The sequence below is a fragment of the Carcharodon carcharias genome, chromosome 8 (assembly GCF_017639515.1).
Source record: "Carcharodon carcharias isolate sCarCar2 chromosome 8, sCarCar2.pri, whole genome shotgun sequence".
NCBI classification, from domain to species: domain Eukaryota; kingdom Metazoa; phylum Chordata; class Chondrichthyes; order Lamniformes; family Lamnidae; genus Carcharodon; species Carcharodon carcharias.
In genome coordinates this window covers 15182350-15254438 of record NC_054474.1, presented here as the reverse complement: position 1 = coordinate 15254438, position 72089 = coordinate 15182350, and the positions used below count along the sequence as shown (strand labels likewise).

General features: G+C 44.3%; 1 protein-coding gene across 3 annotated transcripts; it reads left to right on the top strand.

The window, feature by feature from the left end:
- Positions 1-12566: 12566 nt before the first annotated feature.
- Positions 12567-62056, top strand: ltc4s (leukotriene C4 synthase). Of its 3 annotated transcripts, none has more exons than XM_041192876.1 (8): positions 12567-12808; positions 25727-25826; positions 29133-29203; positions 32530-32611; positions 42201-42315; positions 45896-45915; positions 59122-59189; positions 61899-62056. In XM_041192876.1, the coding sequence occupies exons 1-8, from the start codon at positions 12751-12753 to the stop codon at positions 61949-61951; spliced, it is 567 nt and encodes a 188-aa protein (XP_041048810.1). In that variant the 5' UTR covers positions 12567-12750; the 3' UTR covers positions 61952-62056. The 3 variants fall into 3 exon arrangements, with proteins under 3 accessions (XP_041048810.1, XP_041048809.1, XP_041048811.1); XM_041192875.1 differs by having other exon boundaries at positions 61896-62056; XM_041192877.1 differs by lacking the exons at positions 59122-59189; positions 61899-62056 and adding an exon at positions 50519-50677 and having other exon boundaries at positions 12571-12808.
- Positions 62057-72089: the final 10033 nt, after the last annotated feature.

The following is a 72089-nucleotide window of genomic DNA, read 5'->3' as shown; positions in this document are numbered from 1 at the left end:
CAGTTCTTACAAAGTTTAAAACTTGAGGTTTGGTTCCTGATAATTTCTCAAAAAAGAATTTTCATTTTAAAAGGTTTGACAACAATTGGCAATAATTCAAATGCTGCAAGCTTTTGTATTTGTAAAATCTGTTCCCAAAATATGAAGCTAAGTTCAAGACCTTGACAAAGTTTGGCAGAAATCCAATTTTTGGCCAAGTTAATGAATCTGGGATAATGCAAAACAAAAGTCGGTCATAATTTAGTGGGACAATAAGATGTTGTTTGAGAAGAAGCTAAGGAAGCAAAACATGTCAATGCTTGATTTCTGTTTTAAAACTGTTATGAAAATACTTTATTGGACTGTAAAGTCTCTCCCGACAACCTGAACAAGATAAGATGGTAGCTGTTGCATGTGTAAAATGGTCTGAGGAAAGTAGGAGAAAGGGTTAGGGAAAGAGGACATAATGTACAAACTGTTTTAAGGGAAGTGAATTTGATAATCTGGCCATCAACTGAGACATTGGAAACGCACAGGGGGAGATAAGCAAGGATCTAGAGACAGAGATCCTCGTTGACACGGAATAGTTAATATGGCCTAAAGAGCAATGAAACATTATAAACGGCCAAGACAATAGAGAAGCTGAAATCAAGAGAATCTTAGGATGATCATGGTCAGGGAAAAAAACTTAGAGGTAAAACTATGTGGAATCTGTAGTTCAGGAATTGAAATGTAAGGAGAAATAATACTTAACAGCAATTTACCACAAGATGGATACAGGTAAAGGGAAAGCTGGGAAAAGGCTAAGTAGATGTACTACTGATTGTATTAATGTGCCTGCGAGCTACAAAGAGTAAAACCACAGGATTAACACGTTGATGACATACAGTTAAGCAGATCCCAGAGAGAACCATCACTGGAAGTGAAGATAGTGAGCTATTGAAAGCTAGGATAAGAGGGTGCATTGTACAGTTGTTTAAGGAATTGAGGTCTGACATGAGGCAGCAGCAGGAGAGAGTAAACTGGAAGGAGTGGAGGGGGCCTACCCAGTTGGATTCAGATCAGGGAACTCATTTCACAGGAAGAGTCATTAAAGAAATGTATAAATTTAAATATAAACAGAAATTCCACATTCCCTACCAGCCACAGAGCTCGGGGATGGTGGAAAGGATGAACTGAACTTTAAAAAAAAATCAATCACAAAAGCAGTTCAAGAGACAGGGAACAGCCCAATATTCTAATGCGCCTTAGGGGCTACCCCAAGCAGAATCACCAGGTTCACCCCATTTGAAATAATGACAAGGAGAGCAATGCAGTTACCTGAGGCAATCATAGTAGGAGTGGGAGATGTAGGACCACTAAAAGAAAGGATGCGAGACTATGTGAGGGAAATAAGGAAGCAAATGCATGAGTTAAGGAAGGATGTCAGAGACCAACAGGTGATTAAGGATATGGAAACAGGCAAATCCAAAGAGCAACAATGGACCATACGAGGTAATTATGACAGGTGATACATGCGCACTTGTAGATATGAGAACGGGAAGTAAATGGAGGCATTACACACAGTTAAAGTACATGACGATTGACCAAGTGGTAACCCGGAGGATGGGAGCCGATGGTAATATCTATGATCCTGGTCATGGGTGTATCATTACTGGCAACAAGGTCGGGGATCATCACTGTTCACCCTGCACCGCAGGAGGAACTTTGGTACAGCCCGGACAGTGCCGAGTGCAACACGCAACGGGGAATGATAAATGATAAAATGCTCTTGAATTGTAGTAAGGGTTTGCTTCATGTTGGGCACGATTTGATGAGAAGTCAGTGGTTCATGGATACGAAAGATGGTGCTTATGTTAAATTCCCAAACCTAATTACTGTGTGTCTTAAGTATACGGAGTGGGAAGGGCAGTTCGGCTTCGTCTGTATGGTAGAAAGCCATATTTATGTAGCGTGTGCAACAACACGCAAGATTGTTACTTATTCTCATGTCGGAGATTCTAAATGGAACATCTGTAGCGCAAACGATAATATCTTACCGACTTGGGAAAACAGCAGTGACAAAAGATGGACGTGGGAGGTCCGTCCAAGGGAGGATACCAATACTAGTACCACAGTTACCCCTACGCCAACTGACCCACCTTGTCCGATCATGTACCCAGGGCTGACAAATGGTCTTGTTTTGATCAACCAAAATAAAGTTTTATATGATAATGTACACCATGAGCTGGTACCCGTAGTCTTGAATGTATCCGGTGTCGCCATGCCCCAGTGGTGCCCAACCCACACCCAAGCACTGTTTACGGCTCTGACCAGCCAGTTGATGGCTGAGGCGGCCCAGTTTAATGGCAGAATGTGATCAGGCCCAGAGGGGGACTGAGCTAAGCGCAGCCTGATAGATGACGCTGCCACATTATTCAATACAGGGACATCAATAGTTAATTCCATTGACCTAGCAACTGTAGATCAGAAGGTCTATACCCTGTGCTTTAAGCTTAAGGAGATTTTAGGGTGGGGACAGGGGATCCAGGACACACAATTAGATACGGACCTGGACGTGACACGGTTAATCCAAAGCCTGGCTACCGTGCACGAAAGTCATGCGGGGACTAACAATAAATTAATTGAAATAGGGAAAAATATTTCAGACGAAGTGAGCAGAAATGATGTTTGCAGCACCTATGAATCTTGGGTGTTGGTATGAGCCTGAGAGAATTTAAGACAGATCAATGAAGGAGTAGTTCCTTTATGGGTAACTAATGAGCATTTATTGAATCTCTCATGACACAAGAATCATGACTTGACCGGTTGCCAGCTCAGAGGTTTGACACATGTATAAAGAATGAATGTTGAATGTGTAGTGAATGGTAATATGCTAATAGGCATTGTCTTAGTGATACCTGTTATACCTATGTCAACACCCGGCAGGACATTATATAGAGTAGAAAATATTGGGGTTATACGAGGGGATTACTATATTAAGTATCACGATATTCCACCATACGCAGCAGACATAGAGGGAAATATAGTTAGCACCACATTAGAAGGGTATAGTATAGAGGCCACAGCAGTAGTATGTGCACATCCGATATATGAAATGGAGGAAGCGAAGTGTGGATTTAAAGCAGCTGCAAACTGTACACTGGAAGCTATATGGACTGCAAAAGAACCGACCCATGTTGCATATACAGGGAATGGGAGATATTGTATCACCAATGGCAGGAAAGAATCCAGTATGGGGGTAACCAGATATGCCCCATCCACAATCATTTGGTGTACCTACACCCACAGGTGCCAGCAAGGGTGGGGAAGGTGGAACTGGTTGAAATATACAAGAGAGGAATGACTACTATTCAGGCCAAGGAAAGCTTTAAGGATAACCAGACACAGTATCTGAACCAGTTCTCCTATGAAATTCCCCTATTACCAGAGCATCTCACCGTGATTTAGAGACAGGCTCAGCGGATATACAGAACTTACTATACACTGCAGCAACAGGTTAGAGCCTTAAAGATGGATATTGAACAAATAGATTCTTCCACATGGTGGGAGGATCTGTGGAACTGGGTTTTGAACGTACAGATACAGTCCTGCATTCAGATTATCTCCCATGCCCTAGTCATACTTCAATTGATATTGATTATGTGTCTAACATACTTGACTCAACGCACCCGGAAGTCACAGAAAAAGTGGTGTTGGGGGAACTTTAGTAGATTGAGTAGGAATCTATTAAGCCAGAGCTTCAGATTAAAGGACCAGATGATACAGATGGTTTGCCAATACCTGTACCCTTTACATGCCAAAGCTGGATGACTGGCCAGCATCAATGGGTGGCGGTGCACAAAAGGGTGGGGGGAGCGGACACCACTGTAGTTGGCTAACTTGGGCTAAGCCAAGGGTCAAAAGGGGGGACTGTTAGGGGGAAATAAAGGAATACAGTAGTGGTCAAGGGACTTGACTTAAAATATCCCAGCATGCAAAAACCACAATTGCTAAGTAGTTAACAGTTAAACTTCAGGCTGGGACAGAGAGAATGCTGAACCTTGCACATTCTCAGGGCTTGCGAGCATCAGCAAGGCCATATTGGACGAAGCAGAATGTATATATGATAGATTGGGAGGTTTGGGAGTTTGACTGGTTAGACTGTACTCTTCAACAGATAGGGGAAGGACAGATGGTCCCAGCTTAGATAGGAAGGCAGGTCTCTGCCTGGGTGAAGGTGGGGTCAGATGGTGCATGTACCTTTGTACCAGAGACTTGTCTGTTTAATGTAAACCTATATGTTGACAAGATCGAAATCTGGAAACTGTTCTTGTACGTGACCAATAATGTATAAATATGATGAACACTTGTAGTTTAGCAGAGTGCTGTCCCAAACTGCAATGAGACGGTGCCCTCCTTGCAATTGCTCGAATAAACGATCATAACCTGTACCTGTGTCTCCTGTGGTCCATTCATCGAAGACACTACAACAGTGGAAAGCATCAATATCTTCTACTCAGTGTGTCTTGGTAGCACCACTACTGACTGAGCTGGTCAAGTCAAGTCCTGAAGGACATATCTGCCAGACTAATTGACCTCATCCGCACCAACCTACCCATTGCAGATACATCTATCCCCATTATATGATTGGTAAAAGTGACACAAAACAGTCCTTGTGTAGACTAAGTTCTGTCTACGTTAAGGATGGCCTCCATCATGTCATATGACACTATCACTGTGCTAAATGGGATAGGTTAAGAACAGATCTACCAGCTCAAAACTGGGTATCCATGAAATACTGTGGGCCATCAACCGCAGCAGAATTGTATTTAACTACAATCTGTAATCTCATGGCCTAGCATATTCTTCACTACCTTTATCATCAAACCAAGGGCTGACAACATCCCAGCACCAGTATTGAGAATTAATGCGCCAGAATTAGTTGTGCTCATAGTCGAGCTGTTCCAGTACAGCTACAAACTGGCATCTACCCAGCAAAGTGGAAACTTGCCCAGATACATGCTGTCCACAAAAAAACAGGACAAGCCCAGTCTGACCAATTATTGCCCCAAGTGTCTACCCTTAATCATCAACAAAATGGAGGCGTTGCGGACTGTGCTATGAAGCAGGACTTGCTCAAAAGTGCTCACCAATGCACAGTTTGGGTTCCGCCAGGGCGAGTCAGCTCAAGACCTCATTACAACATTGGTCCAAACATGGACAAAAGATCTGAATTCCAGAGGTTTGGCGAGCATGACAATCCTTGACATTTAACAGGGCGTATCAAGGAGCAGCAGTAAAATTGAAGTCAATCAGGGGAAAACTCCCCACTGGCTGAAGTCATATCTAGTACAAAGGATGATAGCTGTGGTTGTTCAAGGCCTTCTCCCATACAACCATGGATAGATGGATCTGCAACAGGTAGTTTGGTGAGGACGAGGTCAGGTCAGTTTTTTTCCGCAAGCCTTACCACTTGTCTGGGATTAAACTAGGTGGGATATTAAAGGGATGGGGAGTGAAGAGGAGAATGGGATTAGACTAGGTTGGATAGTAAAAGGCATGGGGAATGAGCAGGAAAGTGGGATCAGCCTGAATGACTTATGGAGAAAAACTTTCTGATCCCTGCTGAGGTTACCCTTGGACAAGCCTGACCCCAGGGTGGAACCCAGTTTGATAGATCCTAACTTATATTTTTTGTTTAGATGCTTGGAGAGTGGCTACTGAACAGAGTCACAGGAGTCAGCTGATGAACTTTTAACAAAAGAATAAAACATTTATTAAATAAGAAATGATTAACTATATTACAATACTCCTTCACCCACAACTATACCTTCACAGGTATATACAGATTTGTAAGGATAACACAGAATCACAGAATCACACAGTGCAGAAGAGGCCCTTCGGTCCATTAAGTCTGCACCGACATGTAAGAAACACTTGATCTATCTACCTGATCCCATTTACTGGCACCAGGCCCATAGCCTTGAATGTTATGATGTGCCAAGTGCTCATCCAGGTACTTTTTAAAGGATGTGAGGCAACCCTCCTCCACCACCTTCCCAGGCAGCGCATTCCAGACCATCACCACCCTCTGGGTAAAAAAGTTTTTCCTCACATCCCCCCTAAACCTCCTGCCCCTCACCTTGAACTTATGCCCCCTTGTGACAGACACTTCAACTAAGGGGAACAGCTGCTTCCTATCTATCCTGTCCATGCCCCTCGTAATCTTGTACACCTCGATCAGGTTGCCCTTCAGTTTTCCCTGCTCCAACGAAAATAACCCAAGTCTATCCAACCTCTCTTCATAACTTAAATGTTTCATCCCAGGCAACATCCTGGTGAATCTCCTCTGCACCCCCTCCAGTGCAATCACATCCTTCCTATAATGTGGCGACCAGAACTGCACACAGTACTCCAGCTGTGGCCTCACCAAGGTTCTATACAGCTCCATCATGACCTCCCTACTTTTATAATATATGCCTCGATTGATAAAGGCAAGTGTCCCATTTTGCCTTTTTTACCAGCCCACTAACATGCCCCTCTGCCTTCCGAGATCTATGGACACACATGCCAAGGTCCCTTTGTTCCTCAGAACTTCCTAGTGCCATGCCGTTCATTGAAAGTTCCTTGTCAAATTACTCCTTCCAAAGTGTATCACCTCACACTTTTCAGGGTTAAATTCCATCTGCCACTTATCTGTCCATTTGACCATCCCGTCTATATCTTCCTGTAGCCCAAGACACACAACCTTACTGTTAACCACCCAGCCAATCTTTGTGTCATCCGCAAACTTACTAATCCTACCTCCTACATAGTCATTTATGTCGTTTATATAAATGACAAATAATAGGGGACCAAGCACAGATCCCTGTGGTATGCCACTGGACACTGGCTTCCAGTCACCAAAGCATCCTCCTGTCTTCAACCTCTGTCTCCTACAACTAAGCCAATTTTGAATCCACCTTATCAAATTACCCAGTATCCCATGTGCCTTTGCCTTCTTTAAAAGTCTCCCTTGTGGGACCTTTTCAAAGGCTTTGCTGAAATCCATAAAAACTATATCAATTGCGCTACCCTCATCTACACACCTGGTTCACGTCCTCAAAAAATTCAATCAAATTTGTTAGGCATGACGTCCCTCTGACAAAGCCATTCTGACTATCCCTGATCAAACCTTGCCTCTCCAAGTGGAGATAGATGCTCTCCTTCAGAAATTTCTCCAATAGTTTCCCTACCACTGACATGAGACTCACTGGCCTGTAGTTCCCTGGCTTATCTCTAAAACCTTTCTTAAATAGCGGAACCACATTAGCTGTTCTCCCATCCTCTGGCACCTCCCCCGTGGCCAGAGAGGAATTTAAAAATTTGGGTCAGAGCCCCTGCGATCTACTCCCTTGCCTCCCTCAGCAGTCTGGTACGCAAATCATCCGGACCTGGAGATTTGTCCACTTTTAAGCCTGCCAACACCTCCAATACCTTGTCACTCCCTATATCAATTTGCTTAAGAACCTTGCAGTCTCTCTCCCCGAGTTCAATACCTTCATCCTCATTCTCTTAAGTGAAGATGGATGTGAAGTATTCATTCAACACTCTAGCGATGTCCTCTGGCTCCACCCATTGATTACCCCCTTGGTCCCTTATGGACCATACTCTTTCCTTGGTTATCCTCTTCCCATTGATATACTTATAGAAGGTGCAAAAACTATCTTATACTCTAAAGTTCACAATAAGTACACAGTCCATGTACCAATAGGTGACCTGTGGTCAGACACATCACACTCTGAAACCACGTGACAGATGCCACCTCAACCAGATGCTATGGATCTCTCATCAACTCCCCCCAGACGCTTATCACACTGTGAGCCAACCAGATCTCACTGAACTCTGTCTTTCACTTGAGGGTTTTCATTCTCTACCCTCGAAGAACTCTCTTTGGAATCTTCTCCTAAACTGACACTTTTTTACAGATGCCTTCCTCAAGGGTTTTGAACTCTCCTTCTGATGTTCCTCTTCTTTGGGTCGCCAGATGCATTCAAACTGTCTTTCACTCACCGACTCAGCCATCAACAGTATACCACTGCTTGACATGTTCATAGCAGGAGTTACATATCTTCAGTTGTCTCTTTGGACCTTCTTCCCTCTTGCAAGCTGCTCTCACTTTAAATCTGCTTTCTGTAGCTTTTATCTCTTTAAATCTGAAGTTTGGAGGCTTTCTCTCTGCCCCTCGCTCTTAACTTCATTAACAGGACCTTTCCCAGGTTCTTGTCCTTCCTTTGACTAGAAAGTCTGCTTGGGACTTTCCCCCTGTTCCACTCCCCTGGATTTTGGGGTCTTGGGACTGGCTATCTGTCCCCTTTGCTCCTGGAATCTACTTTCAACTAATTTTAGCTTGGGAGTAGCTACCTGTCCCTTCTAGGTGGCTTTTGTTTGGCAGTTGTCTTCCAAACTAGCTGAACTCCAACAGTTTCCAAAACAAATTGTTATCTTTCTTCTTGTGTGTTTGTGGGAGGGACCTGCCTCTCTGGACCCCTGTTGCTAGGCAACAGCACTGTTTTTTCTACTCTTGTGTTTGCTTAACTTCTTAAGTTGTGAACTCTCATTAGAAATGCAAGCACCTTTTTCAGGTGAAGCCAAAACTCAATTGGACCTTTCTTAACACACAGATACAGAAATACAAATCAAACTTAAACTTTAAAGCTAAAACTCATTCCTAACACCTACAAATTCTAATATAACTCACTTACCCTATCTCTATTTCCTAACATTTATCACAGTGCTAACAGCCCTGTTTGTGCTGTACTATTGTACGACTTCTCTGTACTTACTATGTATTTTTTAATGACAAAGCTTTTTAAATATATCTAGAAACATCTCACCCTCTTCTTGCTGGCCAGCTTTCAAAAACAACAGTAAGACACATTAATCTTTTAATTTAGTGTTGGTGTGCTGTTTTAGATTAGATTATGTTGAATATGTTTTTGTACTCTATATGGAGACTGAACTCTATGATATGGAGGCTTTGGAGGGAAAGGAAATCTACATTAGGATGTTCAACAAGTAAGCAATGATTAATTGAACTGAATGCCTTGGTTAGCAGCTTTGCTGTAATCTGATTTGAGTGATCAAACTGCTTCATCCCCAAGAAAGCTTGAAATGCAAAAAGCCCATTCAGTCAAACGGGTTTGCAACTCCTCCAGTCCATGTACATTCTACCTTCTTGTAAATGCCGCCCACTCATTTAATTTCTCCCTCAGCCCATGCTTCTCCTACAGGCCTTGTACATGCTGTGACTCAGTGGGAAGTGAGGGAGTGCTGCACTGTCTGACATGCTGTCTTTCAGAAAAAATGTTAAACTGAGGCTTCTTTTCTAAGATGTGTGTCAATGATGCTATGGTACTATTTCAAAAGCGAGAGTTATCTCAGGTTTCCGGCTCAATATTTGTCATTGGCTGTTAAGTGTTTAGGGGCATCTTGTGATTAGGAAAGACGCTATAGACATATAAGAGCTTTTTTTGAGTATGGTTCTAGAGACTTGATGTGACTTGCTGTCAGCAAGTTGTTTAGATGAACAAATTGCTATATTCCATGCCATTGCTTGTGCACACCTTAGGGCACAACGGTAACACAAACCTAGCTTGTCCCTTTAAGACCACTTCCCATGTACTCCATACGTGGGCAAACAAACTTAACATTTCAGGTCAATAACCTTTCATTAGAACTGGGGAAGGTTTGGGAAACAATGACTTGTTGTTTGGCAATGAGATCATGGTCTGGGAGGTTGGTAGGAGAAAGTGTTGGAGAATTGGCATTCAGACTCTGCTGGGTAGAGGCCAGTTCACCAGACAACAACAGCACTGTCAGGAAGATATAATTTCCATAATTTTATTGGAACTTATTGTAAAATAGAGTAATAGTGGGGTGTGTCTATGTGTGTGTGAGACTTAATTTGATTAAAGGCAGCTGGTCTGAAGGCAGAAGTTAGGTTAGGCTAAATAGGTAAACATGAATGGAGTGTTAGAATGTAAGGTGTAAAGGGACATTTGCATTTTTAAATAAACTAGACTGGCTTGAATTCAAAAGAGGAAGTGAAATATTGCACCTAACCAGCAGAAGTTATGAAACAGTGTATTTATTTTCCCAAAGATTATTGGTAAAATTGGTACTATGATAATTTTTTTATGAATAGAGATGTAAAGTCCAAAGACATAGTGAAACATTGGGAATTTGCATTCAAAGGGGAAAATATGTATAAAGGAGAGAAGGCTGTGTATCTGTCTAAGATTCAACAAGTGTGGAACTCCTTCAGCCTGTATATACCAAACTGCTGCCTCTAGGGACTGAAGTTAAGAGAACTCACTTTGAATTTGACTGTTCAGGTTATTGTTTACTTTGCCTGGGTCTTTTAACATCCATGTGTTTTACTATTGCCTTAACAAAAGTGTAACTGGGAATCAGATTAATTAGAGGATTTAAACGTTATTGTAGCAGTAATTTGTAGACATATGTATGTGTCTACAATCTTTTCTTGTATTAATAAATGTTTAATTTATTTTTATAAAAACTTCTTAAGACTTGGTGGTCTTATTATTACTGAATTCAAAGCCTGAACCTTGAAGCATACAAATTGAAAACTAAGTTGTGACAGTTGTTTCAAGTTACCCTCTGGGATTTGAACAGCTCAGCATTTACCATCTGCTGTGTCGTAACAAACATCATCCCTGTCAGCAGGTTTGATGACAATGGTAGGGTTGGGCCTGAGAGAATGGAGTGCCGCAAGTTCAGAGGAAGACACCGTAGAGTGAGTGAGGGGAGCAGAGAAATTGAGATGGTCAACGTTATGCCAGCAGTTCTCAATTAAAAGAGCAAGAAAGAGCAAAAGGCCAGAGGGATGGGGTCCAGGTGGAGGGTAAAAGGGTCTGCTGAATCGGGAGATGACTCCTGGCCGAAGAGGTGGGCGTGGAGGGGGAGGTGAGGGAAGAAGAGCTTAGCATATGCCGAGCTCAAAATTCCATTTAGGTGAGAGGACCCTGAACGATCTGTCCTTAACAAAGGTCTCCGCTTCATCATCCTAAGCCCCCAGCTTGGAGTTTAGAAGAATGCAATATAATCTTATGAAATATATAAGATTCTGAGGGGGGCTTGAAGCATGTTTCCTCTTACGGGTGAATCTCAAACTAGGGAGTGTAGTTTCAGAATTAGGGATTTCCCATTGGAGATGGAGATGAGGACAAATTTCTTCCCTCAGAGGGTCATGAATCTTTAGAATTCTCAACCCATGAGTGTTGGGGGCTGGGTCATTGAATATAATCAAGGCTGCGATACAGACTTCTGACCTATAAGAGAGTTGAGGGTTATGGGATCAGGCAGGAAAGTGGAGTTAAGGTCCCTGCCATCAAATCAGCCATTGAGCGACGGAGCAGGCATGAGGGGCTGCATGACCTGCTCGTGCTTCCATTTCTTATGTTGCTATATCCCCAGAAGTGTGTTATTAATTTTAAGAGTATCCCTGGGAGTTGGTGCCTGGGAATGTCACAGGGTTCCCCAGGAGTGTGTCAATATTCACAGGGAGCCCCTAGGGAATATGGTAGTATTTACAGGTGCCCTTGGGGTATGTGTCACTATTTCCGGGACGCCAGGGAGTGTATCAGTACTTACAGGGTATCCCCAAGGGTGTGTCAGTATTTACAGGGGGGATCCCTGGGAGTGTGTCAGTATTTACAGGGGGGTCCCCGGGGAGTGTGTCAGGATTTACAGGGGGGATCCCTGGGAGTGTGTCAGTATTTACAGGGGGGTCCCCGGGGAGTGTGTCAGGATTTACAGGGGGTCCCCGGGGAGTGTGTCAGGATTTACAGGGGGGTCCCCGGGGAGTGTGTCAGGATTTACAGGGGTTCCTGGGGAGCGTGTCAGGATTTACAGGGGGTCCCCAGGGAGTGTGTCAGTATTTACAAGGGTTCCCCAGGGAGTATGTCAGTATTTACAGGGTATCCCCTGGAGTGTGTCAGGATTTACAGGGGGTCCCCGGGGAGTGTGTCAGGATTTACAGGGGGTCCCCGGGGAGTGTGTCAGGATTTACAGGTGGGTCCCCGGGGAGTGTCAGGATTTACAGGGGGTCCCTGGGGAGTGTGGCAGTATTTACAGGGGTTCCCCTGGAGTGTGTCAGGATTTACAGGGGGTCTTCGGGGAGTGTGTCAGTATTTATGGGGGTCTTCGGGGAGTGTGTCAGTATTTATGGGGGTCTCCAAGGAGTGTATCAGTATTTACAGGGGGTCTCTGAGGAGTGTGTCAGTATTTACAGGGGGTCTTCGGGGAGTGTGTTAGTATTTACAGGGGGGTCCCGGGGAGTGTGTCAGTATTTACAGGGGGTCTTCGGGGAGTGTGTCAGTATTTACAGGGGGGTCCCGGGGAGTGTGTCAGTATTTACAGGGACAATAAGCTTCTTGATTTGAGGTCTAGTCCTGGATTTCCAGACCTTGGTGGTTTCCCCATCATTTAAAAAAAGATAATTATTCTTCCTGATTTCCAAAGCCACCGGTCCTGATATTCCAGTCCGTAAGGACGGTCAGGGCGACCGAGTTTTGCTTTTCGTTCCTTCGCAGGGAGTAGTTTGAAATGTGAAGATGTGTGCATGGGAGGGACAGGTCTGTCTGTACACCACAAAGCTCCAAGCACCTCCCCCGACCCTTTCTCTATATTGGAGCGCGTGTGCGGTCATAATTAGGAAGTGGTAAAGCTTCTGCTGAGCTGTGTTAGACTGAGGCAGCCTGGTCCCGAGGAGAGCAAGCTGCAAGAATGTTGGCTGATTTTGCACCGTTGGCGCTGATCACTATATTGGCTGTACTGGAGCAAGGTAGGATCGATAGGAACTTAGTAACGCTGCCAATTTAATGTCATTTCCATGTTCGACGGAATCGGCATTTTAATTTATTTCCAGCTTGATTCTTAGGCTGAGCTAACAGTGCGGATTCATAGCTGCTTGAATTCTTACTGAACTGAAGTTTCCGCTTCTCACTCTGTTACTGCCATCACTCCCACACTTGGGGTCATTCGGCTGTGAGTGGCCCAGCCCAGCACGTTGTTCACCTGTTGCTTGTCTATGTTGTTGAGGGCGAGCCTTGAGAGAGCGCTTGCACAGTTGATGGTGCATTTTTTTCTCGTTAACAGCGACTTACATTTATACTTTAATCGAACGAAACGTCCCAGAAGCATTATAAAACGAAGGCCAACTTTGGAGTATTGTGATAAAAACAAAAAAACTGCGGATGCTGGAAATCCAAAACAAAAACAGAATTACCTGGAAAAACTCAGCAGGTCTGGCAGCATCGGCGGAGAAGAAAAGAGTTGACGTTTCGAGTCCTCATGACCCTTCGACAGAACAAGGACTCGAAACGTCAACTCTTTTCTTCTCCGCCGATGCTGCCAGACCTGCTGAGTTTTTCCAGGTAATTCTGTTTTTGTTTTGGAGTATTGTGTGCAGTTCTGGTCGCCTAACTACAGGAAGGATATCAGTGAGATTGAGAGAGTGCAGAGAAGACCTTTCTGTTTCCCCCTTCCTTTTGTTTTTGTCCAATAAATTATATAGATTTTTCTTTTCCCACCTATTTCCATTATTTTTAAATATTTTTAAATCTTTTATGCTCTCCCCACCCCCACTAGAGCTATACCTTGAGTGCCCTACCATCCATTCTTAATTAGCACATCCGTTTAGATAATATCACCAACTTTAACACCTATGTGTTCTTTTGTTCTATTGTTGGTGACATCTTTTGATGATCTGCTTCTATCACTGCTTGCTCGTCCCTACAACCACACCACCCCCCTCCACTTCTCTCTCTCTCTCTCTCTCTCCCCCCCCCCCACCCCCCCCCCCCCCCCCCCCCCACACACACACACACACACCTTAAACCAGCTTATATTTCAACTCTTTCTTGGACTCGAACTCAAGGTCTGTCGAAGGGTCATGAGGACTCGAAACGTCAACTCTTTTCTTCTCTGCCGATGCTGCCAGACTTGCTGAGTTTTTCCAGGTAATTCTGTTTTTGTTTAAGATTTACTAGGATGTTGCCGGGTCTTCAGGAGTTGAGTTTCAGAGAAAGATTAAACAGGTTAGGACTTTATTCCTTGGAGCGTAGAAGGATGAGGGGAGATTTGAAAGAAGTTTACAAAATTATGAGGGGTATAGACAGAGTAAATGCGAGTAGGCTCTTTCCACTTAGATTAGGAGAGATAAACACGAGAGGACATGGCTTTAGGTTGAAAGGGGAAAGGTTTAGGGGGAATATTAAGGGGAACTTCTTCACTCAGAGAGTGGTGAGAGTGTGGAACGAGCTACCATCTGACGTGGTAAATGTGGGCTCACTCTTAAGTTTTAAGAATAAATTGGATAGATACATGGATGGGAGAGGTCTGGAGGGTTATGGACTAGGTGCAGGTCAATGGGACTAGCGGAATAATATTTCGGCACAGACTAGAAGGGCCGAATGGCCTGTTTTTCTGTGCTGTAGTGTTCTATGGTTCTAAGTACACCGAGCCACAAAAGGAGCTATTTGGTCAAATGACCAAAAACTTGGTGAAAATAGGTTTTAGGCAGTGTATTAAACAGGAAAGTGAGGCGGAGATGTGTAGGAAGGGAATCCTGGAATTTAAGACCCTGGCACCCACGCACATTCCTAAAGGCTTTTGAGAAGGTGGTTGTGAGCTGCCTTCTTGAATCACTGCAGTTAATTGGTGCTGTAATTGGTACACCCACAGTGCTGGGGTGGGGGGGGTGGGTGTTGGCTATGGATGGCCCCACGATGCTGTTTCGAAGATCAGTGGAGTCCTTGCCAGTGCCCATGGCCATATTTGGCTGCTGTGTTTCTGATAGCGATTACATTGCAGAAGCACTTCATTCGCTGTAAAGTGCTTTGGGACGTCCTGAGATTGTGCTATAGAAGTGCAAATATTTCTTTCAGCAACGTACGCAGTGTTTTACCTTGCATCAGTGTGCTTAGTGAGAATGAGGCCTGGGGCAGTGGCTGCGTCTTTGAAGAGGAAGGGCTGTACTCTCTCGATGTTTGCTGATTATTTCTCCTGTATTCCAAGCTGGGGAGGTAATCAGAAGCAAATAAATCCAAAAGGAATCACCGCCTATACCCTGCACCCTCAGATTGTCGGCATGTGACCCCCTTGTTTTTTGAGCTTCCCACTGACATCCGCACACTACTTTTTATAGTGGCTGCACTGACCCTGTCTCTGCCCACTCCGACAAGGTCAGCACAGCAATAAATTAGCATTTACATTGTGTCTGTAATGTAGCAAAATGCCCCAAGGTGCTTCACGTGTGTAGGGTCTCTGCACTGTCCATTACTAGACAGATGCAAGATAGTGATGGAATAAGTTTGTTTCTTAACTGGATCACAGATAGGCAATGAGTTTTTACTCACAGGAACCATTCCTGAACAGTGGCATTCTGCCCCAGATTGTGGAAAATCAACATGATTCGTTATATAATTTTCCAGTATAAATCTGCATTTTTAATGCGTAATTTAAAATCAGTGTCAACAACAGTAGACTCCTTAACCAGAGCACAGTTTAAATTCACACTACACAGTGGGAGAGGTGCACTCTTCCCATCAAACGAAAATAAGAGATATCAGAAACATAGGATTTGGGAGTAGGCCATTCAGTCCTTCGAGCCCACTCCACCAATATGATCATGGCTGATCTAGTTGTAATCTGGCAACCAAAAAGCTCGGTCAAAGTAAGTTTTTTTAGGAGCGTCGTAAAGGGGGTGCAGAGACAGAGAAGCTCAGGAGAGGGAATTCCAGAGCCTGGGGCACAGGCAACTAAAGGCACGGTCACCAATAGTGGGGCAATTAAAATCAGGGTTGCACAAGTGACCAGAATTGGAAGAGTGCAGAGATCTGGATGGTTGCAGACCTGGAGGGGATTACAGAGATAGCAAAGGTTGAGGCCATGGAGATATTCAAAAACAAGGATGAGAATTTTACAATTGGGAGGTTGCTGAATAAGGAGCCAATGTAGTTCAGCGAGCACAAGGTTTTTTTTATTCATTTATGGGATGTGAGCTTCGTTGGCTGGGCCAGCATTTATTGCCTATCCCTAGTTGCCCTTGTGAAGGTGGTGGTGAGCTGCCTTCATGAACGGCTGCAGTCCGTGTGGTGTGGGTACACCCACAGTGCTATTAGGGAGGGAGTTCCAGGATTTTGACCAGCGATGGTCATCCAAGTCAGGATGGTGAGTGACTTGGAGGGGAACTTCCAGGTGGTGGTGTTCCTATCTACCTGCTACCCTTGTCCTTCTAGATGGTAGTGGTTGTGGGTTTGGAAGGTGCTGTCTAAGGAGCATTGCTGAATTCCTGCAGTGCATCTTGTAGCTGGTATACACTGCTGCCACTGTGCGGTGGAGGGAGTGAATCTTTGTGGATGTGGTGCCAATAAGCGGGCTGCTTTGTCCTGGATGGTGTCAAGCTTCTTGAGTGTTGTGGGAGCTGCACTCATCCAGGGGGAGTATTCCATCACACTCCTGACTTGAACCTTGTAGATGGTGGACAGGCTTTGGGGAGTCAGGAGGTGGGTTACTCATCGCACTATTGCTAGCTTCTGACCTGGTCTTGCAACCACTGTATTTATATAGCTAGTCCAGTTCAGTTTCTGGTCAATGGTAACCCCCAGGATGTTGATAGTGGGGGGATTCAGTGATGGTAATGCAATTGAACATCAAGGGGTGATGGTTGGATTCTCTCTTTTTGGAGATGGTCATTGCCTGACACTTGTGTGGTGCGAATGTTACTTGACATTGGTCAGCCCATGCCTGGATATTGTCCAGGTCTTGCTGCATTTGGACATAGACTGCTATGTGATAGGCAAACGTGACCGAAAGTGCGTTAGGATACAGGCAGCAGTTTTGAATCAGGTAAAAATTAATACTGTTCCAAAGAAGGAGTTATTTGTAGATGTAGGCTTGAAGAAATGTCAAGACGATGCAAGAGTTGGAGAGGAATTTCTTGGATTCTTTTTGAAACATTCTAGGCTGTAATCTATTAAATTCACGATAAGAATGAAGTTTTGTGTAAGGATGCATGGTATTTAATTAATCTAGTGCAGAATGCAAGGTCAGCCCATGTTAACTAAGCAGAAATGTGTCTTTAGGGTGTGTTTAATTCATCGTACAACCGACTGTTGTGGAATAGTGGTCAAATTTCAGTGTCTGGTTTGCCTCCAAAGCAAACAGTATCTTAATTGCACAGTGCATTTTTAAATGGGTGAAAAGCACTCTGATATTTGTTTAAATAAGCTGGTAACCTCTTCGGCTCCCAAGCCAGATAATGAAGTATAAAACTAGACACAAATCCTTTTCTTGATCATGAGTTTATTTTTAGCATGCAGCACTACATTCACAAACGTTCACTCTCTTCAACACCGATGCACAGTGGCAGCAGTGTCTACCATTTACAAGATGCACTGCAGGAACTCACCAAGCCTCCTTAGACAGCCCCTCCCAAGCGCATGACCACTACTATCTAGGAGGACAAAAGCAGCGTGTCCCAGCAGTCTCTCTTTATGAGTGCTCTAGGTACTTAATTAAATCAATGCCCTTCACATCTGTCTCTTAACAATATAATTAACATACCATTAATAAGGCTAACATTCTTTTCCTTGGAGCAGAGAAGCCTGAGGAGATACTTAATTGAAGTCCATAAAATTATAACGGGAAAAAATAGATTGGATAGGAAGGACATATTCCCTTAGCTGAGAGGTCAATAACTAGGTAGCACAGATTTAATATAATTGGTAGAAGAATTAGAGGGCAGTTGAGATTTTCTTTCACCCAGAGGATGGTGGGGATCTGAAGCTCATTGTCTGAGACGGTGGTAGAGGAAGAAACTCTCACTGCATTTAAAAAATACTTGGATTTTTTTAATTCACTTATTGGAAGCTGGCTAGGCATTGCCCATCCCCGATTGCCCTTGAGAAGGTGGTAGTGAGCTGCTTTCTTGAATCGCTGCAGTCCATATGGTGTAGGTACATCCATAGTGCTGTTAGGGAGGGAGTTCCAAGTTTTTGACCCAGTGTCAGCGAAATATTTCCAAGTCAGGATGGTGTGTGGCTTGGAGGGGAACTTCCAGGTGGCATTGTTCCCATGTATCTGCTGCCCGTGTCCTTCCAGATGGTAGCAGTTGTGGGTTTAAGGATGCTGTCTAAGGAGGCTTGGTGAGTTTCTGCAGTGCATCTCGTAGATGGTACACACTGCTGCCACTGTGCGTCGGTGGTGGAGGGAGTGAATGTTTGTGGATGGGGTGCCAATCAAGGGGTTGCTTTGTCCTGGATGGTGTCAAACTTCTTGAGTGTTGTTGGAGCTGCACTCATCCAGGCAAGTGACTTGTACATTGTAGATGGTGGGCAGGCTTTGGGGACTCAGGAGATGAGTTACTCACCGTAGGATCCCTAGCCTCTGACCTGCTCTTGTAGCTACAGTTTTTATATGGCTATTTATATGCGTTTGAAATATCGTAACCAACATGGCTATGATCCAAGAGCTAGAGAATGGATTTAGTCTTTTTTAACAAAGAGCAAAATAGCCTCATGCTGTACCATAAATTTTCTGTTTCAATGCCTAAAAATTGCTACTTGTGTTCATTCCCTGTATATTAAAGCAATATGTGAAGTGTTGAAATCTTTCAAGGGTGTTCAGTGTGGGATCCTCCTGTATCTGTGCTCAGTTGAACACAAATAAGAATTTACAGCAAAAGTATGAGCTATTTTAACAGTACAAAACCAAGCATAACCCTACCCACGGACTGTGCTGAATCGTCTGCACAGTTTCTACATGCAGTGGCTTTGCTTTATCCCAAGGATTGGCTTCATTCCTGAAACCTGCGTGGTCCATCTGGATGCTTTCCAAATGTTTATTGATCACATGCAATGATGTAATGCCTGTGTGTATCTCCTTAGGGACCTCTGCTTACTTTGCTTCCCAGTACATTTTTCTTTTGTTTCCACACATGTAACCCAATGCCTCGTTGACTCCTGCTATTTACTACCCCAGGAGTATCCGAAATCATTGTGAGGTTGCCAAAATAAGTCACCCCTTTGCGCTAGTTCAATATTGCAATAAGTTGCTCGTAAAATGTAATCTTCTATTCATTCTCGGGATGTGGGTGTCACTGGCATTTACTGCACATCCCTGGTTACCTTGAGAAGGTGGTCATGCCACACCATCTTCAGCTGCTGACTATTGCATTTTTTGTTGCACTCGGCTATTTCAGCAGGCTTCCGTGTTGGACTGGAGTCACGAATAGGCTGAGACCAGGTTTCCTTAATTAAGGAACATGGGTGACTTGGTTGGCTTTGTGATGTGTCAGCCGTGGCTCACTGAGAGCGCCTCCCTCTCTTTTGCTCCTGTGTCTGAATGTGTTGGGTTCAAGTCCCTCTGCAGCGGCATAAACTCAGAAATTCTAGCCTGTGGCTTCCAGTTTAGTACTGAAGAAGTGCTGGTCTGTCAGTGGTGGTGTCCTTTGAATGAGACATTAAACTGATGCCCTGTCTACCAACAGGTGGATGTTAGGGATCTCATGGGGCTATTTTGAACAAGAAACTGGGGAGTTCTCTCCAGCGTTCTGATCAATATTTGTCCCTCAATCGACATCACTAAAACCAGAATATCTGGTCATTATCACATTGCTGTTTCTGGGAGCTTGCTTTGCGTAAATTGGCTGCTCTTTTCCTACATTCCAACACTGACTACAGTTCAAAAGTGGTTGTAAAACGCTTTGGAATGTCCTAAGGTCATGAAAGGTGAAAATCATATCAGCTTTTTTACTTCCAGATTTTAAAAAATTGCCATTTTACTCAGTTTTTCTGGATAATTACTCCGGTCACATGACCACAAAACTACCTTAGGCACGACAATAATGAATGTTAACGTTTAAGGCGTACATTTCCTTCCAGGTTATTAAGGCTTGGAGTGTTTTTGGTATGACAGGAAGCAGCCATGATCAAGTGCCAAACTGTACTGTTAGTGTTAAAATCTCTGATAAATGCTGGTGTGGTCATATGTAGCCATTATGGGGGAGAGAGGAGACAAACTTGTGATTTGCTTGAATCAGTGGTGAAGAAAAGAACTGGGATCAGTAGATTGCCAACATATGTAGCTACAGGTGTTTTGTAAGCAAACGCCAATTTGCAAACAGCAAGATCCCACAAACAGCAATGAAATAAATCATTAAATAATTTTCATTTTATGATGTTGGTTGAGGGTTTGGCCAGAGCACCGGAGAGAACTTCCCTGCTCTTCTTGAGTATACTATAGGCCCTTTCACATCCCCCTGAACAGGCAGTCAAGACTTTGGTTTAATGTTTCATCCAAAAACAGACATTTAGCGGTACAACATTCCCTCACAGAGGTGTCAGCCTGGACTTTGTGCTCAAGTCTCTGGTGTGGGGCCTGGTAGCACACAACCTCTTGACTTGGGCAAAAATGCCAAGACTGGCATCATCAGGAAAAAGCCACTTTAAACACTGCACAAAGCTGACTTTGAATGATTCCATATATAGCAAGTGGAGAAGGTAGGAAGGGAGGTGTCAGCCTACCTTCTGCAGCAACACTTAGACCACAACAGGATGATTTCAGCTGCTGCTGCAATGGCCGAGGTGGACAGTCAGCTTTTGGAACCTGAAACAAAAGGCTTTCCATCCGGTGGTGGAGGTAACATTGCCTAGATGGGAGGGACGGGCATTGAATTTGAGATTTGGCAAGGAGGAGACCAAATTGGGAATTAGGGAGAATGCTGACTGACCTCAGTTCGAAAGGTCAGTCAGGAATTGCACAGACAGGTCTCGGAGACTGAAGTCAAGTCATAGAGTTTCCTGGGAGAGAAATGGAAGCCGTCCTCTGGAGCCATGTTGGCCTGGGAGAGGAGAGGTCATGACCCAGACCTGACTCTGGCTCAGCTATTGTTTTGCCACTTTTTCCTCAAGAAAGTTTGTAAGTGAGTTCTTAAATCAACCCAGCCAATAACTTTTGGAGCCAAAATATATCTTTTTGTTCATTTGTTGGATGTTTGCAATGCTGGCAAAGCCAGCATTTATTGCCCATCCATAGTTGCCCTTGAGAAGGTGGTAGTGAGCTTGAACCCCTGCAGTCCCTGTGGTGTAGGTGCATCCACAGTATTATTGAGAAGGGAGTTCCAGGATTTTGACACAGTGACAGTGAAGGAACGGCGATATATTTTCAAGTCAGGATGGTGTGTGGCTTGGAGGAGAACTTCCAGGTCGTGTTGTTCCTTTTTTGTGCACTACCCTTGTTCTTATAGACGGTAGAGGTGATGCGTTTGGAAAGTGCTGTCAAAGGAGCCTTTGCGAGTTGCTGCAATGCATCTTGTAGATGGTACACACTGATGCCAATACTGGAACAGCTTGGCAAGGGATGCAGCTCGTTCTGGAGGACAAGTCTTCAGCTGCCACTCCATAGACTTGTGGGCACCATCTGCAATGACACACCATCTGGAATGACACAACAGTACTTGAGGTTGAGGCTGTGTTGTAGGATAAGACATTAGTCAGAGATGCTGTTTGTAGTTTTCAGTGTGAAAGATATCACAGGGCTATTGGTGAAAAGAGTAGGGAAATTCCTAGTGTATGGAGTAACATTTCTCCCTGAACCATTGCACAGACTCATTCATCTCACTTCCTGTTGGTAACATGCAAGTTGTTTGTGTTTCTCTAATAAAGGATTACATAACATGTACTTATGTAGCAACTATTAGCTGCATTTTAGAAATTAATTACTTTGCTCAATCACTGGGGCACCTCTCAAGAATGTGCTCAGAAATGATTTCAATAGAAGTTCCTTTTTTCAGAATGAGGTTATAAATGTAACTATAGTGTCAATGCAAATAGTTTCAAATTTAACTGAGTTCTGTTTACCTGGACAGTTTTTTAGTGTCAGTTGTGGTTTCATGCATAACATTATCGCCTCTGGGTCAGGAGGCCTTGGGTTCAAACCCTAATCCACAGACTTAGTCCACGCTGAAACTTCAATGCAGGGCTGAGGTACGATTTTAAGATGAGATGTTAAACAGAGGCCCATTGGTCCTGCTGGGTGGATTATAAAGATCTATTTTGAAGAAGAACAGGGGAGTTGTCCCTAGTGGTCTGGTAAATAGTTATCCCTCAACCAATACCTAAAACAGATGATCTGGTCGTTATTGCATTATTGTGGGACTTTGCTGTGCTCTTAATTGGTGGCCGTGTTGCTTACGTTAAATGCTTCGAAAGCACTTAATTGGCACAGTGCATTGGAACATCCTGAGGTTACATAAGGCACCATGTAAGGATTTCCTGGTTCAAAACAAAGGCTTATAGAGGATCACTGATATTAAAATGAGCAGGAAAGATAATAGTTTAGGAAGTAGTGATTGTGTGACACCAGAATTTGAATATTTAAAAGTTTTGAAGATTGCTGGAAAAAGAGACATGTCGAAGCTTTTCATCTTGAACTCATCAGGACACTACGCAAGAATAGCAAATAAAGGGAAAACAACAATTTATACTGTATGAAAAGAGAGTGCTGATTGGTTGGCAAGTGGACTCTGATTGGTAGTGATATTGCCATGCAAAATGCACTTCTGATGGTGACTGACAGTTAACAGCCAAGCATTGTTTGGTCAAGCAATTTAAGCCAGGCAGCTTGATCCTAATTGGTCATGGCATTGCCCTGAGGAATGAATCAGCGAATGGCTGTCACTTATTTTGTTTAAATGAAACAGGCACAATGTGTGTGCATTTTCTTTCTGTCTGTAAAGAACAGGGCCCTGTGTATTAATAAATGTAGTTTCCAGAACATGCAAATGTGCCACACTGTGAGCCCAACTGACAATCTTAAATTGGTTGTCAGAGTAATTCTTAGCACACTGAGGATTATTTAGCAAATGTTGTCCAATCTTGGAATTACACCTAATGTTGGACACTGTGTTTTGAGTTTTGCAGCACAGGCTGGTTGGATACGGTCTGTGCCTTGCCCATTGCCAATAGCAGCTGGGACATACTGCCTAATACGATCTGCCAGTTTTGGGACATATGGCCTATGTACCTAGCATCACACTGGCAATGAAGTTCATACACCACTTTACTCATTTGGGTGATAGGCAGAACGTCTTTTTGGCTTGAGAGCAGCATCCTGTTAATGGCGAATACCACTCGTGTTGCTGCTACATCGTAGAAGTGTGAAACAGCTAACTTTACCCGTTGCTCAAGCTTTTGAGATACCTTGCCCTTCCCCGGGTAATCTGAGGTAGACTGGGCACTTTTCAGGGCCTTAGGCCCATTTGTGCTTTTGCGCGATATACAGCATGAAATGATCTGATTAGCTTGGCCATTAACCCGCAAGATGCCTTTGATGTGCCCTACTTCAGCATCAAGTTTGCATGGTGAGCAAATGGCTCGGGGCCCTATTTACAAGGTTGCCGATAAGACCAATATTATAATGTGTGAAACTGTAAGAATCCCAATGCATATATTTACTAGTGAAGGTAGGCTTGCGGTAGACTGTGGTAGAGAAGCTCCTGGCAAATTTTGTCAAGTCACCCAAGTTTTTGGTAAAGCCCTCACTCCCCCACCTCCCATCTTGCCCCTCCGTCCTTTCTCAGAGTTAATTTAAGAAATAGAGTTTTCACATCATCTACCTACTCCACTTCTGTTCCATTACAAACTCTGTAAGTCATGAGGTGAATGAAATAGATTTATTGATCTATAATTGAAATCCAGTAAATTACATTTAGCCCATCCTACCTCTTTCTGTTTTGGGACCTCTGGTCACCTCCCAGCTTTTAATCCTCCTTTTCCTCTTCCTCCCCACTCCGTCTTCTTGCACTTTGACTTGCTCTTCACCACTCTCAGCCCATTGCACCCTCTTCTGCAATGATCATGGTCCCACATGCTCTCATTTGCTTTCTATAACCCTCCTCTCTACTGGCTGTCTAATCTTCACATTGTTACATGACATCCATAAAAAAATTACTCAACGTATTCAAGTCAAGGGAATTGAATCTGGGAATTCCCCCAATGTATGACTAAAGGAATCCATTTAATAATATATGTGACTGAGTGCATGGATCCCACCTTTTTCCAATCTCAGTTATTATCTTGATTGCTTCCTATTTAATAGTGCATTAATAATAGTTGAGGCTTCTGGGACTGTGCTGATATTTGTACTGCTTTAGAGGAGCATATTAATATTAGCGAAGGTAGCGACAGATGGGCAAAAACATTACACTGACATTATATTGGGAAGTGGGAGGGCTTAGAGCAGCTAGGATAATGCTGATCACCTGGATGAGTTGAACTGAAGATTCCCACCTGAGACAGTTAGGTGGGGGTGTTTAAACAGTCACTTGGTAGTACAGAACTGGAATGAGAGAGAGACATGTTGCCGAAGCTTTTCATCTTACACTCATCAGGACAAACACAAGAATGCCAAATTTCAAACGATCACAAAAATTTATACTTCAGGAGAAAAAGGTGCTGATCGGTTGGCAAGCCAAACTGATTAACCGAAGCGTTGCCATGGAGAAAGCAAAGGGAACGATAGGCTCCCCAAGCTCCCGGGTAATTTAGAAAAGGTGCAAGGCTTGAACATATTCCTTTTGTTCGCAGAGAACGCGTCCCTGTGAATGAATGTATGTCGCTTCTAACAAGTGTAAATGAGCCATGTTACGAGTTCAACTGATTATCTTAAATTGATAGTGTAGCTATTCAGCCTACAGTTCCTATTGCTTCTCCGCTTGTGGAATGACTGTTCCTCACATGTGGCCCTGAACAGTGAGTGTAGTCAGTTTGTTTCAGTAGGAGAGTGGAGCTGGGTGGGGAGTTCCTCAACTTTGTGCCCCTGAAGCCCACACCTGAGAACCCTTTGGGTTGAGCACCTGCCAACATAGAAAGGACAATAAAACCGACAAATTACTTTAAAAAAAATAACCTGTGGCCATTCTAAAAAGGAAAGACTTGCATTTCTCTAGTGCCTTTCACCACCTGAGGACATCTGAAACACTTCATATCCAATTTAGTACTTTTGACATTTAGTCACTGTTGTAATGTTGGAAATGAGGCCACAGCAAGATCTCACAAATGGGGCCTTAGTTTAGCTCAATGGGCAATGTTCTCACCTGTTAGTCAGAAGTTTGTGTGTTCAAGCCCTGTACTGGAGACTTGAGCATGAAGTCTAGGCTGATACTCAAGTCCTGTACTGAAGGAATCCTGCGCTATCAGAGGTGCTGTCTTTCATATGAAATGTGAAACTGAAGTCCCGACTGTTTTTTCAGATCCCAAAAGAAGGGATGGAAAGTTCTGCACTGTGTTCTGGACCATATTTATCCCTTAATCAACCCCTAAAATCAGGTTGTCTGGCCTTTCTCATTGCTGTCAGTGGGAGCATGCTGTGAGCAAATTGGTCTTTGCCGCCACATGGAACTACACTTCAACAACGATTCATTGGTTGCGAATGCTTCAGAATGACCTGATGTTATGAAAGATTCTGTAGAATTGCAAGTTCTTTCTTCTGCCTGGATTGTGTAGCTCGGTTACTCAATCAACTCCGCCCCTGGGCCAATGTGTCAAATGTGGAAGGAAAGAGTTTAATGCGATATTTGTCTTGAGAATAATAGATTTAAGTATCCAGCCCTGAGTATTTTTTTCTCCCTCTGTGTGATGTGCTTATGTGCTAATTGTCTCTCTCTCTCTCTCTCTCTCTCTCTCTCTCTCCATTGCAGCTTACTTTTCACTTCAAGTGATCTACGCGAGAAGAAGATTTCACATCGCACCGCCCGCAGTCAGTGGCAATGAGAACTTTGAGAGGGTGTACAGAGCACAGTAAGTGATCCACATCTTGGTCATCCTTCAGGCCTATTGTAGGGAACCTGGTGTCAGCAGAAGGTGTGAGAGCGACAGTACAGCATAGCAGAATGCAGATTAAAATCTAGGGTTTAGGAGGAGGAACGACCGACAAAAGCAATTCCATTGCTGCTCAACGTGTTCCTCAATCTTGCTTGTTTACAGAATCACACCTTTAGGGGAGGAATTTCCAGCTTGGAGCAACAGGATTGGATTGACCACTCATTTTGCACTCTGACTGTTTTACACTGCCGCCCGTTATACTGGGGCACTGTGTTCAGTCCTGGGTACTGCACTTCAGGAAGGATATATTGACATTTGAAGGGGTTCAGTACAGATTCATTAGACCCATGCTGGGGCTAAAAGGAATAAATTATGAGAATAGCTCACACACACTGGGCTGATATTCCCTTGAGAATGAAGGGTGGGCTAATTGAGATTCAAGAATTTTAGAGAGTAGAGAGAGCAAAACTATTTCCTCTGGTTGGGGGAATCCAGCCAAAGGAGGCATAACCATGAAACTAAAGCCAGGCCATTTAGGGGTGATGTCTGTTGGGAGAGTGTTGGTTACAGAATGGTGTCTCTTAAAAAAGTCTTCGTAGTCTTCAGTAGGTTAACAGCCAGTCTTTATATACAGTAAAGGGTACAGGTGAGGATCTATCACCATGTCCAGGTCTTCACTCGTCTCTGCTCAACACCACACTGACCCTAGGTGTGGGTTCTGTGCCTCTTACATCACTGCATGGCTGGTACTGTCCTCAGTCCCACATTAACCCTGTATATGCCAGACCCTTCTACTGCAACAAAAACAAAAAAATGCTGGAAAAGCTCAGCAGGTCTGACAGCATCTGTGGAGAGAAAGACAAAATTAATGTTTCGAGTTAACTCTGTCTTTCTCTCCACAGAGGCTGTCAGACCTGCTGAGTTTTTACAGCATTTTTTGTTTTTGTTTCAGATTTCCAGCATCTGCAGTATTTTGCCTTCTACTGCAATGCCCAGAAGCACTTTTATTTTTATTTGTTAGCGAGTACCCCTGCAGCCCATGTAATAATTTCTTCACACAAAGTGTAGTGACAATCTGGAACTCCCTCCCCAAAAGGCTGTTGAGACTGGGGGGGGGGGGGGGGGGGGGGGGGGGGGGGGGGTTGGGGCGTTGGGGGGTTGGGGGGGGTGGGGTGGGTGGGGGTGGGGGGTTGGGGGTGGGGGGGGTTGGGGGGGTGGGGTGTGGGTGCGGGGTGGTGGTGGTGTCGTCAATTGAAAATTGCAAGACGAAGATTGATAGATTTTTAATGGGTAAGGGTATTAAGCATTATGAAACCAAGGTAGGTGGATGGAGTTCACATACAGATTAGCCATGGTCTGACTGAATGGTGGAACAGACTCAAGGGGCTGAATGATTTTCTACTCATTCCTAGATAATTTTACAACTATAATTTGAATGAACTGCTGCTGTACAGTTCCCAGCAAAATAATCTAAATGATCACGTATCTGAATCCAGTGCAACATTTTCTAGGTTAATTAAATTTTCTTAGCTGTCAGCCAGCCTCTTCATTAGCCTGTTAGCCTGTCCTCCTCTCACAGCCAAATAATTCCATTGATGCTTGTTTTTTAAAATTTGTTCATGGGATGTGGGCATTGCTGGTGAGACCACCATTTATTGCCCATCCCTAATTGCCCTTGTTTAGAGGGCGTTGAAGAATCAACCACATTTCTGTGGGTTTGGAGTCATATGTAGGCCAGACCTGGTAATGTTGGCAGATTTCCTTCCCTAAAGGACATTTGTGAACCAGCTGGGTTTTAATGACAATCAACAATGGTTTCATAGTCATCATTAGACTTTTTGGTCCTCCAGATTTTTAATTGGACTTAAATTCCACCATCTGCCATGGTGGGATTCAAACTCAGGTCCCCAGAACCATGATAGGGTCCCCTTTGTCCTCACTTTTCACCCCACCGGCCTCCGCATTCAAAGGATCATCATCCGCCATTTCCGCCAACTCCAGCATGATGCCACCACCAAACACATTTTCCCTCATCCCCCATCAGCATTCCGTAGGGACCATTCCCTCTGGGACACCCTGGTCCACTCCTCCATCACCCCCAACGCCTCATCAACCTCCCACGGCACCTTCCCATGCAATCGCAGAAGGTGCAACATCTGCCCCTTTACCTCCTCACGTCCAGGGCCCAAACATTCCTTTCATGGCTTCACTTGCACCTCCTTCAATTTAGTCGACTGCATTCTCTGCTCCCAATGCGGTTTCCTCTAAATCGGGGAAACCAAATACAGACTGGGTGACCGCTTTGCGGAACACCTTCGGTCTGTCCGCAAGCATGACCCAGACCTCCCTGTTGCTTGCCATTTCAACACTCCACCCTACTCCCAAGCCCACATGTCCGTCCTTGTCCTGCTGCATTGTTCCAGTGAAGCCCAACGCAAACTGGAGGAACAGCACCTCATCTTCCGATTAGGCACTTTACAGCCTTCCGGACTGAATATTGAGTTTAACAATTTCAGACCATGAACTCTCTTCTCCGTCCCCACCCACTTTTTCTAATCTCCTTTTTTCTACATTCATCTTTATTTTTTATCCACTTATTTTTATTTTTATTCATTTATCTGTGGTTTTATCCCCCTTTCTATCCCCTCTTCTATCCCATTTTTTTATCCTTTTTTCTCCCCCTCCCCCCGCACCGCTCCCCCCCCCGCCGCTCCCCCCACCACATCCCCTAGTCCCCCCACCCCATCCACTAAAGGGCCATGTTGTTCTTTCACACAATTCTGCCCTTGTTCTGCTATTATCACATTCTACTCTTTTACCTTTATGCCACAATCAGCACCTTTTTTAGCACTAACCACTATCATTAACACTCCCTTTGTCCTTTAGTTCGTGACATCTTTGTCAATCCCTCCTTTGTCCCCATCTATCGCTGGCCTTCTATCCAGCTTCACCTGCTCTACCCCCCTTAAACAGCATAAATTTCATCACATTCCCACTTCTCTTCAGCTCTGAAAAAGGGTCATACAGACTCGAAACGTTAACTCTGTTTCTCTCTCCAGAGAGAGATGCTGCCAGACCTGCTGAGCTTTTCCAGTATTTTCTGTTTTTGCCCCAGAGCATTGCCCTGGGTCTCTGGAATGCCAGTTCAGTGACAATACTACGATGCCACCACCTCAGCTCACATACTCGCAGCAGAGTCAGAGGAGATTGTGAAAGAAAAGTTTTGAAAATAAGTATGAAGCCACTGATTAAATATGATTTACTTCTCATTTTCTCTGGCAGTCTTAATTCCTCAGAGTATTTCCCAATGTTCCTAAGCGTGTTCTGGATTGCTGGCGTGTTCTTCAGTCAGGGTAAGAGAACAAATCCTCCATCTCTCTGGGTTAATTTTCATTTTTCCTGGCGTTCTTTATTAAATGCATTGCTGTTTATGACTGGTCTACTTTATATAAAGTATATAATCATACAGTGATTAAAATTAAACAATTTAAGTAACGTTGCAGATTGAGAACGTAGTGCTAAAGAATAATTTTGAACAGATAATTTGAAGGGGTTTTAACAAACATCAGCATCTTGCATTTATATAACAACAGGAAGAGGCCATTCAGCCCCTTGAGCCTTTTCTGCCATTCAGTCAGATCATAGCTGATCTGTATCTCAAGTTGCCTTTACTCCATGTTGGCTAAATTGACTACCACATTTCCTACATTACAACATTGAGCTGCACTTCAAAAGTACTTGATTGGCCGTAAAGCACTTTGAGATGCCCTGAAGTTGTGAAAGGTGCTATAGAAATGCAAGTCTTTCTTTTTATACCTTGGCATCCTTTACCAAACAAAAATCTATTGTTGTCAGCCTTGAAAGCTTCAATTGTCCCCCAGCACCCACCGCCTTTTTGGGGAGAGAGTTTGGGATTTTCAGCTCTTTGAAAGAGCTATCCAATTAGTTCGACCAAGCTCTGCTCTTTTCCCATAGCCCTGAAAATTTTTCTTTTTCAATTTATGCCCAAATTTTTGAATGTTATTGAATCTGCTTCTATCACCCTTTCAGGCAATGAACTCTAGATCATAACAATTCACTCTGTAGAAATATTCTCCTCCCCTCCTCTCTGGTTCTTTTACCTATTATCTTAAATCTGTGCGTCTATTTGGTGACCCTTTCAGTGAAAAGTTTCTGTTTAGTTGCTTTATCAAATTTCTCCATCATTTTGAACGTCTCTGTTCAATCTCCCTTTAACCTTGTCTGCTCCAAGGTGAACAGCTTTTCCAGCCTCTCCACATAGCTCAAGTCCCTCATCTCTGGTACCATTCTAGTAAATCTCCTTTGCCTCCTCTCCCAGGCTTTGATGTCCTTCCTAAGGCGCGGTGCCCAAAATTGGACACAATACTCCAGCTGAGGCCTAACCAGTGATTTATGATGGTTTGGTAATTTAGTTAGTTAGGGGAGAGGTTTATGCTGTGGGCCCCATACCTGGAGAGAATTTGGAAATCATCTTGCGTAAGTCCCATTTTGATGTCTGCCTCATTGTTCTTCACCGTTCTTTCAACTCTTGATTTACCAAGGCTCACCTTCATCTCTACCTGCTAATAAGACCTGCCACCTGGATTCTGCCAGTTCTGTGCTTGAACCAGCCACTAGATGGCACATTTTGCAGTCTCTCTGCTCTCTCTTAATATTGTACAGTGCAGATCAGAGACTTGCCAGAGATTATAATCTCTTTTCTTTATTGAGAATGCCGGATGAAATTTAAAGTTCACAGTTTAGGACTTCACTACACTCAAAATAGTAGTCTAGGGGATGAGATAAATCTGAATTTAATTCATTCGTGAGATGTGAACATGGCCGGCAAGGCCATCATTTGTTGCCCATCCCTAACTGCCCTTGAACTGAGTAGCTTGCTAGACCATTTCAGAGGGCAGCTAAGATTCAACCATGTTGCTGTGGGTGTGGAGTTACATGCAGGCCAGATGGGTAAGGACAGCAGATTTCCTACCCTAAAGACCACAAAACGTAGGAGCAGAAGTAGGCCATTCAGCCCTCCAAGTCTGCTCCACCATTCAATAAGATCATGGCTGATCTGATAATCCTAAACTCCACTTGCCTGCCTCTTCCCCATAACCCTCGGTTCCCTTACTGATTAAAAATCTGTCTATCTCAGCCTTGAATATACTTAACAACCCAACCTCCACTGCCCTCTGCGGTAAAGAATTCCACAGATTAATTACCCTCAGAGAAGAAATTCCTCCTTATCTCTGTCTTAAATGGGCGACCCCTTACTCTGAGATTATGCCCTCTGGTCCTAGACTCTCCCACAAGGGGAAACAACTTCCCAGCATCTACCCTGTCAAGCCCCCTAAGAATCTTATATGTTTCAATAAGGTTGCCTCTCATTCTTCTAAACTCTAATGAGTACAGGCTCAACCTACTCAACCTCCCCTCATAAGAAAATCCCTCCATACCTAGGATCAACCTAGCGAACCTTCTCTGGACTGCCTCCAATGCCAGTATATCTTTTCCCAGATAAGGGGACCAAAACTGTTCATAGTATTCTAGGTGTGACATAACTGGTACCTTGTATAGTTTTAGCAAGACTTCTCTATTTTAATACTCCATTCCTTTTGAAATAAAGGCCAACATTCCATTTGCCTTCCCTATTACCTGCTGAACTTGTATGTTAGCTTTTTGAGATTCATGCGCAAGGACCCCCAAATCCCTCTGTCCTGCAGCTTTCTGCAGTCTTTCTCCATTTAAATAATATTCAGCTCCTCTATTCTTCCCATCAAAGTGCATAACCTCACATTTTCCCACCTTATATTCCATCTGCCAAGTTTTTGCCCACTCACTTACCCTGTCTAAATCTCTCTGTAGACTCTTTGTGTCCTCCTCACCACTTGCCTTCCCACCTATTTTTGTGCCATCTGCAAACTTGGCAATAATACATTCTCTTCCCTCATCCAAGTCATTAATGTACATTGTAAATAATTGTGGTCCTAACACTGATCCCTGTGGCACCCCACTAGTTTTCCATCCTGAAAATGCCCCCCTTATTCCAACGCTCTGTCTTCTATTAGTTAGCCAATCCTCTAACCATGCTAATATGCTAACCCCAACACCATAGGCTTTTATCTTATTAAGTAGCCTTATGTGCGGTACCTTATCAAACGTCTTTTGGAAATGCAAATATATGACATCTACTGATTCCCCTTTATCTACCCTGCTTGTTACCTCCTCAAAGAGTTTTAATAAATTTGTCAGGCAAGAACATTAGTGAATCAAATGGGTTTTTGTGACAATCAATGAGAGTTTCATAGACAACATATTCGCGATTTTTAAAAATTATTGATTGATTGAATTTAAATTCCGCCACAGTGGGATTTTTTTTATTATTCATTTGCAAGATGTGGGCATCACTGGCTACGCCAGCATTTATTTGAATCCATGCCCCAGAGCATTAGCCTGGGCCTTGAGGTTACTAGTCCAGCGGCATTACCACTATGCTACTGTCTCCCCAGGCTGCAGCTGACACAGTTAAACCTTGATCAGTGTTCTGTTGTGTCTTTTTTCTCCCTCATGGTTTAGGCTGGTTAGGACCCATTGAAAGTGGGACCCTGTGTTAAATGCGACGATGTTTAGTTGGAGCGCATGTGGACACTCACCCTCTTGTTTTCTTTCCATACAGTATTGGTAGTGTGCATTGGAGCTCTGTATTTGTATGGGAGGTACAAGTACTTCAAAGGGTACTCCGAATCAGCACTAAAAAGGTAAGACTAAGTCTTTCCCACTAAGGCAGCAGCTTGCGTTATGTTAGAGTTTCTCATGGCAATGGTTGGGAAACCAACGGCCAACCATACGCCCCTGTCATTCTGTATTCTGCAAGAATTTTATATATCATTGGTAAGGTGTCAGCTGGAGTAATGTGGACAATTCTGGACACTACGGGTGGAATTTTCCAGTCACACCGCCGCCCCCCCCCCCCCCCCCCCCCCCCCCCCCCCCCCATATGGTGGGTTTGCTGGCAGATGAGGGGGGCACAATGTGGCAGTAGCTGAAAAATCAGTTTCCGGCCGGCGTAAAATGGCGGTGGGAACTTGGGCTCCTGCCGCCTTGGCGGGTGATCATTCCCGCCAGAGGCCGGCGTGAAACAGTTTCAATGGGATGCGGATGGAGGCCTGACCGGAATCGTCCAATAGTACGCGCCACCGGCAGGATCTCACACCGGTCCAGAGCACTTTTAGACCAACGTGGTGTGGAGATGTCGGGAGTTACCTGAAGAAGGGCAGCCTGCAGAGATCGGGATGGAGGCCTCCAGCAACCGTGGACCCTGGAGCACGCAGCAGTGGATGGGTGGAGCATCTACCGGGTGGATCTTCCATGTTCAGAGTCTTCCAGAGGTTGCTCTTTTGGCTTCAGAGTCTTCCAGGAGGAGTCGTCCTCTTCGACGTTCAGGAGGCTTCTAGATCTTCTATCTTCAATGGTGGGTCAGTTCATGTCCGAGCACCTTTTAAACAAGGCGCCCAGATAACGGTGGGGCCCGAGCCATCCAGCCCACCCTGCTGTGAAAAATGTTGGGAAACCCCCGCTGCGTAATTAAAGAGGCCAGCGGTGCGCGATATGACGCGAATTGCCACTGGCCTCCATGGTGTGCGACACTCCAACCCCTGCCTTGAGACTCAGTCCCGGACTGGAAAATTCCACCCTGTGCTTCAGGAAAAATGCCAAGGCATTAGAAAGAGTACAGAGGATGTAAACCAGGATGTTATGAGTAGACGTTGGGGTAGTTTGAACTGTTCTCATTGGAACAAAAGTGGTTAAGAGGTGATCCAATAGAGGATTGGGTGTTTATTAAAAGCTGTTTGTGGAGAAAGTCTGTTCCCTCTAGTAAGAGGGTCAATAACCAAAGGTCAGAGAATTAAAATCATTGACAAAAGATCTAGAGGGACGATGAGGAGACATTTTTTCACTTGAGACTTTTTGGATCCGGAACATTCTACCTGGAAACGTGGTGGAAACTGATTCCATAACTAATTTTGAAAGAATGTTGGACAGATACTTGAGAATGAGGAACCTACGGGCTGTGGACAAGAAAAGTAGGTGGGGGAACTAAGCACGACTGCACTTTCAAAGGGCCGACGTAGACATGATGGGCTGAGTGGCTTCCTCCTGTGCTGAAAGAGTGAGATTCTCCGTCAAAGAGCAGCCTATTTCATTGGCTGTGTTCCTACCGTCACTGGCACAGTGCCGGCAGACTTGAGTGATAGGGCTGAATTTTATGGGAGGGGGCGTTAGAAAAGTCAGTCGCCTGCAGTGATATTGGGGTGTAGGTGGCCTTAACAAGCCCCTCAGCGGAAGGGAGTCCCGCCCTCGAGAGCTGCCAGCCGATTTGATTGGCCAGCAGCTCTTGCAGTGCCAGCAGTGCCAGAACTCAGTAGCGGGCACTGTTGAGATGGCAAACATCTCCACAAAGAAGATCGATGCTGGCGACCAGACCCAGGTAAGCCCTGGGCTTTATGGGCAGGGAGGGATTGTCTGCCCTGAGGTGGGGTGGGGGTGGTGAAGGGCAGGTTTCGGAGACTAGGGGGGGAGGCATAGATAAAGGATTTGCGAGCTTGGTTGGGGGGGCCGGTGGGGGGTACCCCTTTGTTCATTGGGTACCCACCAAAGGATGTAACCCTCCTTCCCACCCATTCATCAACTTTGGTGAAAAAAACGGCCTTCTCACTCTTGCCCATCTTCTACTGCCCAGAGTTTTATGACAGTGGAGGTGGCTGGATGTCCTTTAACGGGCAATAATTGGCCACTTAAAGGCCTCAATAGGCCTAAGAGCGGGTGGACTAGGGGTGCCCCTGTGTTACGGGGACCGGGTCGGGGAGGCGGCAGAAAGAAGGTGCACTGCTCGAAAACAAGCCAGGCCCGGGGGAGGGGAGGTGGGGGGGGACGGGGGTTGGGGGTTGGGTGTTGGGGGTGGGGGTGGGGGTTATGCACTGCCCTTTGAGGAATAAAGAGCCCATTGTGCTTTCTGCTGAATGTCAGCTAACCGTTGATGTTAGAAGTTTAGTGAGGGTCAAAGGACACCTCAACCTCCTCCAGTTTTGGGAGGGGTTTTTAAAAGTGAAATTTAAACAGTTATCAGGTGATTTATTGAATGTGTTTGGTAACTTCTCCCAATTTCCTAAGCATGGGTTGTTGCTAAATGGTGGTGAGTTGGGAGCTGGGCATAACGGGAACTCTTCCCCTCACCACTGACCGAATTTGCTTTGGGTGACTGGACGTTTATCACTTTCCCTACCACATCACCCTCCCCAACCAGAGAAATTCCAGGTGTTTGTGTCCCCCTGAAAGGGCAGCAGGTGCTTGGGACATTGGAACAGGAGGAAGCCATTCAGCCCTTCAAGGCTGTTCCAGCATTCTGTTAGATCATGACTGACCTGTACCCAATTCCATTCACTTGCCTTGGCTCCATGTCCTATTCCAATCACAATCAGCAAAAATCTATCGACCTATGATTTAAATTATTAGTTGAGCTAACATCTACTGCTTTTTGTGGTACCAAGATCCACGCTTCTACCACTGTCTTCATGAAGAAATGTTGACTATCTTCTCTCCTGAACTAAAAACAGAAAGCTTGGAAATGTTCAGCAGGTCTGACAGCATCAGTGGAGAGAGAAACAGAGTTAATGGCTGGGATTTTCCTGTCCCACCCAAGGCAGAAATTGTTGTGGGTGGGAAATTTGACGGACCAGCAAAAATCGGTTGACGTTGGTTGGGAATTTCCAGTCCCATGGCAGGTGGGAGTGGAAAATCTCGGACAATATTTCGACTCGAATATGACTTGTGGTCCCAGCTGATGTTCTACTGGACAAGTCAGATGCGAGGGTGGAGCCTGGCTTGATAGATCCTAACTTTTATTTTTGTTTAGAAACATGGAGGGCGGCTACTGAACAGAGTCACAGAGTCCATTGGTGTACTTTTAACAAAAAAATAAAACATTTATTAAACAAGAAAAAGATTCGCTATATTACAATACCCCTTCACCCAAAACTATACCTTTATAGATATATACAGATTTGTAAGGATAACACAAGTTACAAAAGCCATCTTATACTCTAACGTTCATAGTAAGTACACAGTCCATGTAAACAAATAGGCGACCTGTGATCAGACACCCCACACTCCAAGATCAGTGACAGATGCTACCCAAAGCAGATGCAATGGATCTCTCATCAATTCCTCTACTCGGTCTCACGGAAACTCTGTTTATCACATGGGGTTTTCCAATCTCCACTCTCGAAGAACTCGCCTTGGAATCTTCTCCCAAGTGACATTTTCTCTTGGACGCCTTCAACAAGGATCCACCTCCAAGCTTCAATCTCTCCCTCTGATGTTCCTCTCTCCTGGATTGCCATGTACATTCAAGCTTCACCTTCCATACACTCTCTCAGAGACTCATCCATGTCAACAGAACACCACTGCTTCCTAGGCCCATAGAAAGGAGTCACCAACCTTTGGCTGTCTCCTCGGATCTTCTGGCTTCTTGCAATCCCACCTTGTCTTGTTTCTGCTCCCTGCAGCTTTCTCCCTTTAAGTTGGAGCCTTTTCCTCTGCTCTTTATTTTAACTTCACTGAACAGTTTAGTTTCCTGTTCTTTCCCCTTGACTTAATTGTCTTCCTGGGACTTTCCATTCCCTGGTTTCTGGGACATTCCCCTGTTCTTTTGGGAAATCTGCTCTCTTCAGTTCCCTCTCCTGCCCAACTTCCTCACCCTGTGGTATCCACAGACCCAACTGAACTAAAAACTCTTTTCTGTTTCTCTCTATCTCTCTGTAGGCCTCCTGTTGTTAGGCAGCAGTGCAGTTTTTTCTCCTTGTTTTAACTTCCCTAAACCACTAACCCCCTTGAAATAGCGCTCTCCACTTCAAGGATTATAAAACCTCATTAAAATGCAGGTATACAAACAAAACTTCAATCTTGCTGACTTCACCTCACAGAGAAAACTTCTAAATGAAACTAGACCCAGGTTTCGCCCTTTTAACCCACAAATAAAACATATAAATTGAACTCAAACTTAAAACTATAGCTTATTTCTAACATCCACCAATACATATATAACTTACTTAAAACTTACTCTAGTTCCTAACAGACTCTTCTTCAGAACCCTCTCCTGAGCAGCCTAACTCCAATTTTAAGGTTATGTCCTTGTTCACTAAGCCAGGGGTCAGCGACCTTCATCACAAGAAGAACCGTTTGCTAAATTTAGACCAAAACAGAACACCTTAGAGCAGTGCTTTCCAAGCTTTTTCCTGGTGTGACCCCATTTAATGCTCTGTACTTTGCGTGACCCCCAGAGAGAATATTTCTGGGGACGAGAGTTATTGGGTGAGGGGTTGGGGGAGGGGTGGGGTGCATCTTGGCCTTCAGCTACTGAGCGGGGGAAGGGTGGAGGGTGGTGAGATATTTAAGCTGTATGTTTTTTTTAAAAAAAAATCCTACCCTTTTGCAGCAGGAATCGAGCCTGTCTCTTAAGGCACGCCCACCATTAGAGAAAATGGACCTCGAGGATTTAAAGGGGCCTCGCAGCTGCTAGCCCTCAGAGCAAGCTCCGCCGCAGCCATCGCTGCCTCAGCGCTCACGACCTCAAAACCTCATCTTGCGACCCCACTGGGAGTTGTGGTCCACAGTTTGGGAAGTCCTGCCTTGCAAGTCACAATGCTGTTACTCAAATGCCAATAATAATGAAAAGCAAGACTGAGACTGAGAGCATTTCAACAGCATTCTAAAGGTTCTCACAAAAAAGATTTTAATTGAATAATTCTTTCTCAAAGGTACAACGTTAAAAAAAAAGTTTAAAAAATCGAATAAGGCCATTTACTTATCATTGAAATGGGTTCGATGGATGAGGTTTGGTAGCCATGCATGAGACCCAGAATGAGCTGCATGTGGACCCAGAGCCCCGCGGGTCACAGAGAAAGTCCTACATTCCCCTGACAGCAGGAAAAGTTTCTCTCTACTTACCCTATTAATTCCTTCCAAAATTCTAAAATCCTTAAACAAATCAATCTTCAATATTCCAGGAAATGCAAACCTAGTTTATCTAATCTCTCATAACCCTTGGAGCCCTGATAACATTTGGGGAATCTGCATTGGACTCCTTCCAAAGCCAATATATCCTTTCTAAGGTGACCGGACCTGTACACAGTACTCCAGATGTGGTCTAACCAGGGTTTGTATAGTTGTTCTCCCTTTTATGTTCTACCCCTCTAGTTATAAAGGCTAACATTTCATGAGCCTTTTTGATTTTTTTTTGTACCTAACCTCTATAGCTTAGTGGCCAGTGGATGGACCTTCACTGTTCGTAGCTTTTCATTCTTAAAATAAAATGGAAAATGGAAAAATATGGGTTGATAAGGAGGAGCCAGCATGGATTTCTAAAGGGGAAATCGTGTTTAACTAACTTGCTGGAGTTTTTTAAAGAGGTAACAGAAAAGGTCGATGAGGGTAATGTTGTTGATGTGGTGTACATGGACTTTGAAAAGGCATTTGATACAGTGCCAGCTTGGGAGTGTTGTGAACTGCGAGGAGAATGGTGTGGAACTTCAAGAGGGCATAGACAAGTTGGTGGAGTGAGCAGATAGGTGTCAGATGAAGTTCAATGTGGAGAAGTGTGAGGTGATGCATTTTGGTAGGAAGAACATGAACAGACAATATAAAATAATGGGTGAACTACTGAGGGGTTGCAAGAGCAGAAAGACTTGGGTGTATATGTGCATAGGTTATTGAAGGTGGCAGGACAGGTGGAGAGAGCAGTTAATAAAGTATATAGTATCCTGGGCTTTATTAATAGTGGCATGGAGTACAAGAGCAAGGAGGTAATGCTGAATTATATAAGACACTCGTTAGGCCTCAGCTGGAACATTGAGTACAGTTCTGGGCACCATATTATTATAGGAAGGATGTGAACACATTGGAGAGAGTGCAGAAGAGGTTTACAAGAATGGTTCCAGGGATGAGAAACTTCAGCTATGAGGATAGATTGGAGAGGTTGGGAATGTTCTCCTTGGAGAGAAGAAGGTTAAGATGAGATTTGATACAGATGTTCAAAATCATAAGGGGGCTGGACAGAGTAGATAGGAGAAGCTGTTCCTATTCATAAAAGGACCAAGAATGAGAAGGCACAGATTTAAAGTGATTTGCAAAATAAGCAAGTGTGATGTGAGGAAGAACTTTTTCACACAACGAGTGGTTTGGGTCTGGAATGTGCTGCTTGGAAGTGTGGTGGAGGCAGGTTCAATGAGACATTCAAGAGGACGCTGGATAATTATTTGAATAGAAACAATGTGCAAGGTTACTGGGAAAAGGCAGGGCAATGGCACTAGGTCATAATGCTCATTTGGAGAGCTGGTGCAGACATGATGGACTAAATGGTCTTCTCCTGTGCTGTTAAGATTTTGTGATTCCGAGATTCTGTGAACACTCAGATCCCTTTTGCTCCAAACTGATTTAACATTGCAACTGAAAAGACAGTGAGTAACTCCCTCGTGTGTTTCTTTTTCTTTCATGGGATGTCTGTGTCACTGGCGTTTGTTGCCCATCCCTAATTGCCCTTGAACTGAGTGACTTGCTGGGCCATTTCAGAGGCCAGTTAAGAGTCAACCACATTGCTGTGGGTCTGGAGTCACGTATAAGCCAAACTGGGTAAGGATGGCAGATTTCATTCCCTTAAAGGATATTAGTGAACCAGATGGGTTTTTACAACAATAAATGGCAGTTGTCATGGTCCCCATTACTGAAGCTAGTTTTACTTTCCAGATTTGTTAACTGAATTTAAATTCCACCAGCTGCCGTGATGGGACTTGAACCCATGTCCCCCAGCACATTAGCCTGGGCCTCTTGGATTACTTGTCCAGTGACATTACCATGACACTATCATCTCCCCATTTAGCTCCTAGTGTATGGTTCAAATTCACCAGTTGCTGAACCAATAGCATAGTGGTTGTGTTATGAGCCTAGTAATTCAGAGGCATGAATTCATGATCCCATCTTGGAAACTGGGGAATTTAAAGTTAGGTAGATGGTGTGAGGAATTTAAATGTAATCTGGAATTATAAAGCTACTATCAACCACTGCATTGTTGTAAAAATCTTTCTGGTTCATTACTGTCCTTCAGGGAAGGAAATCTGCTGTCCTTACCCAGTCTGGCCTATGTTATTCCAGACTCAATGAGGTTGACTCTTAACTGGCCTCCGAAGTGGTCTAACAAGAACATCGGTTATATTCAAAAAAATGGCTCATCAGGGGCAGGTGAAGTAGGGTAGGAGGATACTTTTATGGAGCATAAAGGACATGGAGCAGTTTGCCTGTTTTTCTGCGAATACTTTACAATTAGAGCTGTTGATTTCAGTTGTTTGCGAATTCTTCTAAGAATCGTGCAGTTCTGAGGAATCAGCAATCGTACCTGAGTCGCAGTTACTCAGGAGCAGTTGGGGATGGGTCATCATCCTGGCCTTGTCAGCAACACCCACATCCCATGAATGATTAGTAGAAAAGTTGAGGTTCAGTGACACTCTGGCCCAAGGATTTGCCGTGTCAGTTGTGAATCGGTGGGTTGCATTTGCTCCTTTTGAGTCAAGCAAAAGATCCAGAGGGGAGATGAGGATCATTTTTTACCTAGGTAGTTGTTATGATCTAGAATGTGCTGCCTGAAAGAGTGGTGGTAGCAGAGTCAATTGTAATGTTCTAAAAGGGAATTGGATAAATATTTGAAAAGGAAAAATTTGCAGTGAAAGAGCACGTTGCGTTGGATTGTTATGATCCCTACTGATGTTGCTACTGGACAAGTCAGATCCCAGGGTGGAACCTGGCTTTTACTTTTTGTTTAGAGCCGTGGACAGTGGTTATTGAACAGAATCACAGGAGTCAGCAGATGAACTTTTCCCAAAAGAATAAAATATTTATTAAACAAAAAAAGATGAACTATATTACAATATTCCTTCACCCACAACTGTACCTTTTCAGATATATACAGATTAGTAAGGATAATGCAAATTACAAAAGCTATCTTATTCTCTCATGTTCCAAAAGTACAAGGTTCATGTAAACCAACAGGTGCTATGTGGTCAGACATACCACACTCTGAAACTCTGAAATGGCAGATACCACCCCAAACGGAAGCTCTGGATCTCTCCTCAACTCTCCCCAGACGCTTGTCACAATGTGAGCCAACCAGTCTCACTGCACTCTGTCTTTTACATGAGGGTTTCCAATCTCCATTCTCGAAGAACTCGCTTTGGAATCTTCTCCCAAAGGCTGTTTCAAAAGCTATTTTATATTCTAATGTTCACAGTAAGTACACAGTCCATGTAAACCAATAGGTGACCTATTATCTGGCACACAACACTCTGAAGCCAAGTGACAGATGCCACCCCTAGCAGATGCAATGGACCGCTCATCAACTCTCGTCTCTCTCCTATGCTGCTTCTGGTGGCAGCTGCTTTCAACTAAATTCAAACTGTTTTCGGTTTCTCCACATCTGTGTGGGGCCTCTCTCTCTGGACCCCTGCAGGACCTCACCAAGGCTCCTTAGACAGCACCTTCCAAACCCACTACCATCTAGAAGGACAAGGGCAGCAGATAGTTGGGAACACCACCACCTGGAAGTTGCTCTCCAAGCCACTCACCATCCTGACTTGGAAATATATCACCGTTCCTTCACTGTTGCTGGGTCAAAATCCTGGAACTCCATTCCTAACAGCACTGTGGATGTACCTACATCACATGGACTGCAGCAGCTCAAGAAGGCAGCTCACACCACCTTCTCAGGGGCAACTAGGGACGGGCAATATATGTTGGCCCAGCCAGGGAAGCCCACATCCCATGTTGTTACGCAGTAGTACAGTTTTTTCTACTTTGTTTTAACTTCCCTAAATCACTTACCACCATCCCCCCACCTACCGCCACACCCACCCTTTGATAACACAGATCTCCACTTCAAGGGTCATAAAACTCATTAAAAATGCAGGTATACTAACAGAGCTTTGACTTGCTGTCTCCATTCTAAAATGAAACTAAATCCCAGGTTTCACCTTTTTAACCCACAAATACAGAAATACAAACCAAACTTAAATATTAAAGCTAAAACTCATTCCTAACACCCAAAAATTCAAATATAACTTACTCTAGTATTAAATGGGTAACACAGGCACAGTGAGCTAACCGGCTTCCTTCAGTGTTATAAGAGCCCAGGAAATTCATAGTTAAAGCTAATATCATTTTTATTTAGTTTTCATGGTATATTTTAGGCACTTGCTGTTTTTCCTTTGTTCGACTGACGATGAATTCATCTTATCTTCCTCCCAGGCTGCGTCCAATGTACTTCAGTGCCACCATACTCTGGATTCTGATATTCTTTGCTTCACTTGGAGTCCTCAGCCAGATGTTCTCTCAGTATCTCGGTTATAATCCCTTGACTGCTGTAAGAAGCTACGCTGAACTGTGAACATTTTCTGGTTGACAGCTTCCATCTCTAAGTATTGTCGGTCAGAAGATTATTTAAAGCAATAACCAAATCAGCAATAATTTATTATTATTTTTTCATCATATTTTCCTTGGAAGAATCCAACAGCTCTAATTGTAAAGCATTTGCAGCAAAACAGGCAAACTGCTCCATGTCAGTCTTTATACTCCACAGCAGTCTTCCCCCTACCCTACTTTACCTGCCCCTCATCAACATATCCATCTTCTTCCTCCCTCATGTGTTTATCTAACTTCTCCTTAAATGCATCTATACCATTCGTCTCAACCACTCCCTGTGTTAGTGAGTTCCACGCTTCCACCACTCTCTGGGTAAAGAAGTTTCTCCTAAATTTCCTGTTGGATTTATTGGTGACCATCTTACATTTATGCCCCCTGGTTTTGGTCTTTTTAAAGAGCCTCACAAACTGGATGAATGTACCACCAATGAAGATGATCCACACCTCTTAGGGAACGGGACCTGAAAATAGAGATGGGGGGGGGGGCGGTGGTGATGGGATTTGGTCTCTCCCACAAGCGGAAACATGAATCACAAAAAGCTAACATGCAGGTATAGCAAGTAATTAGGAAAGCTAATTGAATGTTATTGTTTATTGCAAGGAGAATTGAACATAAAAGTAGGGAGGTTGTACAGGGCATTGGTGAGACCACATCTGGAGTACTGTGCACAGTAGTGGTCTCCTTATTTAGGAAGGATATAAATGCATTAGAAGCAGTTCTGAGAAGATCACTAAACTAATACCAGGAATGGGTGGATTGTCTTATGAGGAATGGTTGAGACAGGCTAAGATTGTATCCACTGGAGTTTAGAAGAATAAGAGGTGACTTGATTGAAACATATAAAATCCTGAGGGGTCCTGACAGAGTCGAAGTGGAGAGGATGTTTCCTCTGGTGGGAGAATCTAGAACTGGGGGTCACTATTTAAAAATAAGGGTTGAAATTCCAAAGCTTAGGCAGCTGAAAGCACAGCTGCCAGTAGTGGGCGTGGTTAAAATGGGAAATGCCCAAGAGATCAGAGTTGGAGGAGTGCAGGTATCTTGGACACTTGTAGGACTCGAGGAGATTACAGACATAGGGAGGAGTGAGACTGTGGAGAGGTTTGAAAACAAAGATGTAAATTTTAATTTTGAGGTGTTGCTAGACCAGTGTAGGTCAGTGAGCACAGAGAGCGATGCATGAATGGGATTTGGCGTGAGTCAGGAAAATGTAGCAGATTTTTGGATGAACTCAAATTTGCAAAGGGTAGAGGAAAGAGCCCCAGCTTGTTCAATCTTTCCTGATCATTGTAACCCACTTATTTCTGGTGTCAACTTTGTGAATTTTGTTTTGTACCCTCTCCGGTACCTCTCTATCCATTTAATACTATAGAGAGCAAATGTCACCTAACAAGGTTCTATACAAGTTGAGCATAACTTCTTTGCTTTTCAATTCAAGGAACTCAAGTGCTATGCTTGTCTTACCAACCTGCGTTGCTTCTGTTAGGGATGTGGGGATGTTCCCTCTGTTCCTCCACCCCATTTAGACTGTTATTGGCCAAACAATACTTGACCACCTTATTCTTCCTACCAAAATGCAGCGTCTCACATTTATTTTCTTATATTTTGCCTCTACATTAATTACATCCTTACATTTCCACCCCCACCCCCCAATTAGGTGTCATCCACAAATTTGGAAATTGTACTTCCAATTCCCGAGTTCAAATTGTTTGTGTAGATATGCCAAAGCCAATATTGCCCAATTCTGACTCCAGCTGTAACTCAATCCGTGAGGAATCATGCTCAGTGATCACTCCTACTCACTCAAGCGTAATCCCATTCATTTTTTATTCTGAGTAAATACTGCCTGCATATGTAATTAGTGTCTTTTTTTTTTACATTGGTTACATTAAAATATAAATAAAGTTGGATATCTTGCACAGAGTCCAGTTTAAATTATTTTGAACAAAGCCCTTTCGTTTTCATTTCACACATAGGAAGCACGTGCTGAAGATTCTCACTATTCCAATAAACCAAGAGGTCCATGTTTAAATCACACCGTAAGAAAGAAAGAGCTTGCATTTCTATAGTGCCTTTCATGCCCACAGGGCATGAAATGTGCTTCACAGTTAATGAAGTACTTCAGATGTAGTCACTGCTGTTAAAGCAGGAAACAGGGCAGCCAATTTAAACACAGCAAAGCCCCACAAACAGGAAAGTGAAAAAGAACAAGTTAATTTTTTTTTTAGTGATGTTGGTTGGAAGATAAAGATTAGCCCAGGAAAGCGGGGAGAAATCCCACGTTCTACTTCAAAATAGTGGCCAAGGGGTCTTTTACATCCACTCGAGGGGATGGACAGGGCCTCAGTTTGATGACTGATCCGAAAGACAGAGTAGCACTCCATCAGAACGGCACTGGGAGTGTCAGCGTAGATTTTATGCTCAGTGACTCCAGCCCCTAGCATAGGACTTGAATCCGTAATCTTCTAATTCAGAGGTAAAAACACTACTAACTGAGCCACCGATGATAGCCTGGTTCAACAGCTTGTGCTCTGCCCTTACTGAGTTCTTGGTTGTGTATTAGTATTGGCACCAGAAGATAAAAACATTATGAATTAGGGTGAGTAACGAGATCAAGGGAGCTCCAACCCAGTTTCTCGTGGGATGTGAGCTGATGCAATCATTAGAAACATAATCCAACATCATCAGAGCTAAGGCACAAGTTAACTCTAAATCTGACTTAACACTGGAGGATTTTAGAATACAGCAAAGGAGGACCAAGAAACTGGTAAAGGGCGAATAGGATATGAATTGTAAACTAGCAAAAAAGCATAAAAATGGACTGTGAAAGCTTCTATAGGTAAATAGAAAGGAGACGTTTGGGTAAATCAAATGTGGGTCCAATACAGGCAGAGTCCGGGGAATTTATAATGGGGAATAGAGAAATGGTGGAGAAACAAAATGATTACTTTGTCTCTGTTTTCACTGAGGAAGATGCAAGAAATCTCCCAGAATTAGAGATCCAAGGGCCGAGGGAGATTGAGGAATTAAAGGAAATTAGTATTGGTAAAAAAGTTGTACTGGAGAAATTAATGGGATTGAAGATTGACAAGTGCCCGGGACCTGATGTTCTATAGCAATGAGGGCTGTCTTGGGTCGCATTTGAGTGCTTCAGTTGGAGTTTGATGAGCAAGGGAGATTTAAGGGTTAATTTAATTTGAGGGTTAATTTCTATTTGCAGTCCAGTGTTTCTTTAATTAAGCAATTAACTAAAAATTGCTCTTTGGGTTGGGAGAAAGTGAGTTTTAGTCCAGCTTTAAAACAGGGCTCATTCAGGCTCTGCTTGCAGCTAGTTAATTGGATAACTAGCTTAAACAGGTTTTCAGAAGCTAGATTCAGGAAGCATAAAAACAGGCCAAGTGCAGTGCTACCTTGTCTCCACTAGTGCTGTCTTGGGCTACATTTGATTGCTTCAGTTGGAGTTTGGTGAGTGAGGGTGTTCGGTGAAGAGGGAGGTAATCCTTTCATTTTCCACCTTTCCTCAGAAAGAAGAGCAGCCGCCTTGGTAAGTAGGACTTGGTGAGTATTTCTACTGTCCTTAATATTCACTAAACTAGAGGAAATAAAAGTAAAGGGAATAATTTAAGGGTAAGTCATGGCAGGGCAGCTTGGTCACGTGGAATGCTCCTCCTGTGTGATGTGAAAAGTCAGGACACAGCCGTGTCCATGGTGACTACGCGTGCAGGAAGTATCTCCAGCTGTAGCTACTTGAAATGCGTGTTTCGGAGCTGGAGCTGCACCTGGAGTCACTGTGGAACATCCGCAGGGCTGAGATCATCATGGATAGCACGTACAATGAGGTGTTCACACTGCAGGTAAAGGGTGCACAGGTAGAAAGGGAATGGATGACAGCCAGACAGAGTAAAGGCACTAGGCAGGTAGTGCAGGAGCCCTCTGGGCACATCTCCCTCTCTAAAAGATTTACCATTTTGGATACTGCTGGGGGAGGTGGTTTCTCAGGGGAAAGCAGCGAGAGTCAAGTCTGTAGCACCACGAGTGGCTCAGCTGCGTAGGGGAGGAGAAAAAAGAATGGGAGAGCAATAGTGATATCGCAAGGGGAACAGATAGATGTTTCTGCTGTTGCAGACATGACATCTGGATGATATGTTGCCTCCCTGGTGCCAGGGTCAAGGATGTCACTGAGTGGCTGCAGGACATTCTGAAGGATGAGGGTGAACAACCAGAGGTCATGGTCCATATCAGTACCAACAACATAAGTATAAGGATGGATGAGGTCTTGCAAACAGAACATAGGGAGCTGGGAAATTAATTAAAAAGTAGGACCTCAAGGATTAATCTCAGGATTACTCCCAGTGCCACGCGCTAGCAAGATCAGGAATAGGAGAATAGACTGGATGAATACACGGCTGGAAAGATGGTGTAGGAGGGAGGGATTTAGATTGCTGAGGCATTGGGACTGATTCTGGGGAAGATGGGACCTGTACAAGCACCCCAGTAGGACCGGCACCAATATCGGTGCAAGGGCATTCGCTGGTACTGTGGGGGGGAGGGTTTAAACTAGAGTGGTAGGGGGTTGGGAACCTGAATGGGGAGACACAAGAGAGAGAAACAAGGATAGGAATGAAAGACAGAAAAGTAAAAAGCAAAAGTGGAAAGCAGAGGAAACTGAGGCTAGAAGCAACTAGGACCATAGTACAAAAAAAATGTGTAAAAAGACAGCTCTACAGGCACTGTATTTGAATGTATGGAGCATTCGCAATAAGACAGATGAATTAACAAATGCAAACAGGTACAATATGATTGTAATTAAAGGTGTGGCTGCAGGGTGACCAAGGCTGGGAACTGAATATCAAGGGTACTTGATATTTAGGATGGACAGGCAAAAAGGAAAAGGAGTTGGTGTGGCATAAAGGATGAAATCAGTGTGATCGTGAGAGAGGGTATTAGCTCAGAAAATCTAGATGTAGAATCAGTCTGAGTGGAGCTAAGCAGAAACGAAGGGTGAAAACCATTAGTGGGAGTTGTCTGTAGGCCTCCAAACAATAAGGTAAGTAGGATGGGAAGGTAGGGGATAGCATTAAACAGGAAATTAGAGATGCATGTAACAAGGGTGCTACAGTAACCATGGTTGACTTTAGTCTATGTATAGATTGGGCAAACCAAATTAGCAATAATACTGTGGCAGATGAATTCCTGGACTTTGTACAAGATGGTTTTTTTAGACCAGTACGTTGAGGAACCAGTTAGAGAACAGGCTATCCTAGATTTGGTTTTGTGCAATGAGAAGGGGTTAATTAATAATATTGTTGTGCGGGTTCCTTTAGGGAACAGTGACCATAACATGATAGAATTGTTCCTTAGGTTGGAAAGTGAAGAAGTCCAATCTGAAACTAGGGTCCTAAATCTAAACAAAGGAAACTACAAAGGTATGAGGCATGAGTTGGCTAAGATAGATTGGGGAATTTTATTAAAAGGCATGATGGTGGATAGGCAATGGCTAATATTTAAGGAATGATGATATGCATTACAACTGTTATATATTCTTTTCTGGTGCAAAAACACAACAGGAAAAGAGGCCCAACTGTGGCTAACAAAAAAAAAAATTAAGATTGTATTAGATTCAAAGAGGAGTCATATAAAGTTGCTAGAAAAAGTAGGAAGCCTGAGGATTGGGAGGAGTTTAAAATTCAGAAAAGGGGGACTAAGCGATTGATCAAGAAGAGAGAAATAGAGTATGAGAGTAAACTTGCAAGGAATATCAAAATGGACTGCAATTGCTTCTATAAGTATGTAAGAAGAAAAAGATTGGTGAAGACAAATGTAGGTCCCTTACAGTCTGAAACAGAAGAATTTATAATGGAGAACAAGGAAATGGCAGAGCAATTAAACAACTACAGTCTTTATGGAGGAAGACAAATAATTTCCCAGAAATACTAGGGAATTGAGGGTCTAGTGAGAAGGAGGATTGAAGGAAGTTAGTATTACTAAAAAAGCAGTGCTGGAGAAATTAGTTAAATCCCCAGGGCCTGATAATTAAGTCCCAGAGTACTAAAGGAGGTGGCCATGGAAATAGTGGATGCGTTGGCTGTCACCTTCCAAAATTCTGTAGATTCTGGAACAGTCCTGTCAGATTGGAGGGTGGCAAATGTAATCCCACTACTTAAAAAAGGAGGGAGGGAAAAAACAGGGAATTAGAGAATGGTTAATCTAACATTAGTAGGAAGGAAAATGCTAGAGTCTATTATAAAGGATGTGATAACAAGACACTTAGAAAATATCAATGGGATTAGACAAAGTCAACATGGATTTGTGAAAGGGAAGTCATGTTTGACAAACCCACTGTTTTACTCTGCTTACAGTGCAGGCCTATCTATCTAACGTTTACTTTAGCTAACTTCTCTTAGTGAGCTATAAACCACATGAGGTCCAAACTGCAACTTAAAACCTCTCCAAAAAAACACCCAGATAAATTGAAACCAGAGAGCCCTCCTAAGCTCCACCCATCTCCATGAAGACCTAGCCTGCTCTGGGCTGTCCTCAAATCAACCTTTAAGTTAATTATCCTTCCTTTACAATTTCTCCAGCTAAGTAAGCCCAACTGCTGTTTTATAGCTCTATCTCTTCTATTCTGATTCTATTAAACAAACATAGGTAACATTCTGAACTGCCATTTCTTCAGGTCACTGAATCACAGAATCAGTGCAGAAGAGGCCCTTCGACCCATCGAGTCTGCACTCGAGAAACACATGAGAAACACCTGACCTACCTACCTAATCCCATTTACCAGCACTTGGCCCATAGCCTTGAATGTTATGACGTGCCAAGTGCTCATCCAGGTACTTTTTAAAGGATGTGAGGCAACCCGCCTCCACCACACTCCCAGGCAGTGCATTCCAGACCATCACCACCTGCTGGGTAAAAAAGTTTTCCTTCACATCCCCCCTAAACCTCCTGCCCCTCACCTTGAACTTATGCTCCCTTGTGACTGACCCTTCAACTAAGGGGAACAGCTGCTCCCTATTCACCCTGTCCATGCCCCTCTGGCAATCATGAAAGTCCAGCATTTTAATGACCTTGCCTCTGCAACAATAATTTTTCCAGAATGAAACATTACCTCTAAACATTAACATGAACCATGAACTAGATATTTGCAGCAGTATTAACAGGGGGTCCTTGCCATTTCTAGATAGTTGAAGTTGTCACAGTCAATAAGCTTTTTTGCCATAGGAACATTGTGCAGGAAAACTGATGGGAAACAAAGCCAAGATAAACAAATTAAGATTTTTCCAGGCGCCAAGAATTTTCTAACAATTGAGATGGTACCAGCAACAATGTCAAGTGCAAAAAAAGTTTCAGTTTGGTTCTCATGGTTTCTGTAAGGTTGGAAATCGGAAGCTGAGGCAATGATTCAAGTCTTCAACATAATCAAGGGCATAGCTGAAGTTCCAGTAAACCATGAGGGAGAGAGAAAGAAAAGGATATTGGACTCTAAAGGAATCAATGGATGTGGGGAGAGGGCGGAAAAGTGGAGATGAAAGAGAATTTCAGTCATGATCTGATCGAACAGCGGAGCAGGCTAAACTAATAAAGGAGTTGATAATTCTCTGGGGGCATGGGTTCAAATCCCACCATGGCAGCTGGGTTGAACTTACTTTCAATTAATAAAAATTTGGACCAAAATGGTGACCATGAAACTATTACGAATTGTTGTAAAAACCCATCTGGTTCACCTACACCCCTTTAGGGAAGGAAAGCTGCCATTCTTAATTGGTCTGGCCGACACGTGATTCCACACCAATGTGAATAAACCGTTCGACTTTACAACGATCTTACAGCGCAGAAGCCCAACAGATCCCTGACAGTGTTTTATGCTCCACACAAGCCTCCTCCCGCCTTACTTCATTCAACCCCATCGACATATCATAAGCCCAGAAGAAATAAAAGCAGGTATGGGCCATTTGGCCCTTCAAGCCTGCTCCACTGGGTCATGGCTGAAATTCTCCTTCAACTCCACTTTTCCGCTCTATCCCCATATCCCTTGATTCCTTTAGAGCCTAAAATCGTTTTTTCCCCCTTTCTCCCTCGTGTATTTATCTAGCCTTCCCTCAGCTTGGTCAAAATCCAAAGTTTGCACATTTTGTTTAAAGGTCGATGGAGGATGTATGACGTGGACTCCCAGAGAAAAATTGGAGCCGGTTCATTATCTGCTGAGAAGAAAGTCAAGCTATTAATAGCTCAGGTTGCTTTATTTCCAGATATGGTCAACTTTGTACGAATGATACAGGGATTAAAAGGTTATGTTATGACGGCAGTTTGCAGAAATTTGATTTGTGTTCTCTTGGATTTAGAAGATTGAGGGTTGACCTAATTGAGATGTTTAAACCGATAAAGGAGTTGATCACTCTCTGGGCACATGGGTTCAATTCCCCATGGCAGCTGGTGGAATTTAAATTCAATTAGTAAAAAATCTGGGCCAAAATGGTGACCGTGAAACTATTATCGATTGTGGTAAAGCCCCATCTGGTTCACTAATGACACTTTAGGGAAGGAAAGCCGGCGTTACTACCTGGTTTGGCCGACATATGATTCCGCACCAATGTGATTCACTCTTAACTGCCCTTTGAAATGGCCAGCAAGCCACTCAGGTCAAGGGCAATTCGGGATGGGCAACAAATGCTGACCTTGCCAGCGACACCCAAGTACTGTGAAAGAACAGTAGATAAAGAGAAATTATTCTTCTGGTGATGGGGGGGGTGGGGGCGAAGAAGTCCAACACTAAAGGCACAATCTTGAAATTAGAGCTAAGGCATCCAGGCAGCATTGTTTCCACACAAAGGGCAATAGGAATCTGGAACTGTCTCCCCCAAAAAACTAGGCATCAGCTGAGGTTTTCAAGATGGAGATTTTTGCTGAGTGGTGTTAAGGAATATGAATCAAAGGCAGGTAAACAGAGTTGAGTCGTAGATCAACTGCAATCCAACTGAACAGTGGAACAGGCTTGAAAGGGGCTGAATGACATCTTCCTGTTTCCACGAGCAGAATTTAATGCCCCTGTGCATGCGCACTGCAGACCCGATCGAGCCTAAAATCGCGCGGATGCCCCGATGTCATTGGGTGATATTTCGCTTGGAGGGTGGACGGCAAAGTCGGATGCACACCCCCCGTCAATTAAGGGTCAATCAAGCCCATTAGTGGCACAATTGACTCCGATTTTTTGTTGCCCGTCCCGCCTTATTGGCCGGGTGGACTTGGTATTTTTCACCGAACCTCATCCGAGGGCAGGATGAAATTTCCGTGATGCAGTAAAATAAAAATAACTTTCCATGGGCAGCATTTTTATCAGCTACATTTTAGGGTGATTGACACTTTTTTTTCAGCTTTTAAAACCTTTATTTTAGCCTTTTCCGGGTCTCCAGCTCCCTGAGCCAGCTGTCTGCCTTCCGGGCGCTTCGTTGCAGCGCTCACCCACGCCCACGGAAACATCATCACCTGTCCTCTTCCAACCCGCCGCCTTGGCAGCGCTGAACTTTCCAGCGCACATTTCACACTGGCTGGCCGTTAATTAGCCAGCCAGCACGAAATCGGGGTCAGGGGCCGATCACGGTCGACAGTCCGTTTGCTGACCGCTCCCACCAAAGGTAAGATTCAGGCCTATGTTAGTTAGCAGTGTGATGTCCGAGATAGTCATTCACTTCAGCTGCACCGATAGGGAAGGGAAAGGAACTCCCTGGGAATGTGACAGAACATGATATTCCTAGCGAGGGAACAGTTTGATGAGTTCACTGACCTCAACATGACTGAACTTTGCTTTTGGATAGAATCCAACAAATCTGGAAGTAATTGGGAAATGATTCTGAGAAAACTTGGAGTCGGATCACTCAGTTAACTCCTTTGTAAGGGGCCCATATTTAACTCACACAGAGACCCCCGGACCAATTTAAGGCAAAACACTCAGGGAAGTTCCACTTCATTCCATTAAGATGATCAAACATGCCCCAGGAGACCCGTTGACACCAGTCTCCATGGAGACGCCTGACTTCTACTTTAGAAATATGGACCTCACTCAAAAGTCTGCCCAACGCCCTTTAAAATAAAGAAAGGCTTGTATGTTTAGGAGTATGGTGGTTTAGCAGTAATGTCACTGAACTAGTAATCCATAGGCCCAGGCTAATGTTCTGGGGACATGGATTAAATCTCATCATGACAGCTGGTGGAACTTAAATTCAATTAATAAATCTGTAATATAAAGCTAGTCTCAGTAATGGTGACCATGAAACTATCATTGGTTGATTGTTGTGAAAACCCATCTGGTTCACTAATGCCCTTTCAAGGAGGAAAGCTGATTAGGGATGGGCAACAAGTGCTGGCGATGCCAGCGATGCCAGCAATGCCCACCTCTTGTGAAAGAAAAACATATACAGAGACCTTCACAGGGGAGGCGATGATGTAGTGGTATTGTCGCTAGATTAATAATCCAGAGACCCAGGGTAATGCTCTGGGGCATCCATCTACCACGACAGATGTTGGAATTTGAATTCAATAAAAATCTGCAGTTGTAAAAGTCTGATGATGACCATGAAACCATTGTCAATTGTTGTAAAAACCCATCTGGTTCACTAATATCCCTTAGGGAAGGAAATCTACTGTCCTTACCTGGCCTGGTCTACACCTGACTCCAGACCCACACCCCACAGCGATGTGGTTGACTCTTAATTGCCACCCCCCGCCACCTCTGAACAAGGGCATTTAGGAATGGGTAATATGCTGCGATGCCCACATCCAATGAATAAAAAAAACCTCAGGATGTCACAAACTGCTTTACAGCCAATAAGTACTTCAGCTGTGCAGTCTCTTATAGCTAGGGAGACACAACAGCTAATTTTTGCACAGCAAACTCCCATAAAGAAGAATAAATTACTGATTCAGGATGTTGATGCAAGGATAAAAAGTGGCCAGGACACTGGGAAGAACTGTTCTTCTTCCATAAGTGGCCACAGGACTTTTTACATCTACCAGAGGGGTTACACGTGGCCTTGGTTTAATGCCTCATCCAAAGGACAGCACCTCTGATAACTACTAAAGGATTGAAATAATTGCATGCGGAACACGTTGGAATGTGCTAAGGTTATGAAAGGCTTCGTCTAAAAACAAATTCTTTCTTTTTTGATCTGCCTTATTAAGTCTTCAAGACGTCGTGAAGTCTTTGCAGCCAACACGTTACTTTTTTGAAGCGTTCCTCACTGTTGCAAAGTAGGAAACATGGCAAACAATTGGCAAAGAGCAAATGGATGATCGTTCAGATAATGGCCTGGAGTTTCCAATTCGCTTGTGTTGTTGTTTTTTCCCTAGTACAATCTATCTAAAATCAACAAAACCGCTGCAGAAGATTGCACTATTTTAAGCTCAAATTACACACAGTATAAAGGCAGCTTCTTTGGACGACTTTAAAAAGTTACCCTGTTAGGGGCCAGTCTCATCAGTTATTCGATCAAAGTTTTCAAGATACTAAGGGGAATAGATAGGGAGAAATTATTTCTGCTGGTTGGAGAATCTAGGAACTAGCAGGGATTAGGCAAAAAAATAGAGCCAGGCATTTCGGATTTGAAATTGAGAAACACACAGTGGTAGTAGCTTCGCTTCTAATTTTGTATTATAACACTCCTGTGAAGTGCCTTGGGACATTTTATTACACTAAAGATACTATATAAATATAAGTTGTTGGGGTTGTGGACAATGAAGCACTCCCCCCCCCCCCCTCACTAGCATGTCAGCCTGGATTATAGGTTTCAGTCTGCACCAAATGGATGTCAAAGATTGATTATGGAGCAACAGTGGACAAGTACTGAGTAACAAACACTGGGGGAGTTATTCCATCAGATTTTCTTTTGTTTGAAGAGAAAGAGTTAGGAGGAAGAATGAAGGAAAGCAAAAGAGACTGAAGTTATGATAAATCTTTACAGATCACCAGAGATGCAATGCTGAGTCCAATTCAGGACACCACACAGTGACAAAAGTAAAAAAAAAACTTGCATTTATATAGCGCCTTTCACACTCCTAGGATGCCCCATGGCGTTTTACAGCCAAACAAAGTATATTTGAAATAAAAGCAGAAAATGCCGGAAAGACTCAGCAGGACAGGCAGCATCTGTGGAGTTAACATTTCAGCCTGATGTGACCTTTCATCAGAACCAGGAAGTATTTATTGAACTGTAGCCACTGTTATAATGCAGGAAACTTGGCCATCAACTTGCACACAGCAAGCTCCAACAAAACAGCATTATGATAATGAGCAGATAATCTGTTTTGTTTTGTAATGTAGATTAGGAAGGATGTCAAGGTTTTGGAGAAGGTGCGAATGAATCAAATGGTAGCGTTACAGTTCACTCAAGGAGCTCCAGTGGCTGTGGCAACCCTGCACTTTTACATGCATAATACAGTCTGGAGCTAGGAATACCTCTTACCACCCACCTTTGGCACATTAGAAGGATTTGCAAGTTGGTAATCAACCTGTTTGGCCACATTATGAACACACTTTCCTTGTCCATCAAATCCTGGAGTGGGACTTGAACCTAGTGCTTCTGGTTCAGAGGCAGGGATGAGGCCCAGTGCACCACAAGACATCCCCACTTGAATGGTACCATTATTGATAATCAGGGGACACAGGTTTAAGGTGATATGGGATGAGCCAAAGGGCCAGAGAGGAAGAGAGAATTTTTTTACATAGTGAGTTTCTATGATTTGGAATGCATTGAGGGAATGTTTTCCAATTCATTCACAATTAAGTGTTAAAGCGCTTTATTTTTCACTCGTTCACAGGATGTGAGATCGCCATTATGGCCAGCATTTATTACCCATTCCATAATTGCCCTTGAGAAGGTGGTGGTGAGCTGCCTTCTTGAACCGCTGCAGTCCATGTGGTGTAGCTACACCTACGGCGCTGTTAGGGAGGGAATTCCAGGATTTTGACCCAGCGACAGTGAAGGAATAGCCGATATATTTCCAAGTCAGGATGGTGAGTGACTTGCATATCCGGATTTTAAAATGAACCTCCTTAATTTTTTCATTAATTAATCAAAGAAACACATGTTACAAGAGTTCACCCTGCTAGATTTACATTAAGCAACCATGTTAGTTTGCTATGATAATTTGGTTAGCAAAGACTATAGGCAGACTATTGTAGTTATTCATAGCACTTCCTCAATTGCAGTAATTCTGAAAATTTCTAGTTTCCTACTATGCTATTTCTGAGTTGTGGCCATGAACTCACAGACCCAATAGTTCCATCATTTGGTTATAACTTTTTGTGTTTGACAGTGTCAAAAGGAAGAAAGTCTTGCGTTTTTGTAGCGCCTTTTGATTAATTAATGATAAAATTAAGGAGGCTCATTTTAAAATCAGGACACTGTTCAAAAATAAGGGGTCGCCCATTTAAAACGGAGATGTGGCAAAATGTTTTCACTCAGAGGATCGTGAGTCTTTGGAACTCTCTTCCTGAAAAGGTGGTGGAAGCAGAGTCTTTGAATATTTTAAAGGCAGAGGTGGATGGATTCTAGGTAAGCAAGGGGGTGGTAGGTTATCGGGGGTAGGTGGGATGCAGATTTCCGGTTTACTATCAGATCAGCCAAGATCTTATTAAATGGCGGAGCAGGCTCGAGGGGCTGAATGGCCCACTCCTGCTCCTTGCTCGTATGTTCATATGTGCAAGTTACTCACTATTCTGACTTTGAAACATATCGGCTGTTCCTTCATTGCCTCCGGGCCAAAATTCTGGAACTCCCTTCCTAACAGCACTGTGGGTGTACCTATTGCACATGGAATGCAGTTTTGCAAGAGAACAGCTCGCCAGCACTTTCTCAAGGGCAGTTACGGAATGGGTGATAAATGCTGGCCTTAAGGCAATGCTCACATCCTGTGAACAAATAAAAAAAATCGTAGCTTTTTAACACTTAATTGTGAATTAATTGGCAAACATTCCTACAATGCATTCCAAATCATAGAAAATCACTGCTCCAGGATGTCCCAAAACACTTTACAACCAATTAAGTACTTTTTGAACCGTAGTCACTGCTTTAATGTAGGAAACATAGCAGCCAATTAGTACTCAGCAAGTTCCCAAAAACAGCTTATGATAAATAAACAGATAATTTGTTTTAATGATATTGGTCAAGGGATAAATATTGATCCAGGGCATCAGGGATAACACCTCTGCTCTTCTTCAAATGGTACCACGGAATCTTTTACACCCACCCAGAAGGGCCTACATGGGTCTCGGTTTAATGATTCATCTGAATTTTTTTTTATTATTCATTCATGGGGTGTGGGCTTTGCTGGCTGGGCCAGCATTTAATGCCCATCCCTAGTTGCCCTTGAGAAGAGGGTGGTGGTGAGCTGCCTTCTTGAACTGCTGCAGTCCATATAGTGTAGGTACACCCACAGTGCTGTTAGGGAAGGAGTTCCAGGGTTTTGACCCAGTGACAGTGAAGGAATGGCGGTATAGTTCCAAGTCAGGATGGTGAGTGACTTGGAAGGGAACTTCCAGGTGTTGGCGTTCCAATCTATCTGCTGCCCTTGTCCTTCTAGATAGTAGTGGTTGTGGGTTTGGAAGGTGCTGTCTAAGGAGCCTTGGTGAATTCCTGCAGTGCATCTTGTAGATGGTAAACACTGCTGCTACAGTGCGTCGGTGCTGGAGGGAGTGAATGTTTGTGGATGTGGTGCCAATCAAGTGGGCTGCTGTGTCCTGGATGGTGTCAAGCTTCTTGAATGTTGTGGGAGCTGCACTCATTCAGGTAAGTGGGGATTATTCCATCACATTCCTGACTTGTGCCTTGTAGGTGGTGAACAGGCTTTGGGAAGTCAGGATGTGAGTTACTTGTCACGGGATTCCTAGCCTCTGACCTACTCTTGTAGCCATACTATTTATATGGCTAGTCCAGTTTCTGGTCAATGGTAACATCCAGGATGCTGATAGTGGAGGATTCTGTGATGGTAATGCCATTGAACATCAAGGGTCAATGGTTAGATTTTCTCTTGTTGGAGATGGTCATTGCCTCCCACTATGTGTGGCACGAATGTTACTTGCCGCCTGCCAGCCCAAGCCTGGATATTGTCCAGATTTTGCTACATTTGGATATGGACTGCTTCAGTATCTGAGGAGTCGCATTGTGTAATCACCAGCGAACATCCCCACTTCTGACCTTATGATGGAAGGAAGGTCATCGATGAAGCAACTGCAGATGGTTGGGCCGAGGACACTACCCTGAGGAACTCCTGTGGTGATGTCGTGAAGCTGAGATGGCTGACCTCCAGCAACCACAACCATCTTCCTTTGTGCTAGGTATGGCTCCAACTAGTGGAGAGCTTTCCCCCTGATTACCCCCTGACTCCAGTTTTGCTAGGGCTCCTTGATGTCACACTCCGTCAAATGTGGCCTTGATGTCAAGGGCAGTCACTCTCACCTCATCCCTGGAGTTCAGCTCTTTTGTCCATTTTTGAACCAAGGCTGTAATGAGGTCAGGAGCTTAGTGGTCCTGGCAGAACCCAAACTGTGCGTCAGTGAGCAAGTTATTACTAAGCAAGTGCCGCTCGATGGCACAGTTGATGACCCCTTCCATCACTTTACTGATGGTCGCGAATAGACTGATGGGGTGGTAATTGGCCAAGTTGGATTTGTCCTGCTTTTTGTGTACAGGACAAACCTGGGCAATTTTCCACACAAGTGGCAAGTTCTGCAGCACAGTGTTAAAATGTTAAATGTTAAAACCTTGAGCAGAGCAACCCTCCCTCAGTTGGTATTGAAATGTCAGCCAGCAGGATTTGGTGTTCCATTCTCTGGTTGAAGTTGAGCTTGACTTCTCAATCTGCATTTCAAGGTTAGTTCATTTGGTTAGATGACTGGCATGTGGTGTAGAATGATACCAATAGTGTTGGCTTAATTCCCATACAGGCTGTGGTAGTTCATATAGACATGCTTCCTCATTTGCCCCATGCTTGTGGAGCTGTGTCCCTCAAGCAATATATAACCAATTGTCTCCCTGTAATGATAAGAGATGCCTATGGTCCTTTGTGAAAAGTGATTAATTGTGTATTTGAAGGTAGTTTCTAATATCTCCTCACATGGCCTCCATCACAGAATAGCTCCATCTGATCATTTCTCTCAGAGTTGCGCATCTTCCTGCCATGTCCCCTCATATTCATCTCTTTCTCTCTTTTAAATTTTTTCATTTCTCGTGGTCCCTCCATTATCTTCTCTCTTTTTTCTTTAGTAATGTTTCTCCCTTACATTTTCTTTCTCTCAGGCACTGTCATATACTCTCTCACACTCTCACTCATGTCTTCCTCACTCATGTCCCCTCCCTCATGCCCTTTCCCTCATGAGCTTCACTCTCATGACTTTTCTCTCTCTTTCTTGTCCTCTTATGTTCACTCCCCCATATTCTCTCTTTCATTTTTCTCTCTCTCTCTCTCTCTCATGTCATTCTTTCCATCATAGCATCTTTATCTTGAATCCTGAATTTTTTGGATTCTGCAGCGTCATCATACAGTTGTGTCACTGGACAACACTTTTCATGGGATTAATCAGCTCCATGTTAAAGCTTGAAGCACCAAATAATAACTGGTATATGATGTCATGAGACTGCTTTGTAACACCAGGGTAGCTGTGACATCAGTAGATGATGTAAAATATATTTGAAGCAATGAAGTTTGTATTCGAATTTCCATTTTGCTTTTCACCATTTCTTTACTCTTTAAGTTGCCTGTGCGATATGAACCACATCTCACCAGGGCAAAGTGTTCACAGGTTCCAAAAGATCAGGCCAGGTAGAAATTTCATCTCATGTTGGAGTGTCAATGAGAGTGTGTGTGTGTGTGAATGTTAATGTATCAGTGTGAGAGTATGTGTGCATGCATGTGTATGAGTGTGTGTGTGCGTATTTGTGGGAATGCTTGTGATTGTGTGTCTGAGTGTGAATGTGTGTGAAAATATGAGTGAGTGTATGGGTCTGTGCATATGAATGCTTGTGTGTGATGTGTGTGTGTATGAGAGGGCGTGTGAGTGTGAGAGTGAATGTGTTTGAGCGTGAATGTCAATGTGTGTGTATATGTTGAGCGTGAATGTGAGCCTGTGTGAATGTGAGTGAATGTATTTGAGTGTGTGTGTGTGTGTGTCAGTGTGTGAGTGTTTGCATGTGTCTGAGTGTATCTGAGAGTATGTGAGTGCGAGTGTGCACAAGTGTTTGTGTGTGTTTGTGTTTGTGTGCGTGTTTGTGTGTGTGTTTGTGTTTGTATTTGTGGGTGTGTGTGTTTGTGTGTGTGCGTGGTATTGTTTGTATGTGTGTGTTTGGGTTTGTGGGTGTGTATGTGTGTGCATTTGTGTGTATGCCCTTGTTTGTGTGTGTGTGTGTGTGTGAGTTTGGGTTTGGGTTTGTGTTTGTGTGTGTGTGTGTCTGTGTTTGTTTGTGGGGGTGTGTGCATGCGCGTTTGTGTGTGCGTGTGTGTGTGAGTGCGTGTGTGTCTGTGTGCGGGTGTGTGTGTGTGTGTGTGTGTGTGTGTGTGTGTGCAGGGTGGTGGGGGTGGGTGTGCATGTGGATGTGTGTTTGTATGTGTGTGTGTGGGTGTGTTTGTGTGTGGCACTTAAGTGACTACTGGCGGGTCTTCCCCAGAATCAGGAAGTCCATGTCTCCACCCCCAAGAGCTGCCAGCCAATCAGAGGCCATCGTGGACAGCACCAGCAGGAGTGGTGGCAACTGCTGGTAATGCACCCAGCAGAGACCCAGGATCAGTGTGGGACTCAGGCCGCAGGCGTGAGGGCAGGATGGGGGTTGTGGGGAGTGGGGGAAGGGGTCCGCAAAAAGGATAGGGGTTTCAGCAGCTCTGGCTCTTTCCTGATGCTGGGTCCCTCGATCAGGCACTGATTCCGCAAGCAAATGGGAGAGGTTTTGCTTTTCAGTCTCCCTGGCTGGTGAGCCTCCTGACCTTGGCTGATTGGATACCAGCAGAGGTGGGATGAGGCCCTTAAGTGGACATAAATGGGACTTAATGGCCTCAATTGATGGGAGGGCAGGAAGGCCATCCACAAGCCTTCCTGCCCTGGACTTATTCAGGCCAGAGGGGGGGGGGAAGATGGCATGGTCTCTCCCTGGCACCTTGCTGCCTGATTAAATGCCCCCCTGCCTCCAAACTTCTCTCGGGGGAGGGCATTAGGTTCCACCCAATGAGTGTGCATGTGTATGTGTATGTCTGTTAATGTGTGTGTGTCTATAAGTGTGTGGTGTGTCTATGAATGTTAAGTGTGTCTTTAAGTGTGTGTGTATGAGTGCGTGGTGTGTCTATGAAAAGAGTGTGTCTGTAAGTGTGTGTATGAATTTGTGTATTTATAAGTATGTGCATATGAGTGTGTGTGTGTCTGTGACTGTGTTTGTAAGTGTGTGTGTATTAGTTTGTGTGCCTGTGAATGTATGTGTATCTGTGAATGTGCATATGTCTATGTGTGTGAGTATGAGTGTGTGTCTGTGAGTGTGTGTTCATCTGTAAGTGTGGGTGTGTATGAGTTTGTGTGTCTATGAATGTCAGTGCATGTATAAGTATGTGTGTATGTGTCTATGAAAAGAGTGTGTCTATAACTGTGTGTTTATGAGAGTGTGTCTGTGAATGTGTATGTGGCTATGAGTATGCATAAATGAGTGTGTGTGCCTATGAATGTGTGCGTGTCTATAGTGTGTGTATGAGGGTGTGTGTTTATGAAGAGAATGTGTCTGTAAGTGTGTGTGTATGAATGTGTGTGTGTCTATGAAGAGTGTGTCTATAAATGTGTGTATGAGTGTGTGTGTGTCTATGAATGTGGATGTGTCTAAAAGTCTGTGTGTATGAGTGTGTGCATCTGTGAATGGGGTGTGCCTATGAGTGTGTGTATGAGTGTGTGTGTGTGAATGTGGGTAGGTCTATAAGTATGTGTCTATAAGTGTTTGTGTCTATGAATGTGTGTTCATCTATAAGTGCTCGTGTTTATTAATTTGTTTGTCTATGAATGTAAGTGTGTCTATAAGTGTGTGTGTATGAGTATGTGTGTGTCTATGAATGTAAGTGTGTCTATAAGTGTGTGTGTATGAGTGTGTGTGTGTCTATGAATTGTGAGTGTGTCTATAAGTATGTGTCTATAAGTGTGTGTGTCTGTGAATGTGTGTTCATCTATAAGTGCTTGTGTTTATGAATTTGTTTGTCTATGAATGTAAGTGTGTCTATAAGTGTGTGTGTATATGAGTGTGTGTGTGTCTATGAACTGTGAGTGTGTCTATAAGTGTGTATGTATGAGTGTGTGTGTCTGTGAATGTGAGTGTGAGGAAAGAGGACAGAATGCACTATATAATGGATGAGTACCTCTGACACTCACACCTGAAATTGCCATATGACCCAGCGTATACTGATATAAAATCACAAAGGAACTCGCACTGGTTAGAAAACAGGGCTTTTGTGAAAATGGTGTTGAGCATTTCTGAGTCGATGTTTCATTTTGACAATTGTTTCCAGCAGGACTGAATGGAACAGTTATCCCACAACTTGAAGCAGTTCTACTGGCGTATTAAGACCTTCTGTGAACAACACCCACTACCTTGTAGATCAAAATTTAGGCCCAGGAAGTGTCGTCCGCGCTGCCATGCCCCTGTATCTTCATTTTACTTGTTAGACTATGACCGTAGGATTGCTGAGCTCGGTTTGGAGCATGAGCCCCCTGTTTTCCAAATCATCGGGCAGAAATTGACATTTAAGAAAGGAAGGTGGACATCTCAGTCCTGTCACGGCCTCTTTCCTTCCAGCCAGACTGACCTGCTGAAAAATGTTAGGGACAAAAACCGGCTGCTTCAAGACCAGAACAATGCCTTGCAACTGAAATTGGAATTGCTGATGGACATGTTGACTGAGACTACAGCTAACCTGCTACTCATGGAAGAGGAGGAGGAAGAGACGGAGGGAAAGGAAGAAGAGAAGGAGGAGGAGGAGGAGGAGGAGGAGGAGGAGGAAGAGCTTGAGGACGTGGAGAAGAAAACGTGTCCAAAAAAACTTCCAAAACAGACAAGCCAATATGATGTGGATTCGAGTGACTTTGAATACGTTGAAGAGCTGAAGCCAGCTCAGTGGAGCTACAAATATACCATGTCGCCAACATCATTTGAGGACGAAAGTGAGTATTCAGAGGAATTGAATTTCACCAGGCCTCAAGACAAAGCCAAACTCAAGCTTTGTCCCATGAAACGTGCAGCAAGGGCGAAAGCGAGAGCAAGCGCAAACATGCGCCAGGATTCAAAGGTCAAGTACTCATTCCCACCAAAATCCAGGTCCTCCCCGAAGGTTTGCAGACTCGAGTTGGAGCCAGAACCAAAGCCCAAGACTCGTCCAAGACGCCGAGCAGAATCCAGACCCAAGCCTAAACCCAAGTCTGTGAAGCAAACAGCTGGAGCTTGCCCCATGAAGAAGGGGCCTAGTTTCTGAGTGCCCCCCCTTCCCCCTACTATGAAAGGTCAATGTGGACCATCCGCTTTGTGACGCTTCCTTTTTAGCTGTTGGTTGTTTGCTGGTGACAGAATAAAGATATGATAACACTCATTTTTTTCTGGTTTTGCTGATGTAAGCAGGTCAATTTTTGGAGGATTTTGAAATCATGAAGGTGGAGTTTGTTTGTTTGTTGGTAACATTTTCTACCCAGAAAGTTGACTGCCGTGTATCTCCAGCTCTGAATGCTCTTTGCTCCTTACACATTCTGCATTTGGTCAAAAGCATCCAGTCTATTATATCCGTCGTTCATTTTCTCCCTTTCTTCCCTCTCCTACATCAATCTTCCCTTCCAATAATTGTCTCTGCCTACCACCTGCTCTGAATGTCTGACCAAAATACTGTGTCTTCCTTTGACGTTATGCACTAATTTCCTCTTCTTCCCAGCCATTTCCAGCACTTCCTCATTCGTCTTCCTGCCTGTGTAGGATTATGCGGAACATCCTCCTAGATGTCTACATCTCGAATGCATTCAGCTTCTCAGTAGCCTCTCTGTCATCCGTGACTTTGAGGCTTAAAACCTAGATGACAAAATGTAGCATCTCAGCATTCTTCTCCTGAGGTTTGGGTTCAATGAGCTGTAAATTCCAACTTGCATCAGGAAGTGATAGCCGGCAGGAGTTAGAAGAAATAAATACGTACTTATCTGCTCTTGAAAATGGCGCTGACGCTTCCGTTGGCCAGAGCTGCCTGGGTCCTGCATTGAAAGACCCCCCGGCAAGGCCCCCCACCACCCCCCCCCCCCCCCCCGCCCCCCCGCCCCCCAGTGACGCACAGCTCCGGGGGATTCAAGGAGGCCACGTCCCCTTTTTTACAGCACTTGCTGCTGTAAAGCAGGTCAGTGTAAAGGGCCAGTGAGACAGACAGCCCAAGGGGAAGCTAAGTATCTGAGGTAAATGGATAGGATTTGCGGGTTGGGGGAGGGTGGGGGAACTGGAGGGTTGGCGGTGGGGGGTGGGTTGGGGGGGGGGTGGGGGGGCTGCGGTGTCAGAGGTCGGGAGGTTGGTGTGGGTTGGAATTCATGGGGTGGAGGGGTTGGGGAGGTTGGATGTCAAGGGCTGGGGGGGTTTGGGGGGGTTGCAGCATTGGAGGTCAGGGTTGGGAAGGTGTGGTTCAGGGGTTTTGAGGTTGGGGGGGTGTGGTGGGGGAATCCTAATGGGAGGTAGTCGGGGGTGTGGTGGGATTCCTGTGGGGTCGGTCTGGATGTTTACAATAGTTACCCAGGAGTTAGAAGAGGTTTTAATTCTTCTAACATTTTCTGGGTAACTATTGGTGTAGCCCTGGCGGAACCACACGAATTTAGTGATTTAAATCACATTTGCAGATGGTTCCCAGTGTAGGGCAATTGTCCAGGGGAAGTGTGCACCTCTGGGCAATTGCCGTGCAAGCCTTTACCTGGAAACTTCTGAGAGAGATTCCCCATGGCGTCCTTGGGGTACCCCCCAGATCCGACGCTGGGGTGCTCAGAGGTTATGGCTCACTTCTTTCACGTTAACATGTCCTTCATTCTGATGAAGCGGTTTTTGGCTATCTCAATTCCCCTCCAGATCCCACAATTCCATTGTCAATGATAACCTGCAAGCATTACGTGAACCTTTTAACTTGTTCCAGGGCTTCTCCATTGACTTCAACTTTAGCTCTCTGCCTATCACCATTGTCTTGCTCTCTTTCATATTCATTCTTAACCCATGTCCGTCGCTCCTTGCTTTCACTTTGTTTGCAATTTCCTGTAGTCTGTCTTCTGACTCTGTGTATCTCAAGGTGTTAACTTTCAACAACCCCCACCCCACCCCACCCCCCACAACCTCCTCGCCCTGCCCCTGCCCTGCCCACCAACCCCCTTCGCCAATGTTGCAACATGGTAAATCTTCCGTGCCTCTGAAGACAGCTCCCATGTGCAGGTTGAACTGGTCTGGGACAGAACACGTCCCTAGTGGCTGGCAGCCTCCTCCTTTTGATTGGAAAGCTGTCTGACAAGCTACCATGAAGTCCCAGCGCTGATGATTGATCCCACTATAGAGTCTGAATTATCCTTTCATCATTTCTGTCAAGTTCAAGGTAGAGCAGATGGCGAGAAATCGGCTTCTATTGACAGGGGAGTCAGTAACCGGAAGAAACAGACCTGAAGATGATTGTGAAAAGAAAATCCAGTGGGGAGATGAGGAGAATTCTTTCCACACAGTGAGTTGTTGTGATCTGGAAGGTGCTGCCTGAAAGGGCAGTGGAAGCAGTAACTTTTGAAATGGAATTGGATAAATACTTGAAAAGGGAAAATGTATGGGGCTCTGGGGAAAGAACCTGGCAAATGTAACCACTGGCATAACTCTATCAAAGACCTTTACAGGCACCCTGGTCCAGATGGCCTGCTTCTGTGCTTTACGATTCAATAATTACATTGAAATAGAAACATAGAATCACAGAATGTTACAGCATGGAAATTCGGCCCGTCGTGCCTGTACTGGCCCTCTGAAGGAGCAATTCACCTTGTACCACTCCCCTGCCTTCTCCCTGTAACCCTGCACATTTCTCCTTTTTAGATAATGATCCAATTCCCTGTTGAAAGCCTCGATTGACCCTGTCTCCACCACCCCCTCAGAGAGTGCATTCCAGATCTAACCTCTCGCTGCCTGTCAAAAGCTTTTACTCATGTCACCGTCGCTCCTTTTGTCCTTGACCTTAAATCTGTGCTCTCTTGTTCACCGATCCTTCCGCCAATGGGAACAGTTTTCCCTACATACTTTGTCCTGATCCCCTATTATTTTGAGCACCTCGATCAAATCGCCTCTCAACCTTGCCTTCTCGAAGAAGAACAGTTTCAAAACTTCTCAAATCTTTCCACGTAACTGAAGTCCCTCGTCCTTGGAACCATTCTTGTGAATCATTTCTGTACCCTCTAGAAAGCCTTCACATCCTTCCTCAAGCGTGGTGCCCAGAACAGGATGCAATAATCCATCTGAGTTTGGACTAGTGTTCTATACAGGTTTAACATAACTAGAGTTAAAAACAAAAAACTGTGGATGCTGGAAATCCAAAACAAAAACAGAATTACCTGGAAAAACTCAGCAGGTCTGGCAGCATCGGCGGAGAAGAAAAGAGTTGACGTTTCGAGTCCTCATGACCCTTCAACAGAACTGATTTTTCTTTACAAGGAGATGGGTGAAATATAAGCTGTTTAAGGTGGGGGGTTGGGTGGGGGCAGAGAAGTGGAGGGGGAGGTGTGGTTGTAGGGACAAGCAAGCAGTGATAGGGGCAGATCATCAAAAGATGTCACAGACAAAAGAACAAAAGAACACAGAGGTGTTGAAGTTGGTGATATTATCTAAACGAATGTGCTAATTAAGAATGGATGGTAGGGCACTCAAGGTACAGCTCTAGTGGGGGTGGGAGGGGCATAAAAGATTTAAAAATAATGGAAATAGGTGGGAAAAGAAAAATCTATATAAATTATTGGAAAAAAACAAAAGGAAGGGGGAATAAACAGAAAGGGGATGGGGCTGGAGGAGGGAGGCCAAGACCTAAAGTTGTTGAATTCAATATTCAGTCTGGAAGGCTGTAAAGTGCCTAGTCGGAAAATGAGGTGCTGTTCCTTCAGTTTGAGTTGGGCTTCACTGGAACAATGCAGCAGGCCAAGGACAGACATTTCTCTGCTCCTCTCACCCATTCTAATCTCTCTCTCTCTGAACTTACTGCACTTCGTTCTCTCAGGTCCAACCCTGACATTGTCATCAAACCCGCTGACAAGGGTGGTGCTGTTGTTGTCTGGCGCACTGACTTCTACCTCGCGGAGGCTGAGCATCAACTGACAGACACTTCCTTCTACCTCTCCCTGGACCATGACCCCACCACTGAACATCAAGCCATTGTTTCCAGGACTGTCACTGACCTCATCTTCTCTGGGGATCTTCCTCCCACAGCTTCCAACCTGTTAGTCGCCCAACCTCGGACGGCCCGCTTCTACCTCCTACCCAAAATCCACAAACAGAACTGTCCCAGCAGACCGATCGTGTCAGCTTGCTCCTGCCTCACGGAACTCATTTCTTGTTATCTTGACTCCCTTCTATCTCCCCTTGTCCAGTCCCTTCCCACCTACATCCATGATTCCTCTGAAACCTTATGTCACATCAACAATTTCCAGTTCCCTGACCCCAACTGCTTCCTCTTCACCATGGACGTCCAATCCCTCTACACCTCCATCCCCCACCAGGATGGTCTGAGGGCCCTTAGCTTCTTCCTCGAACAGAGGCCCAAACAATCCCCATCCACCACTACTCTCCTCCGTCTGGCTGAACTTGTTCTCACGCTGAACAATTTCTCCTTCAACTCCTTTCACTTCCTCCAAATAAAAGGTGTGGCTATGGGTACCCGCTTGGGCCCCAGCTATGCCTGTCTCTTTATGGGGTATGTGGAACATTCCTTGTTCCAGTCCTACTCCGGCCCCCTTCCACAACTCTTTCTCTGGTACATCGATGATTACTTCGGTGCTGCTTCATGCTCTCGTCAGGACTTGGAAAAATTTATTAATTCTGCTTCCAATCTCCACCCCTCCATTATTTTCACGTGGTCCATCTCTGACACTTCCCTTCCCTTCCTTGACCTCTCTGTCTCAATCTCTGGTGATAGACTGTCCACCAATATCCATTACAAGCCTACCAACTCCCACAGCTACCTCGACTACAGCTCCTCACACCCCGCTTCCTGTAAGGACTCCATCCCATTCTCTCAGTTCCTTCACCCCCGTCGCATCTGTTCCGATGATGCTACCTTCAAAAACAGTTCCTCTGACATGTCCTCCTTCTTCCTTAACCGAAGTTTTCCACCCATGGTTGTTGACAGGGCCCTCAACCGTGTCCAGCCCATCTCCCACGCATCCGCCCTCACGCCTTCTCCTCCCTCCCAGAAACATGATAGGGTCCCCCTTGTCCTCACTTATCACCCCACCAGCCTCCGCATTCAAAGTATCATCCTCTGCCATTTCCGCCAACTCCAGCATGATGCCACCAAACATCTTCCCTTCAACACCTCTGTCGGCATTCCGTAGGGATCGTTCCCTCCGGGACACCCTGGTCCACTCCTCCATCACCCCCTACTCCTCAATCCCCACCTATGGCACCTCCCCATGTTCACGTAAAAGATATAACACCTGCCCCTTCACTTCCTCTCTCCTCACCGTCCAAAGGCCCAAACACTCCTTTCAAGTGAAGCAGCATTTCACTTGCATTTCCCCCAACTTAGTCTACTGCATTTGTTGCTCCCAATGTGGTCTCCTCTACATTGGAGAGACCAAACGTAAACTGGGCAACTGCTTTGCAGAACACCTGCGGTCTGTCCGCAAGAATGACCCAAACCTCTCTGTCGCTTACCATTTTAACACTCCACCCTGCTCTCTTGCCCACATGTCTGTCCTTGGCCTGCTGCATTGTTCCAGTGAAGCCCAACGCAAACTGGAGGAACAGCACCTCATCTTCCGACTAGGCACTTTACAGCCTTCCGGACTGAATATTGAATTCAACAACTTTAGGTCTTGACCTCCCTCCTCCAGCCCCACCCCCTTTCTGTTTATTCCCCCTTCCTTTTGTTTTTTTCCAATAATTTATATAGATTTTTCTTTTCCCACCTATTTCCATTATTTTTAAATCTTTTATGCCCCCCCACCCCCACTAGAGCTGTACCTTGAGTGCCCTACCATCCATTCTTAATTAGCATATTCGTTTAGATAATATCACCAACTTCAACACCTCTGTGTTCTTTTGTTCTTTTGTCTGTGACATCTTTTGATGATCTGCTCCTATCACTGCTTGTTTGTCCCTACCACCACACCACCCCCCTCCACTTCTCTCCCCTCACCCAACGCCCCCCCCTCCAACCTTAAACCAGCTTATATTTCACCCCTCTCCTTGTAAAGAAAAATCAGTTCTGTTGAAGGGTCATGAGGACTCGAAACATCAACTCTTTTCTTCTCCGCCGATGCTGCCAGACCTGCTGAGTTTTTCCAGGTAATTCTGTTTTTGTTTAACATAACTAGTTTTGTTTTAGTATTCTGTGCCTGGGCTGATAAAACCTAGGATACTGTATGCTTTATTAACTGCTCTCTCAACCTGCCCTGCCACCTCCAATGATTTATGTACATATACACCCAGGTCCTTTTCTCTTGCACCCCCTTTAGAATTGTACCCTTTATGTTATATAGTCTCTCTGCGTTCTTCCCACCAAAGTGACTCACTTTAACCCTCTCTGCATTAAATTTTGTCCACCACGTGGTCCCATCCGCCTTCCACCAACCTGTCCATACCCTTTTGATGTTCTATGCTATCCTCCTCATGGTTCACAATACTTTCAAGTTTCGTATCACCTGCAAATTTTGAATTTATGCCCTGCATACCAAGGTCTAGGTCATTAATATATTTCAGAAAGAGACACTGATCCTTGGGGAATGTTGTGATATGAGGGGGCATACCTCAAACTACTGTCAATCATTCGCATCTCGACAGGATATGATGTATTAGTCCCATGACTTGTAATCAGTCCATAGGCGGGAGTAGTAGAAATTAGATGTACTATATATATTCTATCTGTAGATAGTCTGATCCTCAAGCAAAGAACGCACATTATAGTTTCACAAATCCTTCTGTATGATTGGTACATTTATGTTGAAGAGAAGAAGAACATAACATGGTGGCAGCATGTGTTTGAAGATTTGACTGAAAAATATACAAGCTTCAACCCTTCACCTCCAGCAGAAGAAAAGAACTGGTGTGGAAGCGAAACAACAATCAGAACTCATTGTGTGTAAGTGATCCTGCAATTCTGTAGGAATCCTACACATACTCTCCCTTTGTTCTGGATTGCATCTTACTCCAGGCAGCAGGCACCAGGTCCCCGTAAAATTCTTCAAATCTAGGAGAGCTCAAAGAGTAAAAGTCTACCCGCTTCAAAGTTTAAGCAGGAACAGAAATTAAACGGCACACTCTAGGTGGTCTCACTTTAAGCAGAACTGCACAGACAGGAGCATTCATTACTGCTTACTGTCCCTACAGGAGGTCAGGAGAAGTTAAACATAGAAGACTGGGCTGGGGAGAAGACTCTATCCAGTAATAAGCCCTAACAGCCAGAAGAAGCCTATAAAAAAGCTTTTTCACTGTTTGCTTTCAATTTAAAGCCTTGCAACCATTTCCTCACCTAAATCACTGCTTTGTGGGCAGAGCTAGAGCCAACCCATGAAAAATCAGAAAGAGCTCAACAAAACAACCATTGTCGTCAAGTGAGGGCCAATGAAAGCAGTGGCCACTAAAGTGGCCTATAACTCAGAGCTAAGTTAACCCTGGAAGAGCTGCAGGAAACCTGAATAGCTGTCAAGAAACATTAAAAAGACCATGGTAAAAGCTAAAAGATGACCACAAAATTTCCAACAGTCAGTTGGAAGGCAACAGATCTCTTATCTGAATTCACTTTGTTCCAGTAATGCATCAAGCTATGTTTTTTGGATTTCAATATTTCCGAACCAGATAAACAAGCCATTAAAATTAAATTTGCGATAGGCAATGAAGGTCTCCACAGATTGAACATGTCAGGTCTGTCCAATGACCATCTTAATATTCCAAAAAAAAATATAGTCAACACTCAAAGATTAATTAAGAGTGAAGCTCAACTTCAGAATGTGCCATCTGGAGTCCATAACTTTCAGACAACAACTGACAGAGAGATATCAACCAATTCATAAGTAGATGCAGAGACGAGGGACGTGAATGCTGCTTCACTGTAGCAGAGCTAACCAACAGAATAATTGAGCTCATGTTAGAATTCACGATGGAAGCATTCCGAAAGGAAGTCTTGGACCAACGCAAAGGTTACACCGAGGATGCAGTATTATGAAGCAAGTATGAAGCCATACTAATGGGTTGCAGGCAAAGCGTAATTCATCCAACATTGTCATGACAGCCAATGCAAGCAAGATGAGGAAGAAATGCATCATTGTGTCCTCACACATGGACACAAAAATTGCCCAGCTTTTAACACTGCATGCAAGGCATGTGGCACCAGAGGACATTGGAAGCACCGGCGCAGAAAGCAAAGGCCAAAACAAGTGGTCCAACTTCATGAGAAGCCACAGAGGCCAGACCAGGTGTGGCATTCCAATCAACCAAGAGCACGTACCAAACAGCATCAAGACACAATCCACGAAATGTCTAGCCAAGCTACACACTCAGATGGTGAGGATGCCCAGACCATTGATACACAAAATGAGCTGACATTCAGCACGATGACCATCAAGGAACGTATTGGCACAGTGATGCCGACAGAAGCCTTTGCCTTCCTCCAGGTTATATGCCCACAGATACATGGTCAGCATAACCTACTTGCAAAACTGGATACGGTGCAGGATAGGTGCAAACGTCCTTCCACTTCGCACACTGAAATGTATGTACCCCCGAAGTGGCAAGTAATGATTCAAACAATCACTGCTAAACTCGCAGCGTACAAAAGCTTGGTGTCGCTACAAAAACTCACCCCGGTCACTCTTCAAACTTTTATATTGTGGACACCTCAGATCCAGTGATTGCAGGTCTACTAGTGTGCAGGGTCCTGCCCTTGGTTATAATCCACAGCAAAGTCAAGACTATGACAATGACCAGAGCCCACATGAAGCACCACTGGAATTCCCGTGTGTGCAGTGGAAAATGATCACCTAACTCTGCAATGCAGATTATTGGCCAATTGGCTGCGTGGCACAGTTTGAACCGAGTATGTATACCCATTCTGAATGTGCACACCTCATTGCACTGCAGAACCTTCACGGAATTACTATTTGGCAGACAAGTGCGCAGAAACCTCTCCAGTCATCGCTCGCCGATACTCAGGAATTTGAACTCAATAGAAACCTGGAATTAAAAGTCTAATGATGACCATGAAACCATTGTCGATTGTCGTAAAAACCCATCTGGCTCACTAATGCCCCTTTGGGGAAGGAAATCTGCCGTCCTTACCTGGTCTGGCCTACATGTGACTCCAGGCCCACAGCATTGTGTTGTGGTTGACTCTTAAATGCCCTCTGAACAAGGGCAGTTCGGAGTGGACTATATATGCCGGTCTAGCCAGTGACGCTCACCTCCCATGAATGAGTATAAAAAAAACCCTCCCAGGAGAATGTGATGCCTTGATCGAAGAACAGGGGAAGAT

Bases quoted from the DNA above. Each gene is read 5' to 3' on its own strand.
- ltc4s (XM_041192875.1), top strand. From the start codon at position 12,751: ATGTTGGCTGATTTTGCACCGTTGGCGCTGATCACTATATTGGCTGTA. The intron at 25,827-29,132 runs GTAAGTGATCCA...TTTCTCTGGCAG, and splicing joins GAGAGGGTGTACAGAGCACA to TCTTAATTCCTCAGAGTATT. The intron at 59,190-61,895 runs GTAGAAATTTCA...AATTGTTTCCAG, and splicing joins GTTCCAAAAGATCAGGCCAG to CAGGACTGAATGGAACAGTT.